This window comes from Aristolochia californica, unplaced genomic scaffold, assembly GCF_029961685.1.
Source record: "Aristolochia californica isolate CCGP_79_NKW_82.1479 unplaced genomic scaffold, dmAriCali1.0.hap1 SCAF_15, whole genome shotgun sequence".
In the NCBI taxonomy this organism is placed as follows: Eukaryota; Viridiplantae; Streptophyta; class Magnoliopsida; order Piperales; family Aristolochiaceae; genus Aristolochia; species Aristolochia californica.
In genome coordinates, this window is record NW_027181826.1 from 7,948,591 (window position 1) to 8,020,679 (window position 72,089).

The window sequence follows — 72,089 nt, forward strand, 5'->3', positions numbered from 1 at the left end:
TCATTTTGTTGTGATCTCTTTGCTTTATCTTTTTGTATACGAGAAAAAAGGGAGAGTGAAAACTCAAGTTTGAAGTTGAAAAAAAATTGAACATCCAAAATGGAAATGCACAATAGAGAGAGATAATTCCAAAAAGTATCTGTAAATTCTAGGGATAGTAAACACTTTTAGAATTTATATATTAGGTTTTGAAATCATCAAAAAAGGGGGGCGAGTGATTTTTAACTGAGTGTTGACTCCCAAACCATATTTAAAACATGTTAGGATCAATTAGAATTCTCTTTCTTATAAAATTCCAAGCTACTAGGAGTTGTACTAGTGGAATTTCCCATACATGGATACCAAAACTTTTGTGTTCATTTTTAGCGTGTGAAAATTTTTTCTTTACTTATATTTATTATATTTTTCAATTTTTACATACTCAAACTCTAAAATTTTCATTTTGTTTTGATCTATTTGCCTTATCTTTTTTTTTTATGAGAAAAAAGGGAGAGTGAAAACTCAAGTTTGGATTTGAAAAAAAATTGATCCAAAATGGAAATTCACAAATGTAGAGAGAGATAATTCCAAAAAGTATCTGTAATTTTTAAGGATTGTAAACTCTTTTGATTTTTATAGAAAAGATTTTCCAATCATCGAAAAAGTGGGGGCGAGGGATTTTTTACTAAGTGTTAACTCCCAAACCATTAGTCATTTCTAACAAAAATTATAGCAGCTACGCATCATTAATCGATCAAAACCTTTACGATGATCTATGATTGTTAGGTCAAATTTTTGTAAATGGGCAAAAAGTGCCTCGTTTAGCTCGGGTAAATATCTCACAACACGTTAACTTGAGAATTTAATTTTTTGTACTCCTTGAAAATTTTTTGGATCATAAAGTCATTTGTCTCTTCAACATGTTTTTGGCATGCATATCCATATTTAAAACATGTTAGTATCAATTATAAATCACTTTCTTATGAAATGTCAAGCTATTAGGGGTTGTACTAGTGGATTTTCCCAAAAACTTTTACGCACCAAAAATGTGCACCAAAAAGTTTCATTTTGTTGTGATCAATTTGCCTTATCTTTTTGTTTATGAGAAAAAAGGGAGAGCGAAACTCAAGTTTGGATTTGAAAAAAAATTGAACATCCAAAATGGAAATGAACAAATGCAGAGAAAAATAATTCCTAAAAGTATCTGTAATTTTTAGGGATTGTCAACTCTTTTTGTTTTTATATATAAGGTTTTGCAATCATCATAAAACTAGGGGTGAGGAATTTTTAACTGAGTGTTGACTCCCAGACCATTAGTCATTTCTAACAAAAATTATAGTCACTACACATTATTAATCGATCAAAACCTTTATGATGATCGATGATTTTTAGGTCAGATTTTTTTAATTGAGCAAAAAGTTCATTGTTTGGCTCAGGTAAAATCCTACAACACGTTAACTTGAGAATTTAATTTTTTGTATTCCTTAAAATGTTTTTGGATCATTAAGTCATTTGCATCTTCAACTTGTTTTTGGCTTGCATGTCCATATTTAAAACATGTTAGGATCAATTAGAAATCTCTTTCTTATAAATTTCCAAGCTACTAGGGGTTGTACTAGTGGAATTTCCCAAACAAGGATAAGAAAACTTTGGTGTTCATTTTTAGTGAGTGAAAAAATTTTCTTTACTTACATTTATTATAGTTTTCAATTTTTTACAACCATAAACTCTAAATTTTTCATTTTGTTGTGATCAATTTGCCTTATCTTTTTGTTTATGAGAAAAAAGGGAGAGTGAAACAAAAAGATAAGGCAAATTGATCACAACAAAATGAAAAATTTAGAGTTTATGGATGTAAAAAATTGAAAACTATAATAAATGTAAGTAAAGAAAATTTTTTCACTCACTAAAAATGAACACCAAAGTTTTCTTATCCATGTTTGGGAAATTCCACTAGTACAACCCCTAATATCTTGGAGTTTTATAAGAAAGAGATTTCTAATTGATCCTAACATGTTTTGAATATGGATATGTATGCCTGATACATGTTGATGTTGCGAATGACCTAATTATCCAAAAATTTCAAGGATAGTAGAAATTAAATTCTCAAGTTAATGTGCGGTGGGATACTTACCTGAGCCCAACAAGTCAATTTTTGCCCATTTTCAATAAGCTGACCAAACAATCATAGATCAACGTAAAGGTTTTGATCGATTAATGATACGTAATGGCTATAATTTTTCTTAGAAATGACTTATGGTTTGGGAGTCAACACTTAGTTAAAAATCCATCGCTCCCACTTTTCCAATGATTGCAAAACCAAATATATAAAAACTAAAAATTTTTACAATCCCTAAAATTACAAATACTTTTCGGAATTATCTCTCTCTACATTTGTGCATTTCCATTTTAGATGTTCAATTTTTTTTTCAAATCCAAGCTTGTATTTTCACTTTCCCTTTTTTTCTTGTAAACAAAAAGATAAGACAAATAGATCACAACAAAATGCAAAATTTTAGATTTTATGTATGCAAAAAATTGAAAACTATAACAAATGTAAGTGAAGTAAATTTTTTCACATACTAAAATTGAACACCAAAGTTTTGTTATCCATGTTTGGGAAATTCCACTAGTACAACCCCTAATAGCTTGGAATTTTATACGAATTCGATTTCGAATTGATCTAGACATGTTTAAATATGGATATGAATGCCTGAAACATGTTTAAGTTTAAGCAAATGACCTAATGATCAAAAAAATTCAAGGAGTAGAAGAAATTAAATTCTCAAGTCAACGTGCGGTGGGATATTTACTAGAGCAAAACAAGTCACTTTTGCCCATTTCAGAAAATCTAACCTAACAGTCACAAGTCATCGTAAAGGTTTTGATTGTTTAATGATGTGTAATGGCTATAACTTTTTTAGTTTTTATATATTATTTTTTACAATTATCCGAAAAGAGGGGGGCAAGGGATTTTTAACTGAGTGTTGACTCCCAAACCATAAGTCGTTTCTAACAAAAATTATAGCCGTTACGCATAATTAACTGATCAAAACCTTTATGTTGATCTATTACTGTTTGGTCAGCTTTTTGTAAATGGGCAAAATATTGCCTTGTTGGACTCGGGTAAATATCCCACCACACGTTAACATGAAAATTTAATTTCAACTACTCGAAATTTTAGGATAATGAGGTCATTTGCACCTTCAACATGTGTCAAACATGCATATCCATATTCAAACATGTTAGGATCAATTAGAAATCTCATTCTTATGAAAGTTCAAGCTATTAGGGATTGTACTAGTGGAATTTCCCAAACATGGATTATAAAACTTTGTTGTTCATTTTTAGTGCGTGAAAAAATTTTCTTCACATATATTTTTTATTATTTTCAATTTTTTACATACATAAACTTTAAAATTTTCATTTTGTTGTGATCTATTTGCCTTATCTTTTTGTTTATGAGAAAAAAGGGAGAGTGAAAAATCAGGTTGGGATGTGAAAAAAAAATTGAACACCCAAAATGGAAAATTTCCAAAAAATATATGCAAGTTTTAGGGATTGTAAACTCTTTTAGTTTTTATATATAAGGTTTTGCAATTATCGGAAAAGTGGGGACGAGGTATTTTTAACTGAGTGTTGACTCCCAAACCGTAAGTTGTTTCTAACAAAAATTATAGTCATTACGCATCATAAATTGATAAAAACCTTTACGATGATTTGTGATTGTTAGGTCAACTTTTTGTAAATGGGCAAAAAGTGGCTTGTTTGGCTTGGGTAAATATCCCGCCGCACGTTGTCTTGAGAATTTTATTTCTTCTACTCCTTCAAATATTTGGATCATTAGGTCATTTCCATCTTCAACATGTTTCATGCACATATCCATATTTAAACAAGTTTGGATCAATTAGAAATCACTTTCTTATAAAATTTCAAGCTATTAGGGGTTGTACTAGTGGAATTTCCAAAATATGAATTACAAAACTTTGGTGTTCAATTTTAGTATGTGAAAAAATTTACTTCACTTATATTTATTATAGTTTTCAATTTTTTGCATACATAAAATAAAAAATTATCATTTTGTTGTGATCTGTTTGCCTTATCTTTTTGTTTACAAGAAAAAAGGGAGAGTGCAAACTCAAGTTTGGATTTCAAAAACAAATTGAACATCCAAAATGGAAATGCACAAATGCAGAGAGAGATAATTCCAAAAATACCTTTAATTTTTAGAGATTGTAAAATTTTTTAGTTTCTATATATTAGGTTTTGCCATCATCAGAAAAGGGTGGGCGAGTTATTTTTAACTGAGTGTTGACTCCCAAACCATAAGTCATTTCTAACAAAAATTATAGCCATTACGCATCATTAACCGATCAAAATATTTACGTTGATCTATGACTGTTTGGTCACCTTTTCTTAAATGGACAAAAATTGCCATGTTGGGCTCGGGTAAATATCCAACCGCATGTTAACTTGAGAATTTAATTTCTACTACTCCTTGAAATTTTTGGATAATTAGGTCATTTGCATATTCAACATGTATCGGGCATGCATATCCATATTCAAAACATATAAGGATCAATTGGAAATCTCTTTCTGATAGAATTCCAAGCTATTAGGGGTTGTACTAGTGGAATTTCCCATACATGGATAATAAAACTTTGGTGTTCATTTTTAGTGCGTGAAAAAAATTCTTCACTTACATTTATTATAGTTTTCAATTTTTTGCATACATAAACTCTAACATTTTCATTTTCTTGTGATCGATTTGCCTTACTTTTTTTTTTCGAGTAAAAAGGGAGGGTGAAAACTCAAGTTTGGATTTGAAAAAAAAATTGAACATCCAAAATGGAAATACACAAATGCAGAGAGAGATAATTTCAAAAGGTATTTGTAATTTTTAGGGATTGTAAACTCTTTCAGTTTTTATATCTTAGTTTTTGCAATCATTAGAAAAGGGGGGGGGGGGGGGGGGGGGGGGGGGGGGGGGGGGGGGGTTGTCTCCCGAACCATAACTCGTTTCTAACAAAAATGGTAGTTGTTACACATCATTAATCGATCAAAACCTTTACGATGATCTATGCTTGCTCGGTCAGCTTTTTGTAAATATGCAAAAAATTACTTGTTTAGCTTGTATAAATATCCCAGTGCACGTTAACTTGAAAATTTAATTCTTTCTACTCTTTGAATTGTTTGGATCATTAGGTCATTTGCATCTTCAACATGTTTCAGGCATGCATATCCATATTTAAAACATGTTAGGCTTAATTAGAAATCTCTTTCTAATAAAATTCCAGGCTACTAGGGGTTGTACTAGTGGAATTTCCCAAACATGGATAAGAAAACTTTGGTGTTCATTTTTAGTGCGTGAAAATTTTTTCTTTACTTACATTGATTATAGTTTTCAATTTTTTACATACATAAACTCTAAAATTTTCATTTTGTTGTGATCTATTTGCCTTATCTTTTTGTTTATGAAAGAAAAGGGAGAATGAAAACTCGAGTTTGGATTTGAAAAAAAATTGAACATCCCAAATGGAAATACACTAATGCAGAGAGACATAATTCCAAAAAGTATCTGTAATTTTTAGGGATTTTAAACTCTTTTAGTTTTTATATATAAGGTTTTGCAATCATCGAAAAATTGGGGGTGAGGGAGGGCGAGGGATTTTTAACTGAGTGTTAACTCCCCAAACCATTAGTCATTTCCAACAAAAATTATAGCCGCTAAGCATCATTATTCGATCAAAACCTTTACGATGATCTTTGATTGTTGGGTCAGGTTTTTGTAAATGGGCAAAAAGTGCCTTGTTTGGCACAGGTAAATATCCCACAACATGTTAACTTGAGCATTTAATTTTTTGTACTCCTATAATTTTTTATGGATCATTAAGTAATTTGCATGTTCAACATGTTTTTGGCATGCATATCCATATTTAAAACATGTTAGGATCAATTAGAATCTCTTTCTTATAAAATATCAGGTTATTAGGGGTTGTACTAGTTGAGCTTCCCAAACAAGGATAACAAAACTTTGGTGTTCATTTTTGGTGCATGAAAAAAATTTCTTTACTTACATTTATTATAGTTTTTCAATTTATTGCATACATAAACTCTAAACTTTTCATTTTGATGTGATTGATTTGCCTTATCTTTTTGTTTACCAGAAAAAAGGGAGAATTAAAACTCAGGTTTGGCTTTGTTAAAAAATTGAACATTCAAAATGGAAATTCACAAATGCAGAGAGAGATAATTCCGAAAAGTATTTTTATTTTTAGGGATTGTAAACACTTTTATTTTTTATATATAAGGTTTTGCAATCATCGGAAACGGGGGGGGGGGGGGGAGTGTTGACTCCCAAACCATAAGTCGCTTCTAACAAAAATTATAGCCGTTATGTATCATTAATCGATCAAAACCTTTACGATGATCCATGATTGTTGGATCAACTTTTTTTAAATGGATAAAAAAGTGGCTTTTTTGGCTCAGGTAAATATCCCACGCACGTTAACTTGAGAATTTAATTTTTTCTACTCTTTGATTTTTTTTGGATCATTAGGTCATTTGCATCTTCAACATGTTTCGGGCATGCATATCCATATTTAAAACATGTTAGGATCAATTAGAAATATCTTTCTTATAAAATTCCAAGCTACTAGGGGTTTGTACAAGTGGAATTTCCCAAACATGGATAACAAAACTTTGGTATTCCTTTTTAACGCGAGAAAAAATTTTCTTTACATACATTTATTATAGTTTTCAATTTTTTACATACATAAACTCTAAAATTTTCATTTTGGATTAATCTATTTGCTTTATCTTTTGGTTATGAGAAAAAGGGAGAGTAAAAAGTCAAGTTTGGATTTGAAAAAAAATCTAACATCCAAAATGGAAATGCACAAATGCAGAGAGAGATACTTCCAAAAAGTATTTGTATTTTTTAGGGATTTTAAACCCTTTTAGTTTTTATATATAAGTTGTTGCAATCATCAGAAATGTGGGGAAGAGGGATTTTTAAATGAGTGTTGACTCCCAAACCAAAAGTCATTGTTAACAAAAACTTAACCGATCAAAACCTTTATGTTGATCATGACTGTTTGGTCACCTTTTCTTAAATGGGAAAAAATTGCCATGTTGGGCTTGGGTAAAATATCCCACCGCACGTTAACTGGTGAATTGTACTCAAAATATTTTGGATCATTAAGTCATTTGCATGTTCAACATGTTTTTCGCATGTATTATTTAAAACATGTTAGGATCAATTAGTAATCTCTTTCTTATAAAATGCTAAGCTATTAGGGGTTGTACTAGTGGAATTTCCCGAACATGGATAACAAAACTTTGTTGTTTATTTTTAGTGCGTGAAAAATATTTCTTTACTTACATTTATTATAGTTTTTCAGTTTATTGTGTACAAAAACTCTAAAATTTTTATTTTGTTGTGATCGATTTGCCTTATCTTTTTGTTTACGAGAAAAAAGGGAGAGTGAAAACTCAAGTTTGGATTGAAAAAAAATTGAAGATCCAAATGAAAATTCACAAATGCAGACTGAGATAATTCTAAAAAGTATCTGTAATTTTTAGGGATTGTAAACTCTTTTAGTTTTTATATATGAGGTTTTGCAATCATCAAAAAAGGGTGAAGGGTGGGGGGGGGGGGGGGGGGGGGGGGGGGGGGGGGGGAGGGGAGGAGGGGCAAGTGTTTTAAACGGAGTGTTGACTCCCAAACCATATGTCATTTCTAAAAAATTATAACCATTACGCATCAATAATCAATGAAATCCTTTACGATCTATGATTGTTAGGTCAACTTTTTGTAAATGGGCAAAAAATGCCTTGTTTGGCTAGGGTAAATATCCCACAACACGTTAACTTGAGAATTTAATTTTTTGTTCTCATTGAAATGTTTTTGGATCTTTAAGTCATTTGCATGTTCAACATGTTTTTGGCAAGCTTAATCCATATTTTAAAACATGTTAGGATCAATTAGAAATCTCTTTCTTTAAAATGTCAAGCTATGAGGGGTTGTACTAGTGGAATTTCCCAAACATGGATAACAAAACTTTGGTGTTCATATTTGGTGAGTGAAAAAAATTTCTTTTCTTACATTGATTATAGTTTTCCATTGATTGCATACATAAACTCTAAAATTTTCATTTTGTTGTGATCAATTTGCCTTATCTTTTTCTTTACGAGAAAAAGGGAGAGTGAAAACTCAAGTTTGGATTTGAAATAAAATTGAATATCAAAAATCAAAATTCACAAATGCAGGAGACAGATAATTCAAAAAATTATCTGTAATTTTTAGGGATTGTAAACTCTTTTAGTTTTTATATGTAAGGATTTATAATCATCGTAAAGGTTTTGATCATTTAATGATGTGCAACGGCTATATTTTTTGTTACAAACAACTTATAGTTTGAGAATCAACACTCAGATAAAACTCCCCCCCCCCCCTAAAATTTCCATTTTCGATATTCAATTGTGTTTCAAATCCAAACTTGAGTTTTCACTCTCCCTTTTTTTCTCATAAACAAAAAGATAAGGCAAATAGATCACAACAAAATGAAAAATTTAAGAACTTATGTATGTAAAAAATTGAAAACTAAAAAAATGTAAGTAAAATTTTTTTTTTCACACACTCTCCAAAATCTGTGTAATTTTTAGGGATTTTAAACTCTTTTAGTTTTTATATATAAGGTTTTGAAATCATTGGAAAGAAGTGGGGGCGATGGATTTTTAACTGAGTGTTGACTCCAAACCAAAGTTTTCTCTAACAAAAATTATAGCCGTTACGCATCATTAATCGAACAAAACCTTTACGATGATTTGTGATTGTTAGGTCAGGTTTTTGGAAATTGGCAAAAAGTGGCTTGTTTGGTTCGGGTAAATATCCCACCGCACGATGACTTGAGAATTTAATTTCTTCTACTCCTGGAAATATTTAGATCATTAGGTCATTTGCATCTTCAACATGTTTCACACATGCATATCCTTATTTAAACTTGTCTGGATCAATTCGAAATCGCTTTCTTATAAAATTCCAAGCTATTAGGGGTTGTACTAGTGGAATTTCCCAAACATGGATGTAAAAAATTTGGTGTTCATTTTTTGTGCGTGAAAAAAATTTCTTTTCTTACATGTATAATAGTTTTCAATTTATTGCATATGTAAACTCTAAATTTATATTTTGTTGTGATCGATTTGCCTTATCTTTTTGTTTATGAGAAAAAAGGGAGAGTAAAAACTCAAGTTTCGATTTGAAAAAATAAATGAACATCCTAAATGGAAATGCACAAATGCAGAGAGAAATAATTCCAAAAAGTATATGTAATTTTAGGGATTGTAAACTCTTTTATTTTTTATATATAAAGGTTTTGGAATCATCGAAAAAGTAGGGGCGAGGGATCTTAACTGATTGTTGACTTCCAATCCATTAGTCATTTCTAACAAAAAATTATAGCCGCTATCATCATTAATCAATCGAAACCTTTACTATGATATATGATGTTTGCTGAGCTTTTTGTAAATGGGCAAAAAGTTCCTTGTTTGGCTTGGGTGAATATACCACAACACTTTAACTTGAGAATTTAATTTTTGTACTCCTTAAAATGTTTTTGGATCATTAAGGTCATTTGCATCTTCAACATGTCTCTGGCACTACATATCCATATTTAAAACATGTTATGATCAATTGGAAATTTTTTTCTTATAAAATACCAACTATTAGGGTTGTACAAGTGGAATCTCCCAAACATGGATAACAAAACTTTGGTTTTCATTTTTGGTGTGTAAACAAATTTTCTTTACATACATTTATTATACTTTTGAATTTATTGCATCACCATAAACGCTAAAATTTTCATCTTGTTGTGATCGATTTGCCTTATCTTTTTGTTTACGAGAAAAAATGGAGAGTGAAAACTCAAGTTTGGATTTGAAAAAAAAAATTAAAATCCAAAATGGAAATGCACAGATGCAGAGTGAGATAATTCCAAAAAGTATCTATAATTTTAAAGGATTGTAAACTCTTTTAGTTTTTATATATAAGGTTTTTCAATCATCGAAAAAGTAGGGGCGAGGGATTTTTAACTATGTGTTTGACTCCCAAACCATTAGTCATTTCTAACAAAAATTATAGCCGCTACGCATCATTAATCGATCAAAACCTTAACGATGATCTATCATTGTTAGGTCAGCTTTTTGTAAATGGGCAAAAAGTGCCTTGTTTGGCACGGGTATGTAATCCACAACATGTTAACTTGAGAATTTAAATTTTGTACTCACTTGAAATATTTTTGGATCATTAAGTCATTTTCATCTTCAACATGTTTTTGGCATGCATATCCATATTTAAAACATATTATGATCAATTAGAAATCTCTTTCTAATAAAATGTGAAGCTACTAGGGGTTGTACAAGTGGAATTTCCAAAACATGGATAACAAATATTTGGTGTTCATTTTTTGTGCGTGAAAATTTTTCTTTACTTATATTATTATTGATTTCAATTTATTGCATAAAAAAACTCAAAAATTTAGTTGTGATCGATTTGTGTTATCTTTTTGTTTACGAGAAAAAAGGGAGAGTGAAAACTCAAGTTTGGATTGAAAAAAAATTGAACATCCAAAATGGAAAAGCATAAATGCAGAGAGAGATAATTCCAAAAAAATATATGTAATTTTTCGGGGTTGTAAAACTCTTTAAGTTTTTATATATAATGTTTTTCAATCAAAGGAAAAGTAGGGGCAAGGAATTTTAACTGAGTGTTGACTCCCAAACCATTAGTCGTTTCTAACAAAAATTATAGCCTCTACGCATCACTAATCAATGAAAACCTTACGAATATTTATGATTATTAGGTCAGCTTTTTGTAAATGGGCAAAAAGTGTCATGTTTGGCTCGAGTAAATATCCCACAACATGTTAACTTGAGAACTTAATTTTTTGTACACCTTGAAATGTTTTTGGATCATTAAGTCATTTGCATCTTCGACAAGTTTTTGGCATGCATATCCATATTTAAAACATGCTAGGATCAAATAGAATTCTATTTCTTATAAAATTCCAAGCTATTAGGGGTTGTACTAGTGGAATTTCAAAAAATGGACAATAAAACTTTGGTGTTCATTTTTAGTCTGTGAAAAAAATTTCTTCACTTACATTTATTATAGTTTTTAATTTTTTGCATACATAAACTTTAAAATTTTTATTTTGTTGTGATCAATTTGCCTCATCTTTTTGTTTACGAGAAAAAAGGGAGAGTGAAAACTCAAGTTTGTATTGAAAAACAAATTGAACATCTAAAATGGAAATGCACAAATGCAAAGAGAGATAATTCCAAAAAGTATCTATAATGTTTAGGGATTGTAAACTCTTTTAGTTTTTATATCTTAGGTTTTGCATTCATCAGAAAATTGGGGGCAAGAGGGGGGGGTGCGAGGGATTTGTAACAGAGTGTTGACTCCCAAACCATAATTCATTTCAAACAAAAATTATAGCCATTAAACATCATTAATCGATCAAAACCTTTACGATGATCTATGATTTTTAGGTCAGCTTTTTGTAAATATGCAAAAAGTATTTTGTTTGGCTCAGGCAAATATCCCACCGCACGTTAACTTAAGAATTTAATTTTTTCTACTCTTTGAAATTTTTTTGGATCATTATTTTCATTTCCATCTTCAACAATTTTTAGGCATGTATATCCATATTTAAAAAATGCTAGGATCAAGTAGATATCTCTTTCTTAGAAAAATCCAAACTACTAAGGGTTGTACTAGTGGAATTTCCAAAACATGGATAAGAATACTTTGGTGTTCATTTTTAGTGCGTGAAAAAATTTTATTTACTTACATTTATTATAGTTTTCAATTTTTTACATACATAGACTCTAAAATTTCATTTTGTTGTGATTTTTTTGCCTTATCTTTTTGTTTATGAGAAAAAAGGGAGAGTGAAAACTCGAGTTTGGATTTGAAAAAAAATTGAACATCCAAAATAGAAATGCACAAATGCAGAGAGAGATAATTCCAAAAAGTATTTGTAATTTTTAGGGATTGTAAACTTTTTTTGTTTATATATATATGGTTTTGCAATCAATGGAAAAGTGGGGGCGATGGATTTTTAACTGAGTGTTGACTCCCAAACCATTAGTCATTTCTAACAAAAATTATAGCCGCTACACATTACTAATCGATCAAAAATTTTATGAAGATCTAAGATTGTTTGGTCAGCTTTTTCTAAATGGGCAAAAAGTGCCTTGTTTGGCTCGAGTAAATATCCCACAGCATAACTTGAAAACTTAATTTTTTGTACTCCTTGAAATGTCTTTGAATCATTAAGTCATTTGCATCTTCGAAATATTTTTGGCATGCATATCCATATTTTAAACAAGTTAGGATCAATTAGAAATCTCTTTCTTATAAAATTCCAAGCTATTAGGGGTTGTACTAGTGGCATTTCCCAAACATCGATAACAAAACTTTGGTGTTCATTTTTAGTGGGTGAAAAAATTTCTTTACTTACATTTATTGTAGTTTTCAATTTATTGCATACAAAAACTCTAAAATTTTTATTTTTTGTGATCGATTCACCTTTTCTTTTTTGTTTACGAGAAAAAAGGTAGAGTGAAAACTCAAGTTTGAATTTGTAAAAAAAAGGAACATCCAAAATGGAAATGCACAAATGTAGAGAGAGATAATTCCAAAGAGTATCTGTAATTTTTTTGGAAATAAACTCTTTTAGTTTTTATATATTAGGTTTTGCAATCATCGGAAAAGGGGGGGGGGGGATTTTTAACTCAGTTTTGACTCCCAAACCATAAATTGTTTCTAAAAAATTATTTTAGCCATTACACATCATTAATCGAACAAAACCTTAGGATGATTTGTGATTGTTAGTACAGCTTTTTGGAAATGGGCAAAAAGTAGCTTGTTTGGCTCGGGTATATATCCCACGACACGTTGACTTGAGAATTTAATTTCTTATACTCCTTGAAATTTTTGGATCATTAGGTTATTTGCATCTTCAACATGTTTCAAGCATGCATTTCCATATTTAAACATGTTAGGATCAATTAGAAATCTCTTTCTAATAAAATTCCAAGTTATTAGGGGTTGTACTAGTGGAATTTCCCATACATGGGTAACAAAACTTTGGTGTTCAATTTTAGTGTGTGAAAAAATTTACTTAACTTACATTTATTATAGTTTTCAAATTTTAGCATACCTAAAATCTAAAATTTTCATTTTTTTGTCATCTATTTGCCTTATCTTTTTGTTTACGAGAAAAAAGGGTGAGTAAAAACTCTAATTTGGATTTGAAAAACAAATTGTACAACCAAAATGGAAATGCAAAAATGCAAAGAGAGATAATTCCAAAAAGTTTCTTTAATTTTTATGGTTTGTAAACTTTTTTAGATTTTATATATTAGGTTTTGCAATCATAAAAAAAGAGGGGGGGGGGGGGGGATTTTTTACTGAGTGTTCACTCCCAAATTGTTGAATTTTTGGAAAAGTGAAATACGTCGTTGACATCAATAACTTGTTGTAATCAAAATACATGAACCTCTATTTATAATAGAAGAAGGTAGTAGAGTCCAATTACAATAAAACTACTCTTGCCGCAATTACACCCAGACTCTAACACTTAAAGATAAGTCCTAACATAATTAAATAACTCAATATTGATAAAAGACAAACATAATTCAAACTAAAACTCTTCTTGGTCGTGACCCTAAGATAAAGATACTTTGTGAGTCCTTCTTGATCTTCCAACTGATGTGATAAGGATGCCAGCTCATGGTAATCATTGTGGGTCCTACTTCTTATGGGCTTGGGCCCATCTTGTGGTGCTTGGGCCCATCTTGTGGGGCTTCCTTGGTCGTGTGGCCCATCTTATACTAATCTTACATATGTGGGACTTCCTTGGTCGTTTGGGTTTGAGCTTGTCTTCCAACTCAAACCATAAGTCATTCCTTACAAAAATTATAGTCGTTATGCATCCTTAACCGATCAAACCCTTTACGTTGATCTATGACTATTTGCCTTATCTTTTTGTTTATGAGAAAAGAATGAGCATGAAAACTCAAGTTTGGATTTGAAAAGAAATTTAACATCCAAAATGGAAACGTATAAATGCAAGAGAGATAATTCCAAAAAGAATCTATAATTTTTAGGGATTTTAAACTCTTTTAGTTTTTATATATAAGATTTTGCAATCATTGGAAAAGTGGAGGCGATGGATTTTTAACTGAGTGTATACTCCCAAACCATTAGTCATTTCTAAAAAAAATAGTAGCCACTACGTATCATTAATCGATCAAAAATTTTACGATGATCTATGATTGTTAGGTCAGCTTTTTGTAAATGGGCAAAAAATGCCTTGTTTGGCTCGGGTAAATATCGACAACATGTTAACTTGACAATTTAAACTTTTTTTACTCCTTGAAATTTTTTTGGATCATTAAATTATTTGCATCTTCAACATAATTTTGGCAGGCATATCTATATTTAAAACATGTTAGGATCAATTAGAAATCCCTTTCTTATAAAATGCCAAGCTATTAGGGGTTGTACTAGTGGAATTTCCAAAACTTGGATAACAAAACTTTTGAGTTCATTTTTGTTGCGTGAAAATTTTTTTTTTACTTACATTTATTATAGTTTTCAATTTATTGCATACATAAACTCTAAAATTTTCATTTTGTTGTGATCGATTTTCCTTATCTTTTAGTTTACGAGAAAAAAGGGAGAGTGGAAACTCAAGTTTGGATTTGAAAAAAAATTGAACATCCAAAATGGAAATGCACAAATGCAAAGAGAGATAATTTCAAAAAGTATCTGTAACTTTTAGGGATTGTAAACTCTTTTAGTTTTTATATTTAAGGTTTTGCAATCATTGAAAAAGTAGGGGAGAGGGATTTTTATCTGAGTGTTAACTCCCAAACCATTAGTCATTTCTTACAAAAATTATAGCCTCTACGCATCATTAATCAATCAAAACCTTTACGATGATCAATGATTGTTAGGTCAGCTCTTCGTAAATGGGCAAAAAGTGCCTTGTTTGGATTGGGTAAATATCCCACAACACGTTAACTTGAGAATTTAATTTTTGTACTCTTTGAAATTTTTTGGATCATTAAGTCATTTGCATCTTCAACATGTTTTTGGCATGCATATCCATACTTAAAACATGTTAGGATCAATTAGCAATCTCTTTCTTATAAAATTCCAACCTATAAGGGGTTGTACTAGTGGAATTTTCCAAACATGGATAACCAAACTTTGGTGTTCATTTTTAGTGCGTGACAAATGTTTTTTTACTCACGTTTATTGTAGTTTTCAATTTATTGCATACTTAAAGTCTAAAATTTTCATTTTGTTGTGATCGATTTGTCTTAGTTTTTTGTTTACGAAAAAAAAGGGAGAGTGAAAACTCAAGTTTGGATTTGAAAAAAAAATTGAACATACAAATGGAAATGCACAAATGTAGAGAGATATAACTCCAAAAGTATCTATAATTTTTAGGGATTGAAAACTCTTTTATTTTTTATATATTCGGTTTCGCAATCATCGTAAAAGGGGGTGCGAGGGAGTTTTAATTCAGTGTTGACTCCCAAACCATAAGTTGTTTCTAAAAACAGTTATAGCTGTTACACATCATTAATCGATAACAACCTTTACGATAATATGTGATTGTTTGGTCAGCTTTTTTTAAATGAGTAAAATGTGGCTTGTTTGGCTCGGGTAAATATCCCAACGCATGTTAACTTGAGAATTTATTTTCTACAACTCCTTGAAATTTTTGGATCATTATGTCATTTGCATCTTCAACATGTTTCAGGCATGCATATCCATATTTTAAACATGCTAGGATCAATTAGAAATATTTTTCTTATAAAATTCCAAGCTATTAGGGGTTGTACTAGTGGAATTTCCCAAACATGGAAAACAAAACTTTGGTGTACATTTTTAGTGTGTAGATTTTTTTTCTCACTTAAATTAATTATAGTTTTCAATTTTTTGCATACATAAACTCTAAAATTTTCATTAATATGTTTTCCTTATCTTTTTGTTTACGAGAAAATAGGGAGAGTGAAAACTCAAGTTTGGATTTGAAAAAATATTTAACATCCAAAATGGAAATGCAAATATGCATAGAGAGATAATTTCAAAATGTATCTGTAATTTTTAGGGTTTGTAAACTCATTTAGGTTTTGTAATCATCGGAAAAGAGGGGGCAAGGGATTTTTAACTGAGTGTTGACTGCCAAACCATAAGTTGTTTCTAACAAAAATTATAGCCATTGCGCATCATTAATCGATATAAACCTTTACGATGATCTATGATTGTTAGGTTAGCTTTTTGTAAATGGGCAAAAAGTCACTTGTTTGGCTCAGGTAAATATGCCACCGCACGTTAACTTGAGAATTTAATTTCTGCTAGTCCTTGAAATTTTTGGATCATTAGGTCATTTGCATCTTCAACATGTTTCAAGCAAGAATATCCATATTTAAAACATTTTAGAAACAATTAGAAATCTATTTCTTATAAAATTACAAGATATTAGGGCTTGTACTAGTGGAATTTTGCAAACATGGATAACAAAACTTTGGTATTCATTTTTAGTGCGTGTAACAATTTTCCTTGCTTCCATTTATCATAGTTTTCAATTTTTTGCATAAATAAACTCTAAAATTTTTATTTTGTTGTGATCTATTTGCTTTATCTTTTTGTTTACGAGAAAAAAGGGAGAGTGAAAACTCAAGTTTGGATTTGAAAAAAAATTGAACATCCAAATGGAAATGCACAAATGTAGAAAGATAATTCCAAAAAGGATCTGAAATTTTTAGAAAATGTAAACTCTTTTAGTTTTTATATATTAGGTTTTGAAATCATTTGAAAAGTGGGGGGCGAAGTATTTTTAACTGAGTTTTGACTCCCAATCCATAAGTCATTTCTAACAAAAATTATAGCCTTTACGCATCATTAATTGATCAATAACTTTACAATGATCTATAATTGTTAGGTCAGTTTTTTTAAAATGGCAAAAAGTGGCTAGTTTGGTTCGGGTAAATATCGCACAGCACGTTAACTTGAGAATTTAATTTGTTCTACTCATTGAAATTTTTTGATCATTTGGTCATTTGCAACATCAATGTGTGTCATGCATGCATATCCACATTTAGAACATGTTAGGATCAATTAGAAATCTCTTTCTAATAAAATTTCAAGTTATTAGAATTTTCCAAATGTGAATAAAAAAACTTATGTGTTCATTTGTAGTGCGTGAAAAAAATTACTTTCATTTATTATTTTTTGCATGCATAAAATCTAAAATTTTCATTTTTTTGGTATCTATTTGCCTTATCTTTTTGTTGACGAGAAAAAAGGGAGAGTGAAAACTAAATTATGAATTTGAAAAAAAAAATGAACATCTAAAATGGAAATGCACAAATGATGAGAGTGATAATTCCAAAAAATCTCTGTAATTTTTTAGCGTTTTAAAACTAATTTAGTTTTTATTTATTTGGATTTGCAATCATCAAAAAAGGGCGGAGGGGTGATTCCCAAACCATAGGTCATTTCTTACAAAAATTATAGCTATCATGCATCATTAACTGATCAATAACTTTACAATGATCTATGATTGGTAGGTCAACTTTGTGTAAATGTGCAAAAAGTGGCATATTTGGCTCGGGTAAATATCCCACCGCACGTTAACTTGAGAATTTAATTTTTTTCTACTCCTTGAAATTTTTGGAACATTAGGTCATTCTCATCTTCAAAGTGTTTCTTGCACGCATATCCATATTTAAAACATGTTTGGATCAATTAGAAATCTCTTTCTTATAAAATTTAAAGCTATTAGGGGTTGTACTAGTGGAATTTCCCAAACATGGATAACAAAACATTGGTGTTCATTTTTAATGTGTGATAAAAATTTTTACTTACATTTACTATTATTTTTAATTTGTTGCATACACAAACTCTAAAATTTTCATTTTTTGTGATCTATTTGCCTTATCTTTTTGTTTACAAGAAAAATGGGAAAATGAAAACTCAATTTTAAATTTTAAAAAAAAATTGAACATCTAAAATGAAAATGGATAATTGTATAGAGAGATAATTCCAAAAAGTCTCTGTAATTTTTAGGAATTTTAAACTTTTTTAGTTTTTGTATATTAGGTTTTGTAATCATCGAAATAGAGAGGGGGGGGGGGGGGGGGGGGGGGGGGGGTTGGCATGGGATTTTTAACTGAATGTTGACTCACGAACCTTAAGTCATTTCTTACAAAAATTATAGCCATCACGCATCATTAATCGATCAATAACTTTACAATGATCTATGATTGTTAGGTCAATTTTTTAAAATGGAAAAAAAGTGGCTAGTTTGGCTCAGGTAAATATTCCAACACACGTTAACTTGAGAATTTAATTTTTTTAACTCCATGAAATTTTTGGATCATTAGGTCATTTGCATCTTCAACATGTTTCATGCATGCATATCCATATTTAGAACATGTTAGGATCAATTAGAAATCTCTTTCTTATAAATTCCAATCTATTAGGGGTTGTACTAGTGGAATTTCCCAAACATGGATAACAAAACTTTGGTGTTCATTGGTAGTGTGTGTAAAACTTTTCTTTACTATCATTTATTATTGTTTTCAATTTTTTGCATAGATAAACTCTAAAATATTCATTTTTTTGTGATAAATTTGTCTTATCTTTTTGTTTACGAGAAGAAAAGGGAGAGTGAAATATCAAGTTTGGATTTGAAAAATAATTGAACATCCAAAATGAAAATGCACAAATGATGACAGTGATAATTCCAAAAAGTATATGTAATTTTATATATTTGGTTTTGTAATCATCGGAAAAGAGGGGGGAGGGATTTTTAACTAAATGTTAACTCCCAAACCATAAGTCATTTCTTAAAAAAATTAAAGTCGTTACCCATCATTAATCGATCAATAAATTTACAATGACCTATGACTATTAGGTCAACATTTTGTAAATGGGGAAAAAATGGCTAGTTTGGCTCAGGTAAATATCCCACTACACGTTACCTTGAGAATTTAATTTGTTTTACTCCATGAATTTTTTTATCATTAGGTCATTTTCATCTTCAACATGTTTCATGCATGCATATCCATATTTAGAACATGTTAGAATCAATTAGAAATCTCTTTCTAATAAAATTCCAATCTATAAGGGTTGAAACTAAAGGAATTTCGCAAAGATGGATAAAAAAACTTTTGTGTACATTTGTTGCGCTTGAAAATATTTTCTTTACTTACATTTATTATTGTTTTTAATTTTTTTCATGCATAAACTCTAAAATTTTCATTTTGTTATGATCTATTTGCCTTATCTTTTTGTTTACAAGATAAAAGGGAGTGTGAAAGCTCAAGTTTGGATTTGAAAAAAAATTGAACATATAAAAAGGAAATGCACCAATGCAGAGGGAGATAATTTCAAAAAGTATCTATAATTTTTAGCGATTTTAAACACTTTTAGTTTTTATATATTCAGTTTTACAATCATCGGAAAAGGGGGGCAAGGGATTTTTATCTGAGAGTTGACTCCAGAACCATAAGTCATTTCTTAAAAAATTTATAGTTGTTAAACATCATTAATCGATCAATTACTTTACAATGATCTATGATTGCTTGGTCAAATTTTTGTAAATTGGCAAAAAGTGACTTGTTTGGCTCAGGTAAATATCCCACCGCACGTTAACTTGAGAATTTAATTTGTTCTACTCCTTGAAATTTTTAAATCATTAGGTCATTTGCATCTTCAACAAGTTTCATGCATGCATATCCATATTTAGAGCATGTTAGGATCAATTATAAATCCCTTTCTAATAAAATTCCAAGCTATAAGGGTTTGTAGTATTGGAATTTACAAACCAGGGATAACAAAACTTATGTTTTCATTTGTAGTGCATGAAAAAATTTCTTTAGTTACATTTATTATTTTTTTTATCTTTTGCATACATAAATTCTAAAATTTTCATTTTGTTGTTATCTATTTGCCTTATCTTTTTGTTTACGAGAAAAATGGGAAAGTGAAAACTAATGTTTGAATTAGAAAAAAAAAATTGAACAACTAAAATGGAAATGCACAAATGATGAGAGTGATAATGCCAAAAATATTATGTAATTTTTATGGTTAGTAAACTCTTTTAATTTTTACATATTTGGTTTTGCAATCGGCAAAAAGTGGCTAGTTTGGCTCGGGTAACTATCCCACCGCACGTTAACTTGAGAATTTAATTTGTTCTACTCCTTAAAAGTTTTGGATCATTAGGTCATTTGAATCTTCAACATGTTTCATGCTTGCATATCTATGTTTAAAACATGTTAGGATCAAATAGAAATCTCTTTCCAAAACAATTCCAAGCTACAAGGGGTTGTAATAGTGGAATTTCATAAACATGGATAACAAAAATTATGTGTTCATTTGTAGTGTGTGAAAAAAAATTTCTTTTCTTATATTTGTTATTGTTTTTCATTGATTTCATACAACAACTCTAAAAGTTTCATTTTGTTGTGATCTATTTGCCTTATCTTTTTGTTTACGAGAAAAAAGGGAGAGTGAAAACGCAAGTTTGAATTTGAAAAAAAAATTAAACATCTAAAATGGAAATGCACAAATGATGAGAGATAATTCCAAAAAGTCTCTGTAATTTTTTGGGATCGTAAAATCATTTAGTTTTTATATATTTTGTTTTGCAATCATCGGAAAAGGGGGGCGAGGGATTTTTAACTGAGTGTTGACTCCCGAACCATAGGTCAGTTTTTACAAAAATTATAGTCGTTACGTATCATTAATCGATCAATAAATTTACAATGATTTGAGAATTTAATTTGTTCTACTCCTTGAAATTTTTGGATCATTAGATCATTTGCATCTTCAACATGTTTCTTGCTTGCATATCCACATTTAGAATATGTTAGGATCAATTATAAATCTCTTCCTAATAAAATTTCAAGCTATAAGGGTTTGTACTAGTGGAATTTCATAAACATGGATAACAAAACTTATGTGTTCATTTGTAGTGCTTCAAAAATTTTCTTTACTTACATTTTTTATTGTTTTATATTTTTTGCATAAATAAACTCTAAAATTTTCATTTTGTTGTGATCTATTTGCCATATATTTTTGTTTACGAGAAAAACAGAAAAGTGAAAACTCAAGTTCGAATTTGAAGAAAAATTGAACATCTAAAATGGAAATGCACAAATGCAGAGAGAGATAATTCCAAAAAGTCTTTTTAATTTTTAGCGATTGTAAACTCTTTTAGTTTATATATATTAGGTTTTGCAATCATCGAAAAAGGGGGGCGAGTGATTTTTAACTGAGTGTTGACTCCCAAACCATAAGTCATTTCTTAAAAAAATTATTGCCATTACGCATCATTAATCAATCAGTAACTTTACGTTGATCTATGACTGTTTGGTCAACTTTTTGTAAATGGGCAAATATTGCCTTGTTGGGCTTGGGTAAATATCCCACCGCACATTAACTTCATATTATAATTTGTTCAACTCGAAAGTTTTGGATCATTTGATCATTTGCATCTTCAACATGTTTCATGCATGCATATCCATATTTAGAACATGTTAGGATCAATTAGAAATCTCTTTCTAATAAATTTCAAGCTATAAGGGTTTATACTAGTGGAATTTCACAAGCTTGGATAACAAAACTTTGGTTTACATTTGTAGTGTGCGAAAATATTTTCTTTACTTTCAGTTATTATTGTTTTTTAAGTTTTGCATACATAAACTCTAAAACTTTCATTTTGTTGTGATCTATTTGCCTTAACTTTTTGTTTCCAAGAAAAAAGGGAGAGTGGGAACTCAAGTTTGGATTTGAAAAAGGATTGAACATCCAAAATGGAAATGTACAAATGATGAGAGTGATAATTCCAAAAAGTATATGTAATTTTTAGTGATTCTAAACTCTTTTAAATTTTATATATTTGGTTTTGAAATCATCGGAAAAGAGGGGGGGAGGGATTTTTAACTAAATGTTAACTCCCGAACTATAAGTCATTTCTTACAAAAATTAAAGTCGTTACGCATCATTAATCGATCAATAAATTTACAATGACCTATGACTATTAGGTCAACATTTTGTAAATGGGGAAAAGGTGGCTAGTTTGGCTCAGGTAAATATCCCACCGCACGTTACCTTGAGAATTAAATTTGTTTTACTTGAATTTTTTTATCATTAGGTCATTTTCATCTTCAACATGTTTCATGCATCATATCCATATTTAGAACATGTTAAAATCAATTAGAAATCACTTTCTAATAAAATTCCTATCTATAAGGGTTGAAACTAATGGAATTTCACAAACATGGATAAAAAAACTTTGGTGTACATTTGTTGTGCTTGAAAATATTTTATTTTACATACATTTATTATTATTTTTAATTGTTTTCATACATAAAATCTAAATTTTTTATTTTGTTGTGATCTATTTGCCTTATCTTTTTGTTTACAAGAAAAAAGGGAGAGTGAAAACTCAAGTTTGGATTTGAAAAAAAATTGAACATATAAAAAGGAAATGGACAAATGCAGAGGGAGATAATTCCAAAAAGTATCAATAATTTGTAGTGATTGTAAAATCTTTTAGTTTTTATATATTCGGTTTTACAATCATCAAAAAAGGGGGGTGAGGGATTTTTATCTGAGAGTTGACTCCCGAACCATAAGTCATTTCTTACAAAAATTCTAGTTGTTAAACATCATTAATCAATCAATTACTTTCCAATGATCTATGATTGTTTGGTCAACTTTTTGTAAATTGGCACAAAGCAGCTTGTTTGGCTCAGGTAAATATCCCACCAAGCGTTAACTTGAGAATTTAATTTGTTCTACTCCTTGACAATTTTAAATCATTAGGTCATTTGCATCTTCCAACAAATTTCATGCATGCATATCCATATTTAGAACATATTAGGATCAATTAGAAATCTCTTTCTAATAAAATTCCAAGCTATAAGGGTTTGTAGTACTGGAATTTACAAAACATGGATATCAAAGCTTATGTGTTCATTTGTAGTGCAAGAAAAAATTTATTTAGTTAAATTTTTTATTGTTTATTATTTTTTGAATAAATAAACTCTAAAATTTTCATTTTTTTGTGATCTATTTGCCTTATCTTTTTGTTTACGAGAAAATGGGAAAGTGAAAATTAATGTTTGAATTTGAAATAAAAAAATTGAACATCTAAAATGGAAATGCACAAATGATGAGAGTGATAATTCCAAATATTTTATGTAATTTTTATGGTTAGTAAACTCTTTTAATTTTTACATATTTGGTTTTACAATCGGCAAAAAGTGGTTTGTATGCTCGGGTAAATATCCCACCGCACGTTAACTTGAGAATTTATTTTTTCTACTCCTTGAAAGTTTTGGATCATTAGGTCATTTGCATCTTCAACATGTTTCATGCTTGCATATCAATATTTAAAACATGTTAGGATCAAATAGAAATCTCTTTCTAAAACAATTCCAAGCTACAAGGGGTTGTAATAGTGGAATTTTATAAACATGGATAACAAAAATTATGTGTTCAATTGTAGTGTGTGAACAAATTTTCTTTTCTTACCTTTGCTATTGTTTTTCATTGATTGCATACAACAACTCTAAAAGTTTCATTTTGTTGTGATCTATTTGCCTTATCTTTTTGTTTACGAGAAAAAAGGGAGACTGAAAATGCAAGTTTGAATTTGAAAAAACAATTGAACATCTAAAATGGAAATGCACAAATGATGAGAGATAATTCCTAAAAGTCTCTGTAATTTTTAGAGATTGTAAAATCTTTTAGTTTTTATATATTTTTGTTTTTGCAATCATCGGAAAAGGGGGGCGAGGGATTTTTAACTGTGTGTTGACTCCCGAACCATAGGTCATTTTTTACAAAAATTATAGCCATTATGTATCATTAATCGATCAATAAATTAACAATGATCTATGATTTTTAGGTCAATTTTTTAAAATGGGAAAAAAGTGGCTTGTTTGGCTTGGGTAAACATCCCACCGCAAGTTAATTTGAGAGTTTAATTTGTTCTACTCAAAATTTTTGGATCAGTAGGTCATTTGCATCTTCAACATGTTTCTTGTTTGCATATCTATATTTAGAAGATGTTAGGATCAATTAGAAATCTCTTCCTAATAAAATTTCAAGCTATAAAGGGTTTGTACTAGTGGAATTTCATAAACATGGATAACAAAACTTATGTGTTCATTTGTAGTGCTTCAAAAACAGAAAAGTGAAAACTCAAGTTCGAATTTGAAGAAAAATTGAACATCTAAAATGGAAATGCACAAATGCAGGAGAGATAATTCCAAAAAGTCTGTGTAATTTTTAGCGATTGTAAACTCTTTTAGTTTATATATATTAGGTTTTGCAATCATTAGAAAAGTGGGGCGAGTGATTTTTAACTGAGTGTTGACTCTCATAAGTCATTTCTTACAAAAATTATTGATATTACGCATCATTAATCAATCAGAACTTTACATTGATCTATGACTGTTTGGTCAGCTTTTTGAAAATGGGCAAATATTGCCTTGTTGTGCTCGGTTAAATATCCCACCGCACAATAACTTCATATTATAATTTGTTCTACTCCTTGAAATTTTTGGATCATTAGCTCATTTGCATCTTCAACATGTTTCATGCATGCATATCAGTATTTAGAACATGTTAGGAACAATTACAAATCTCTTTCTAATATATTCCAAGCTATAAGGGTTTATACTAGTAGAATTTCGCAAGCATGGAAAACAAAACTTTGGTTTACATTTGTAGTGCGCGAAAAATATTTTCTTTACTTACATTTATTATTTTTTTATGTTTTGCATACATAAACTCTAAAAGTTTCATTTTTTGTGATCTATCTACCTTAACTTTTTGTTCCCAAGAAAAAAGGGAGAGTGAGAACTCAAGTTTGGATTTGAAAAAAAATAGAACATCTAAAAAGGAAATGCACAAAAGCAAAGACAGATAATTCCAAAAAGTATCTTTAATTTATAGGGATTGTAAAATCTTTTAGTTTTTATATATTTAGTTTTGCAATCATCAGAAAAGGGAGGGCGAGGGATTTTTAACTAAGTGTTGGCTTTTGAACCTTAAGTCATTTCTTAAAAATATTATAGTGGTTACGCATCATTAATTGATCAATAACTTTACAATTATCTATGATTGTTTGGTCAAATTTTTGTAAATGGGAAAAAATTGACTTGTTTTGCTAGTGTAAATATCCCACTTCATGTTTACTTGTGAATTTAATTTGTTCTACTCTTTGAAAATTTTAGATCATTAGGTCATTTACATCTTCAACATGTTTCATGCATGCATATCCATATTTAGAAAATGTTAGGACCAATTAGAAATCTCTTTCTAATAAAATTCCAAGCTATAAGGGTTTGTAGTATTGGAATTTTCAAAACATGGATAACAAAACTTATGTGTTCTTTTGTAGTGCGTGAAAAATTTTCTTTACTTACATTTATTATTGTTTCAAATTTTTGCATATATAAACTCTAAAATTTTCTTTACTTACATTTATTATTGTTTCAAATTTTTGCATATATAAACTCTAAAATTTTCATTTTGTTGTGATCTATTTGTCTTATCTTTTTTTTTTACGAGAAACAAAGGAGAGTGAAAACTCATGTTTGAATTTGAAAAAATAAATTGAACATCTAAAATGGAAATGCACAAATTATTAGAGTGATAATTCCAAAAAGTTTCTGTAATTTTTAGGGATTGTAAACTCTTTTAGTTTTTATATATTTTTTTTTGCAATCATCGAAAAGAGTGGGCGGGGGATTTTTAACTAAGTGTTGACTCCTTAACCATAAGTCATTTATTACAAAAAATTATAGCTGTTATGCTTCGTAAATCGATCAATAACTTTACAAAGATCTATGATTGTTAGGTCAACTTTTTGTAAATGGGCAAAAAGTTGTTTGTTTTACTTGGGTAAACATCCCACGACACGTTAACTTGAGAATTTAATTTGTTCTACTCGAAATTTTTGGATCATTAGGTCATTTCCATCTTCAACATGTTTCTTGATTGCATATCCATATTTAGAACATGTTAGGATCAATTACAAATCTCTTTCTAATAAAATTCTAAGCTATAAAGGTTTGTACTAGTGGAATTTCTTAAACAAGGATAACAAAACTTATGTGTTCATTTGTAGTACGTGAAAATTTTTATTTATTTAAATTTATTATTTATTTAAAATTTTTGCATACATAAACTCTAAAATTTGCATTTTGTTGTGTTTTATTTGCCATATCTTTTTGTTTACGAGAAAAATGGGAAATTAAAAATTCAAGTTTGAATTTGAAAAAAAAAGTGAATATCTAAAATGGAAATGCAGAAATGCAGAGAGAGATAATGATAAAAAGTCTCTGTAATTTTGAGGGATTGTAAACTCTTTTTGTTTTTATATATGAGGTTTTGCAATCATCGGAAAAGGGTGCGAGAGATTTTTAACTGAGTGTTGACTCCCAAACCATAAGTCATTTTTAAAAAAAATTATCGTTGTTACACATCATTAATCGATCAATAACTTTACAATGATCTATGATTGTTAGGGCGACGTTTTTTAAATAGGCAAAATGATGCTTGTTCGGTTCGGGTAAAAATCCAAACGCATGTTAACTTGAGAATTTAACTTGTTCTACTCCTTGAAAGTTTTAGATCATTAGGTCATTTACATCTTCAACATGTTTCAAGCATGCATATCCATATTTAGAATATGTTAGGATCAATTATAACTCTCTGTCTAATAAAATTCCTAGCTATGAGGGTTTGTACTAGTGGAATTTCCAAAACATGGATAACAAAACTTATGTGATCATTTGTAGTGCATGAAAATTTTCTTTACTTACATTTCTTATTTTTTTTATTTTTTTATACATAAACTCTAAAATTTTCATTTTGTTGTGATCCTTTTGCCTTATCTTTTTGTTTACGAGAAAAATAGGAAAGTGAAAACTCAAGTTTGAATTTGAAAAAAAATTGAACATCTAAAATGGAAGTGCACAAATAATGAGAGAGGTAATTCGAAGAGGTCTCGGTAAGTTTTAGGGATTGTAAACTCTTTTAGTTTTTATATATTTGGTTTTGCAATCATCGAAAAAGGGGGGCGAGGGATTTTTTACTGAGTGTTGACTCTCGAACCATAAGTCATTTGTTACAAAAATTATAGCCATTACGCATCATTAATGGATAAAAAACTTTACAATGATTTATGATTGTTAGGTCAATTTTTTTAAATGGTAAAAAACTGGCTTGTTTGGCTCGGGTAAACATCTCACCACACATTAACTTGAGAATTTAATTTGTTCTACTCCTTGAATTTTTTGGATCATTAAGTCATTTGCATCTTCAACATGTTTCTTGTTTGCATATCCATATTTAGAACATGTTAGGATCAATTAGAAATCTCTTTCTAAAAAAATTCCTAACTATAAGGGTTTGTTCTACTAGAATTTCATAAACATGGATAACAAAACTTATGTGTTCATTTGTAGTGCGTGAAAAATTTTCTTTACTTACATTTATTATTTTTTTTAACTTTTTGGATAAATAAACTCTAAAATTTTCATTTTCTTGTGATCTACTAGCCATATCGTTTTGTTTACGAGAAAAATAGAAAGGTGAAAACTCAAGTTTGAATTTGAAAAAGAAATTAAATATCTAAAATGGAAATGATCAAATGCAGAGAAAGATAATTCCAAAAAGTCTATGTAATTTTTAGGGATTGTAAACTCTTTTAGTTTTTATATATATGGTTTTGTAATCATCGGAAAAGGAAGACGAGGGATTTTTAACTGAGTGTTGACTCCCAAACCATAAATTATTTCTTAGAAAAATTATTGTTGTTACACATCAATAATGGATCAATAAGTTTAAAATGATCAAAAAGTGGCTTGTTTCGCTCGGGTAAATATCCCACTGCATGTTAACTTGAGAATTTAATTTGTTCTACTCGAAATTTTTGGATCATTAGGTCATTTTCATCTTCAACATGTTTCATGCATGCATATCCATATTTAGAACATGTTAGGATCAATTAGAAATCTCTTTTTAATAAAATTCCAAGCTACAAGGGTTTATATTAGTGTAATTTCGCGAACATGGAGAACAAAACTTTGGTGCACATTTGTAGTGCATGAAATTTTTTTCTTTACTTACATTTATTATTATTTTTAAAATTTTTTGCATACATAAACTCTAAAATTTTTATTTTGTTGTGATTGCCTTATCTTTTTGTTTACAATAAAAAAGGGAGTGAGAAAACTCAAGTTTGGATTTGAAAAAAATTTGTACATCTAGAAAGGAAATGCACAAATGCCAAGAGAGAAAATTCCAAAAAGTATAAATAATTTTTAGGGATTTTAAACTCTTTTGGTTTTTATATATTTAGTTTTGCAATCATCAGAAAAAGGGGGGCGAGGGATTTTTAACTAAGTGTTCACTCCCAAACCATAGGTCATTTCTTACAAAAATTGTAGCTATGACACATCATTAATCGATCAATAACTTTACAATGATCTATGATTGTTTGGTCAACTTTTTTTAAATGGGGAAAAAGTTGCTTGTTTGGCTTGAGTAAATATCCCACCGCACGTTTACTTAACAATTTAATTTGTTATACTCGAAATTTTTAGATCATTAGGTCATTTGCATCTTCAACATGTTTCATGCATGGATATCCATATTTAGAACATGTTAGGATCAATTAGAAATTTCTTTCTAATAAAATTCCAAGCTATAAGGGTTTGTACTAGTGGAATTTCCAAAACACGGATAACAAAACTTATGTGTTCATTTGTAGTGCATGAAAAATTTGTAGTGCATACATAAAGTCTAAAATTTTCATTATGTTGTGATCTATTAGCCATATCTTTTTGTTAACAAGAAAAATGGAAAGGTGAAAACTCAATTTTGAATTTGAAAAAGAAATTGAATATCTAAAATGGAAATGCACAAATGTAGAGAGAGATAATTCCAAACAGTCTATGTAATTTTTAGGGATAGTAAACTCTTTTAGTTTTTATATATTAGGTTTTTCAATCATCGGAAAAGGGAGGCAAGGGATTTTTAAATGAGTGTTGACTCCCAAACCATAAGTTATTTCTTAGAAAAATTATTGCCGTTACGCATCATTAATTGATCAATAAGTTTACAATGATCTATAATTGCTAGGTCAATGTTTTGTAAATGGTCAAAAAGTGGCTTGTTTCGCTCGGGTAAATATCCCACTGCACGTTAACTTGAGAATTTAATTTGTTCTACTCCTTGAAATTTTTGGATCATTAGGTCATTTGCATCTTCAACATGTTTCTTGCATGCGTATCCATATTTAGAACATGTTAGGATCAATTAAAGATCTTTCTAATAAAATTCCAAGCTATAAGGGTTTATACTAGTGTAATTCTGCAAACATGGATAACAAAACTTTGGTGCACATTTGTAGTGCATGAAATTTTTTTCTTTACTTACATTTATTATTGTTTTTTTATTTTTTGCATACATAAACTCTAAAATTTTTATTTTGTTGTGATCTATTTTCCTTATCTTTTTGTTTACGAGAAAAAAGGGAGTGTGAAAACTCAAGTTTGGATTTGAAAAAAAATTGTACATCTAGAAAGGAAATGCACAAATGCAGAGAGAGATAATTACGAAAGTATCAATAATTTTTAGGGATTGTAAACTCTTTTAGTTTTTAAATATTCAGTTTTGCAATCATCGGAAAGGGGGGGCGAGGGATTTTTAACTGAGTGTTGACTCCCGAACCATAAGTCATTTCTTACAAAAGTTCTAACTATTACGCATCATTAATCGATCAATAACTTTACAATCATCTGTGATTGTTTGGTCAACTTTTTGTAAATGGGGAAAAAGTGGGTTGTTTGGCACATGTATATATCCCACCGCACGTTTACCTGAGAATTTAATTTGTTCTACTCCTTAAAAATTTTAAATCTTTAGGTCATTTGCATCTTCAACATGTTTCATGCATGGATATCCATATTTAGAACATGTTAGGATCAATTAGAAATCTCTTTCTAATAAAATTCCAAGCTATAAGGGTTTGTCGTAGTGGAATTTTCAAAACATGAATAACAAAACTTATGTGTTCATTTGTCGTGCGTGAAAATTTTTTCTTTACTTACATTAATTTTTTTTTTTTTTTTGCACACATAAACTCTAAAATTTTCATTTCGTTGTGATCTATTTGCCTTATCTTTTTGTTTACGAGAAAAATGGGAATGTGAAAACTCAAGTTTCAATTTGAAAAAAAAAATGAACATCTAAAATGGAAATGCACAAATGCAGAGAGACAAAATTCCCAAAAGTCTCTGTAATTTTTAGAGATTGTAAACTCTTTTTTTTTTATATATTAGGTTTTGCAATCATCGGCAAAGGGGGGCGAGTGATTTTTAACTGAGTGTTGACTCCCAAACCATAAGTCATTTCTTAAAAAAAAAATTATAGCCGTTACACATCATTAATCGGTCAATAACTTCACAATGATCTATGATTGTTTGCCGGCTTTTTGTAAATCGGCAAAAAGTGGCTTGTTTGGCTCGGGTAAATATCCCACCGCACGTTAAGTTGAGAATTTAATTTGTTCTACTCCTTCAAAGTTTTGGATCATTAGGTCATTTGAATCTTCAACATGTTACATGCTTGCATATCGATATTTAAAACATTTTAGGATCAAATAGAAATCTCTTTCTAAAACAATTTCAAGCTACTAAGGGTTGTACTAGTGGAATTTCCCAAACGTGGATAACAAAAAATATGTGTTCATTTGTAGTGCGTGAAATTTTTTTCTTTTCTTACATTTTTTATTGTTTTTAATTGATTTCATACATCAACTCTAAAATTTTTATTTTGTTGTTATCTATTTACCTTATCTTTTTGTTTACGAGAAAAAAAGGAGAGTGAAAATGCAAGTTTGAGTTTGAATAAAAAAATTGAACATCTAAAATGGAAATGCACAAATGATGAGAGAGATAATTCCAAAAAGTCTCTGTAATTTTTAGGGATTGTAAACTGATAACAAAATTATGTGTTCATTTGTAGTGCTTTGAAAAAAAAATTTACTACATTTTTTATTGTTTTAAATTTTTTTCATAAATAAACTCTAAAATTTTCATTTTGTTGTGATCTATTTGCCATATCTTTTTGTCTACGACTAAAACGGAAAGGTAAAAACTCAAGTTCAAATTTGAAAAAAAAATTGAACATCTAAAATGGAAATGTACAAATGCAAAGAGAGATAATTCCAAAAAGTCTCTATAATTTTTAGGGATTGTAAACTCTTTTTTTTTTTATAAATATTAGGTTTTGCAATCATCGGAAAAGGGGGGCGAGTGATTTTTAACTAAGTGTTGACACCCAAATCATAAGTAATTTCTTACAAAAATTATTGTCGTTACACATCAATAATCAATCAATAACGTTGATTTATGACTGTTTGGTCAAGTTTTTGTAAATGGGCAAAAATTGCCTTGTTGGGCACTGGTAAATATCCCACCACACATTAACTTGAGAATATAATTTGTTCTACTCGAAATTTTTGGATCATTATGTCATTTGCATCTTCAAGATGCTTCACGCATGCATATCCATATTTTGAACATGTTAGGATCAATTAGAAATCTCTTTATAATAAAATTCCAAGCTATAAGGGTTTATACTAGTGGAATTGCCCAAACATTGATAACAAAACTTTGGGGTACATTTGTAGTGCGAGAAAATTTGTTTATTTACTTACATTTATGATTGTTTTTTATTTTTTGCATACATAAACTCAAAAATTTTTATTTTGTTGTGATCTATTTGCCTTATCTTTTTGTTTACAAGAAAAAAGGCGAGTCAAAACTCAAGTTTGGGTTTTAAAAACAAATTGAGCATCTAAAAAGGAAATGCACAAATGCAGAAAGTGATAATTTCAAAAAGTATCTATAATTTTTGGGGATTGTAAACTCTTTTATTTTTTATATTTTTGGTTTTTCTATCATCAGAAAAGGACGGGGGGGGGGGGGGATTTTTAAATGAGTGTTGACTCCCGAACCATAAGTCATTTCTTAGAAAAGTTATAGTTGTTAGCCATCATTAATCGATCAATAACTTTAGAATGATCTATGATTGTTTGGTCAACTTTTTGTAAATGGGCGAAAAGGGGTTTGTTTGGCTAAGGTAAATATCCCACCACACGTTAACTTGAGAATTGAACTTGTTCTACTCCTTGAAAGTTTTGGATCATTAGGTCATTTGCATCTTCAACATGTTTCATGCATGCATAGCCATATTTAGAACAAGTTAGGATCAATTAGAAATCTCTTTCTAGTAAAATTCCAAGCTATAAGGGTTTTTACTAGAGGAATTTCCCAAACATGGATAACTATACTTATGTGTTCATTAGTAGTGCGTGACAATTTTTCTTTACATACATTTATTATTTTTTTTTATTTTTTTACATACATAAACTCTAAAATTTTCATTTTGTTGTTATCTATTAGCCTTATGTTTTCATTTACGAGAAAAAAAGGGAGATTGAAAACTCAAGTTTGAATTTGAAAAAAAAAATTGAACATCTAAAATGGAAATGCACAAATGATGAGAATGATAATTCGAAAAAGTCTCTGTAATTTTTAGGGATTGTAAAATCTTTTAATTTTTATGTATTTTTGTCGTGGATTCAATAGCGGACCGAGTCATCTAGAGGCGACGCGACTGAGTTGGTAACTCATCAGGAAGTGAGTTGATAACTTGTTAGGAATTATGTTTTCATTTTTGTTTAATTATGTGGTATGATGTAAGCCAAAATTACAATAGTGTAAAAAAACACTAGACCCTTCGGGATTGTTTTGGCATGAGTTATCTACAAAGAGAAATCGATATTTGGAACAAGAAAGGTCTGATTGAAAAAGAGGTTCGAGCGGCAGCAGAAAGCATCAATTTTTGAGGTATTTTGTGCTATCAAGAAAGAGACTTTATATGGAGAATTATATATCAAAAATAATATACATAAGTCTATTTTCTTACCTATTCAACCAATTCTTGGTATGATTTTTTTTATAAGGAGATATTGATCTTGGAAGAGTCAATGGTCGTTCTAGAAAAACAGGAGAAATAGAACTTTAGTTGACCGAAACCTATCAGATTATTTATCTTCTGATAATTATATTTTATAAAGAGATGTCATACTTGGATGAAGTTTATTAAAGTCTAGTTTCAGAAGGAAAAAAATTCATGTCAATCTGATCTATATTGAAAGATATATTCGAACTGGAAGAATCAAAGGTCATGCTGGTATTCTGTTGTATTGAAAAATCCGAATTTATACCAATTGTTTTGTGTCACTGTTTGAGTTGATCAAGAAAATATCTCACTTCTCCCTGGTTTGAGGGCTTATTTTTAAATCTCTATTATTTGGGTTTATTTCTACATCTATGATATTTGGTTTAAGCTGGGATCATTGTCATTACCTCCCAGCTTTAGGGAGAGAAGTAGAAGATGAACAAGAAAGATGTATTTTATTCCTTATGTGGTGGATAAGTTTATGTGACCAAAATATTCAAGAAAGGGGGAGCACAAAGATGAAGCTTGTGCATCAAAGAAGAAATTTTTATATCGGATTATTTCATGGGTTCTTTGACAAAGTTTACTATTTGGTTCGTGTTATATGTGTTGGAAGATGGTCGTGTTATATTCAGCTGCAACTACTATGTCTCTTTGGGGACATTATTATTGAATAAGAGGTGGCCTCATGTCATCATTTATTTTACCCCGTCAAAAAGATCAAAATTGTTTGTGGTTGGGAGTCCAAGACAAAGAAACTTCATCCCCGTCAAAAAGATGAAAATTATTTGTGGTTGGAAGTCCATGATGGAGGAACTTCATCCCCATCAAAAAGATGAAAATTATTTGTGGTTGGAAATCCATGACGGAGGAACATATGATTATATTATGTTATCCCCCCCCCCCCCCCCCCTGTAATGGCTTTTATGTCTCCTACCACTTGAGAGTCGTTGTCCTGTGAAGGGACACAGTGGTGGACACTTCAAAGCAATGCCGATAGACACACTACTGATAGCAATGGAGTGTGCCCTACATCCAGCATTAAGACTGGAGTATGAAGCAATGGCTTACCTGCTAGGAGTGATTTTTACTCTCACTTATAATGCCGCAGGGCCTCATGGAAGGACGCAACAGTGTGACAGGAATGTTGGAAGATGAAGGCATATTAGAAGATGTGCCATTTTATACAAAAATATTTTATACATCATTTGCAGCAAACTGGGAGTTCATGTTGACCCCCAGCTTGAGGGGGAGTGTTGGAAGATAAGATCAAGCCCAAATGACCAAGGAAGGCCCACATATGCAAGATTATTATAAGATGGACCACATGACCAAGGAAGGCCCACAAGATGGGCCGAAGCCCATAAGAAGTAGGACCCACAATGATTACCAAGAGCTGGCATCCTTATCACATCAATTGGAAGATCAAGAAGGACTCACAAAAGTATCTTTATCTTAGGGCCACGGCCAAGAAGAGTTTTAGTTTAAGTTATATTGAGCTACCTAATTATGTTAGGACTTACCTTAAGTGTTAGAGTTTGGGTGTAATTGGGACAAGGGTAGTTTTATTGTAATTGGACTCTACTACCTTCCTCTATTATAAATAGAGGTTCATGTACTCTGATTACAACAAGTTATTGATGTCAATGAAGTATTTCACTTTTCCATAAATTCAACAACAACAAAAAAGGAAATGCACAAATGCAGAAAGAGATAATTCCAAAAAGTATCTATAATTTTTAGGGATTGTAAACTCTTTTATTTTTTATATATTTGGCTTTGCAATCATCAAAAAAGGGGGGCGAGGGATTTTTAAATGAGTGTTCACTCCCGAACCATAAGTTATTTCTTACAAAAATTATAGTTGTTAGACATCATTAATTGATCAATAACTTTAGAATGATCTATGATTGTTTAGTCAACTTTTTGTAAATGGGCAAAAAGGGGCTTGTTTGGCTCCGATAAATATCCCACCGCACGTTAACTTGAGAATTGAACTTCTTCTACTCCTTGAAATTTTTGGATCATTAGGTCATTTGCATCTTCAACATGTTTCATGCATGAATATCCATATTTAGAACATGTTAGGATCAATTAGAAATCTCTTTCTAGTAAAATTCCAAGCTATAAGGGTTTTTACTAAAGGAATTTCCCAAACATGGATAACTATACTTATGTGTTCATTTGTAGTGCGTGAAAAATTTTCTTTACATACATTTATTATTGTTTTTAATTTTTTACATACATGAAGTCTAAAATTTTCATTTTGTTGTGATCTATTTGCCTTATGTTTTTGTTTACGAGAAAAAAGGGAAAGTGAAAACTCAAGTTCGAATTTGAAAAAAAAAAAATTTGACATCTAAAATTGAAATACACAAATGATGAGAATGATAATTCAAAAAAGTCTTTGTAATTTTTAGGGATTTTAAAGTCTTTTAATTTTTATGTATTTTTGTTGTGGACTCGATAGTTAACTGAATCATCCAGAGGCGACACGGCTGGGTTGGTAACTTGTCAGGAATTGAGTTGGTAACTTGTTAGAAATTATGTTTTCATTTTTATTTAACTATGTGGTATAATGTAAGCCAAAATGACTATAGTGTAATTAACACTAGTCCCTTGGGGATTGTCTTGGCATGATTAGGCTTAAATGGCCTCACGGTGGTAAGAAAAGATTAAGCAGAAATTTACCCAAAAGAGGATCAGTGTTCTCTTTCAACGAACTTAGGATCGGCGTTCTCCTTGAGGAACCCAAGGTTTAGGTCTCCCTTTTACAAGCCTGATTTCCCTTCTTTGTTCAATTCATCAAGCCATTCACTCCATCTATTTCGATTCCGTTTTCTTCCAAATATCGTTATCATATGTCATCCAGGTAAGACACAACAACCTAGTTTGGCCTCTGAATCTCAACCTGCTCTCTCCCATTGTAGAATCACTTGATCCATGGTCAGAGACCACAACATTTTGGTATCAGAGCAGGCCAGCATGGAGGAGTCATCGAACAATGAAGAATTGTTTGCCAAACTCGGAGAGATGATACATGTGGGCCAAGAAGAGGTTGATAGTCGAATGTCAGCACGACAAGAAGAAACAGAAGGTAGACTGGTGGCATTGTTGGACACCAGGTAAACTCACAAATCGAAGCTTTGTCTAGCCAATTATTTGCTGTAATTGGGGAAGAAACCCACGGGAAGGGGGCAGAAGCCCTGCAACAAGGCAGGGGGAGCCTTATGTTGGCAGAACAGAGTACCCAACAACCGCATGGTGTTTTAATTATGGTGGAGGGACAATTCCAAGATACACAAAATTGGAATTCCCAACTTTTAATGGGTTAGAGGACCCTTTGATTTGGCTTTATAGGTGTGAAATTTTTTTTCTCACCAAAGGACGGTTGAACTAGACCAAGTAGGGTTGGCCGCCTTCCACATGCTCGTTGAAGCGCAGCTTTGGGGACATCAGTTAGAATTGGAGAATCCGAATATAGAATGGGATGAGTTTAAAGTGTTGTGTACAATTCGGTTTGGGCCACCAGCTCAAAGCAACCCATTGGGAGATCTAGTGCTGCTACGCCATGCAGGTAGTGTGGAGCAATATCAGAAATTATTCTAAGAAAAATTTTCAAGGGCCAACAAAATTGTCCGGGTAGACCAACAGGTAGGTCTGTTTACAACAGGCTTGATAGAGTCCCTATGCTTAGAAGTGGAACTACTTGCCCCTACCAATTTAGCAAGAGCAATGAATTTGACCAGAACTTTGGAAGCCAAACAAAAGAATCAATCCCGAAGGTCTAATTGGCAAGGAGGCAGACAAAGTACTGGTACCACCTCCACCAATCCACCATGGCGTACCAATGCTCCTGTAGGTTCACCTATACCCCCCAGGCCCGGTCCTCAACCAGCATTCATCCAAAAATTGAACAAGGCCGAGATGGAAGAAAGAAGGTCTAAAGGATTATGTTATAACTGTGATGAGCAGTACACATTCGGCCATCAATGCAAAAAATTATTTTGGTTGGAAGTGGAGGATGAGGGGGAGGAAGCCTCAAAAGTGGAAGAGCCAGTGGTGGAAGAACCTGAAATTTCTCTACACGCCATCTCTGGACTTCAGTCTACCAAAACCATGCAAGTATGTGCCCTAGTCAAAGAGCAACCACTCTTAAGTCTGGTAGACTCTGGGAGTACCCATAATTTTTTGAGATTCACTGCTGCCCAGCATTTACAACTTCAGATGCAACCTCGCCCAATGGCTTCAATGTCAATAGCTAATGGAGAAAAAGTTCAAAGTTATGGGATCAGCAAGGCAGTTGAGTTTTCAATTGACGATCACCAATTTCTGCAGAATTTCTAATCATTCCCCTAGCAGGCTTTGATATGGTTTTGGGCATTAAATGGCTCTAAACGTTGGGACCCATTTTTTGGGATTTCGCCGCATTGACCATAAGCTTTGAATTGGCAGACCACCAGGTAATTTTACAAGGTCGTAAAGCTGAAGTTCCGGCACATTTACATGTTCTCCAACAGCAGCAACATCCGACTACTACCTTAGAAATTTTGTAAGATGAGTTTACCGACATTTTTCAAGAACCTTCGGCTCTTTCCCCATTGAGACACTGTGACTTGTTTGAAGGCTGGTTCCGAGGTTGTAGTGGTACATATTTATCTCTACCCACACCTGCAAAAGGATGAAATAGAAAGGCAATGCAAAGTGATGCTCGAACAAGGCCTCATCCGACAGAGTAAGTCCCCTTTTTGCTCTCCCATCTTATTAGTCAAGAAACATGACAATACTTGGAGGTTTTGCGTGAACTACCATGAATTAAATGCCAAGACTATCAAGGACAAGTTTCCTAGACCAGTAGTCGATGAGTTATTAGATGAACCACATGAGGCCCAATTTTTCACCAAGTTGGATTTGTGTTCGGGGTATCATCAAGTCCGTATATATCCTCCAGATACTGAGAAGATAGAATCCCGTACTCATCATGGACACTTTGAATTCATCGTGATGCCTTTTGGTCTCTCTAATGCTCCTTCAACCTTCCAGGCATTAATGAACAAGGTATTTAGTGCATATCTCCAAAAATTTGTTTTAGTGTTCTTTGATGATATATTAATTTACAGCAAGTCACTCAGCATTTAACCGATATAAGAATGGTTTTCCAACTTATTCGAGCCCATCACCTTTACTTCAAAAGGACCAAGTGTACATTTGGTAGACAGCAGGTGGCTTATTTGGGGCACATCATTACACCCTTAGGGGTTACGGTGGACCTGGAAAAAATTGCAGCTATTACGCAGTGGCCTCAACCGAGCAATATTTCAGCTTTACGGGGTTTTTTGGGCTTAGCCGGATATTATAGGAAGTTCATCCCAAATTATACGCTCTTAGCAACTCCTTTATCCAACCTCCTATGCCGCAATGTCTTCCTTTGGATTGAAGACACGAGCACCGCATTCCAAACACTCATGACAGCACTGGCCACTGCGCCTGTCTTATAATTACTAAATTTTGTGGAGGTCTTCGTGATAGAATGTGATGCCTCAGGAGGTGGTATTGGGGTGGTGCTGCAACAATCACAGCATCCCATTACTTATTTCAGCCGTCAGCTCGCACTCCACCATCACAAATTGCCCGTCTATGAAAGTGAAATCATTGGCTTAGCTAAGGCAGTCCGCCACTGGAGACCTTATTTATGGGGCAGATATTTTCTCATATGAACTGATCACTACGGTTTGAAATATTTGTTGGATTAGAGCATGTTGTGTGTCAGCAACATTGGATTAGTAAATTACCTGGGTTTGATTTTAGGTGGAACATAAGGCAGGTAGATTGAATACAGCAGCTGATGCCCTCTCACGCAATACAGAAGTTTCAGCAAAGTTGTGTGTCATTAGTCATCCCACCCCTCTACTCTTGGAATCCATCAAGGAGGAAATAATACGCACACCAGAATTGCAAGAGTTATTTCAGAAAATTGCTGCCGGAAAAATGCCTCCCCACTGGTACCTCCATGACAACCTCATTTTATATAAGAAGTGCATTTATTTGTCTCACTCTTCTCCTCTTGTTGCCATAGTGTTGTCATCTTATCATAACAGTTATCGTGAAGGAATTCAGAGAGCAGTAATTTGGATCCGAGGGAATTTTTATTGGGCTGGTATGAAATCTTCAATTGCCTCATATGTTGTCGCTTGTCAAGTGTGCCGGCGGAACAAGGCAAAGCATTTAAGCCCAACAGGGGTGCTGCAACCGCTCGAGCTTCCCACTCAGGTTTGGTCGGACATCTCTATGGATTTTATTGAAGGTCTTTCGAAGTCCTCGGGGAAATCTACTCTTTTTGTGGTCGTGGACAAATTCTCTAAATATGCACATTTCATCCCATTAGAGCATCCTTACACAGCGACAATAGTAGCACAGGTATTTTTCACACATATTGTTCGCCTCCATGGTATTTCGGAATCAATTGTAAGCTATCGGGATGTAGTCTTTACTAGTCAATTCTAGAGAGATCTTTTCAAGCAATGTGGCACCAAACTAAATTATTCCTCAGCGTATCACCCTCAATCGGATGGCCAAACAGAAGTGGTGAATCGCACCATTGAAAATTATTTACTGTGTTTGATCGGCGACTGTCCTAAATGGTGGGTGGATTGCATTCCTTAGGCGGAGTATTCATACAATACCTCCTTCCACACTGCCTTACATGACACACCATTCTGAATAGTATATGGCCAGGATCCCCCGCGATTACTTTCTTATGTTCAAGGTTCCACCTGAGTGTATTCCGTTGACAAAGCTCTCTTAGATTGAGATCAATTGTTGGCATTTACTCTCCAACGATTATGACAAGCTCAAGCACGGATGAAGGAATATTATGATCAGGGCCACAGAGATATTCAGTACAATCCGGGTGATATTGTGTGGCTACGTCTAAAGCATTACCGTCAGACTTCTCTGGCTGGTAGTCGCCACAAGCTCTCGCCCGAATATTTTGGGCCCTTCCACAGCGAGTGGGTGAGGTCACATATAAACTCCAGCTCCCTCCAGACGCCAAGATCCATGATGTTTTTCATGTCTCTCTCCTCAAGCCATTCAAAGGCACCGTTCCACCTCCCACTTCATCTTTGCCACCCATGGAGGATGGCCAGCTTTCTCTCATGCGAACCAAATTCTGAAGGCTCGCCATATTCATAATAGAAGGGAAGTGTTGGTTCAGTGGGCTCACACCGATGCCACCAATGCCACCAATGATCTATGATTGTTAGGTCAACTTTTTGTAAATGGGCAAAAAATAGCTTCTTTGGCTCGAGTAAATATCCCACTGCACGTTTACTTGAGAATTTAATTTGTTCTACTCCAAGAAAGTTTTAGATCATTAGATCATTTGCTTCTTCAACATGTTTCATGCTTCCATATCCTTATTTAAAACATGTTAGGATCATTTAGAAATCTATTTCTAATAAAATTCCAAGCTATTAGGGGTTGTCCTAGTGGAATTTCCCAAACATGGATAACAAAGCTTATGTGTTTATTTGTAGTGCGTGAAAAAGTTTTCTTTACTTTTATTTATTATTGTTTTAAATTTTTTCCATACATAAACTCTAAAATTTTCATTTTGTTTAGATCTATTTTCCTTTTCTTTTTGTTTATGAGAAAAAAGGGAGAGTGAAAGCTCAATTTTGAATTTGAAAAAAAAATGAACATCTAAAATGGAATTACGCAAATGATGAGAGTGATAATTTCAAAAAGTCTCTCTAATTTTTAGGGATTTTAAACTCTTTAAGTTTTTATGTATTTAGTTTTGCAATCATCGGAAAAGGGGTGGTGACAGATTTTTAACTAAGTATTAACTCCCGAACCATAAATCATTTCTTACAAAATATATAGCTGTTACGGATCACTAATTGATCAATAACATTACAATGATCTATGATTGTTAGGTCAAATTTTTGTAAATGGACAAAAAGTGTCTTGTTTGGCTTGGGTAAATACCCATCACACGTTAACTTGAGAATTTAATTTGTTCTACTCCATGAGATTTTTGAATAATTAAGTCATTAACATCTTCAACATGTTTCATTCACGCATATCCATATTTAGAACATGTTAGGATCAATTAGAAATCTCTTCCTAATAAAATTCCAAGCTATAAGGGTTTGTACTCGTAGAGTTTCCCAAACATGGATAACAAAACTTATGTGTTCACTTGTTGTGTATGAAAAAATTATCTTTACTTACATTTATTATTTTTTTAATTTTTTCCAAACATGAACTCTAAAATTTTCCTTTTGTTGTGATCTATTAACCTTATCGTTTTGTATACTAGAAAAATTGGAAAATGAAAACTCAAGTTTGGATTTAAAAAAAATTGAACATCTAAAATGGAAATGCACAAATGCAGAGAGAGATAATTTCCAAAAACTATCTGTAATTTGTAGGGATTGTAAACTCTTTTACTTTTTATATATTAGGTTTTGCAATCATCAGAAAAGGGGCGAGGGATTTTCACCTGAGTCTTGACTCCCAAACCATAAATGATTTCTTACAAAAATTATAGTCGTTACACCTCATTAATCGATCAATAACTTTACAATGATCTATGATTGTTAGGTGTGCTTGTTTTAATTGGGCAAAACGTGGCTTGTATGCCTCGGGTAAATATCCCACCTCACGTTAACTTGAGAATTTAATTTGTTCTACTCCATGAAATTTTAGGATAATTAGGTCATTAGAATCTTCAACATGTTTCATTCATGCATATCCATATTTAGAAATTTTTGGATCAATTAGAAATCTCTTTCTAATAAAATTTCAAGCTATAAGGGTTTGTACTAATGGAATTTCCCAAACATGGATAACAAATTGTTCATTTGTAGGGCGTGAAAAACTTTCTTTAATTATATTTATTATTATTTTTTATTTTTTGCATACATAAACTCTAAAATTTTCACTTTGTTGTGATGTATTTTACCTTATTGTTTTGTTTATAAGAAAAAAGGGAAAGTGAAAACTCAAGTTAGGATTTGAAAAAAAAATGAACATAAAAAATGGAAATGCACAAATGCCGAGAGAGATAATTCCAAAAAGTATTTATAATTTTTATGCATTGTAAATTCTTTTAGAGGGGGGGGGGGGGGGGTGTGGGGGTGGGCGAGGAATTTTTAACTGAGTGTTGACTCCCAGACCACAAGTCATTTCTTACAAAAATTATAGTTGTTACACAACATTAATTGATCAATAACTTTACAATGATCTATGATTGATAGGTCAGCTTTTTGTAAATGGTCAAAAAGTGGCTTGTGTGGCTCGAGTAAATATCCCACCGCACGTTAATTTGAGAATTTAATTTGTTCTACTTTTTGACATTTTTGGATCATTAGGTCATTTGCATCTTCAACATGTTTCATGCATGCATATCCGTATTTAGAATAAGTTAGGATCAATTAGAAATCTCTTTCTCATTAAATTCCAAGCTATTAGGGGTTTTACTAGTGGAATTTCCCAAACATGGATAACAAAACTTATGTGTTCATTTGTAGTGCATGAAAAAAATTTCATTACTTACATTTACTATTATTTTTAGTTTTTTGCATACATAAACTCTAAAATTTTCATTTTTTGTGATCTATTTGCCTTATCTTTTTGTTTACGAGAAAAAAGGGAAATTGAAAACTCAAGTTTGGATTTGAAAAAAAAAAATGAACATCCAAAATGGAAATGCACAAATGCAAAGAGAGATAATTCCAAAAAGTCTCTATAATTTTTAGGGATTGTAAACTCTTTTAATTTTTATAGATTAGGTTTTGTAATAATTGGAAAAGGGGGCTAGGGAGTTTTAACTGAGTGTTGACTCCCAAACCATGAGTCATTTCTTACAAAAATTATAGCCGTTACGGATCATTAATCGATCAATACCTTTAAAATGATCTATGATTGTTATATCAGCTTTTTGTGACTGGGCAAATAGTGACTTGTTTTGCTCGAGTAAATAACCCACTATACGTTAACTTGAGAATTTAATTTGTTCTAATCCTTGACTTTTTTGTATCATTAGGTCATTTGGATCTTCAACATGTTCCATGCTTACATATCCATATTTAGAACTTGTTTGAATCAATTAGAAATCTCTTTCTGATAAAATTCCAAGCTATTAGGGGTTGTCTTAGTGGAATTTCCCAAACATGGATAACAAAACTTATGAGATCATTTGTAGTGCATGAAAAAAATTTCTTTACTTAAAATTTTTTTTTTTTAATTTTTTGCATACATAAACTATAAAATTTTCATTTTGTTGTGATCTAATGTCCTTATCGTTTAGTTTACAAGAAAAATGGAAAACTGAAAACTCAAGTTTTAATTTGAAAAAAAATTGAATATAAAAAATGGAAATGCAAAAATACAAAAAGTGATAATTCCAAAAAGTCTCACTAATTTTTAGGGATTATAAACTCTATTAGTTTTGTATATTAGATTTTGCAATCATCGGAAGGGTGGGTGAGGGATTTTTACCTTGAGTGGACACTCCAAAACGATAAGTAATTTCTAACAAAAATTATAGCCGTTACACATCATTAATCGATCAATAACTTTACAACGATCTATGATTGTTTGATCAAATTTTTATAAATGGGCAAAAAGTGGCTTGTGTGGCTCGAGTAAATATCCCACTGCTCATTAACTTGAGAATTTAATTTGTTGTACTCTTTGAAATTTTTGGATCATTAGGTCATTTGCATCTTCAACATGTTTCATGCATGCATATCCATATTTAGAACATGTTATGATATATTAGAATTCTCTTTCTAATAAAATTCCAAGCTATTAGGGGTTGTACTAGATGAATTTCCCAAACATGGATTACAAAGCTTATGTATTCATTTGTAGTGCGTGAAAAAGTTTTCTTTACTTATATTTATTACTATTTTTAATTTTTTTCAAACAATAACTCTAAAATTTTTATTTTGTTGTGATCTATTTGCCTTATCTTTTTGTTTACGAGAAAAAGGGAGAGAGAAAACTCAAGTTTGAATTTGAAAAAAATAATTGAACATTTAAAATGGAAATGCATAATTGATGAAACTGATAATTCCAAAAAAAAATTATAATTTTTATGGACTGTAAACTCTTTTAGTTTTAAAATATTTTGTTTTGCAATCATTGAATAAGGGGGCTAAGGGATTTTTAATTGTGTTTTGACTCCCGAATCATAAGTCATTCCTTACAAAAATTATAGCCGTTATACATCATTAATCAATCAATAACTTTACAATCATCTATGATTGTTAGGTCAACTTTTTGTAAATGGAAAAAAATGGCTTGTTTGGCTAGGGTAAATATCCCACCACACGTTAACTTGAGAATTTAATTTGTTCTACTCCTTGAAATTTTAGGATCATTAGATCATTTGCATCTTCAACATACTTCGTGCTTGCATATCCATATTTAAAACATGTTAGGATCAATTATAAATCTCTTTCTAATAAAATTCCAAGCTATTAGGCGCTGTACTAGTGGAATTTCCCAAACATGGATGACAAAACTTTGTTGTTCATTTGTAGTGCGTGAAAAAAAATTAATTTCTTACATTTATTATTGATTTCAATTTTTTGCATACATCAACTCTTAAATTTTTATTTTGTTGTGATTTATTTGCCTTTTATTTTTTTACAAGAAAAAGGGAGAGTGAAAAGTTGAGAATTTAATTTTTTCCACTCCTTGAAAGTGGGTTGTTTGGCTCGGTTGAATATCCCACCGCACGTTAACTTTGACAATTTAATTTTTTCCACTTTTAAAATTTTTTGGATCATTAGGTCATTTGCATCTTCAACATGTTTCATGCATGCATATCCATATTTAGAACAAGTTAGGATCAATTTGAAATCTCTTGCTTATAAAATTCCAAGCTATTAGGGGAAGAAGTAATGGCATTTCCCAAACATGGATAACAAAACTTTGGTGGTCATTTGTAATGTGTTAAAAAAAATTCTTTACTTACATTTATTATTGTTTTCCATTTTGTGCATACATAAACTCTAAAATTTTCATTTTGTTGTGATATATTTGCCTTATCTTTTTGTCTACGATAAAAATAGAATAGTGAAAACTCAAGTTTGGATTTGACAAAAAATTGAACATAAAAAATGGAAATGCACAAATGTAGAGAGAGATAATTCTAATCAGTCTGTATTTTGTAGGGATAGTAAACTATGTCAATTTTTAATTATTTTGTTTTGCAATCATTTGAAAAGTGGGGGCAGGGAAATTTTAATTGAGTGTTGACTCCTAAATCATAAGTCATTTCTTACTAAAATTATAGCCGTTACACATCATTAATAGATCAATAACTTTACAATGATATATGATTGTAAGGTCAACTTTTTTTAAAATGGGTAAAAAGTGTTTTGTGTGGCTCGGGTAAATATCCCATCGCACGTTAACTTGAGAATTTATATTGTTCTAATCTTTGAAATTTTTGGATAATTAGGTCATTTGTATCTTCAACATGTTTCATTCATGCATAGCCATAGTTAGAACATGTTACGATCAATTAGAAATCTCTTTCTAATAAAATTTCAAGCTATTAGGGGTTGTACTAGATGAATTTCCAAAACATGATTACAAAACTTATGTGTTCATTTGTAGTGCATGAAAAAAATTTCTTTCCTTACATTTATTTTTTTTTATTTTTTTGTATATGTAAACTATAAAATTTTCATTTTTTTGTGATCTATTTGCCTTACCTTTTTGTTTACATGAAAAAAACGAGAGTGAAAACTCAAGTTTGAATTTGAAAAAACAAATTGAACATTTAAAATGGAAATGCACAATTGATGAGAGTCATAATTGCAAAAAGTTTCTATAATTTTTAGGGATTGTAAACTCTTTTAGCTTTAATATATTTGGTTTTGCAATCATCGGATAAGGGGGATGATGGATTTTTTACAGTGTTGACTCTCAAACCGTAAGAATTTTTTTGCAAGCATTATACCCGTTACGCATCATTAACCGATCAATAACTTTACAATGATCTATGTGTTGTGGACTCAATAGCACATCGAGTCACACAACGAAGGAGACAACAACAACTCACTCAATAGGATTTATTTCTTATATTTCTTTGAGTAGGATTTATTTCTTATATTGTTTTAAGTAGGAGTTATTTCTAATTACTTTATATGTAAGGGCATTATGGGAAATTATTGTAACCCTAACCCTAAAACTCCATGAGTGATCTATTTAAGGGAAAGGTATGAATGAAATAGGGAAGCTTTGAGATTTTAGAATAACCTAGTCTAAACAGGTTGAGATCACCTCTTGATCTCGAGTTTAGGGTTTACTCCAAAAATCCAACCTATCCTACCCCCCCATTGTCATCCATCTTCACCCAAATTCATCCCTCATCGTCCATACTAAGAAGAGGATCTTCCTGCCCCTTTTCCAAGCCCAAAGAGAGGGTTCTCCCTCTTCATCAATGTCAGCAACCATCAAGGGGTCTAACCCTCTTGACGAGCAGCAAAGTGGAGAATTTTTTGGTCCTTCACGTGAAGGAGTTAATTGTTGTTCCTAGCTTGGCGCCAGCAAGGAAAGAGAGGAGAATAATTCATTCATGTGGTCCAAGGCTTGCTACAAGCCAGGTGTTGCATCTCTTGACGTGCTACAACCAAATCAGGGCTGAAACCCTGATTTCCGTGAGAAGAAAAAGGTATTCTTCCTTACCTTATTCTGGTCAACATTGGTGGATTAAATTCATATATCTAGCTATCAATATATTGCATTCATCAAGAGGCTTGTCCACGTGAGAAAAAACCAGCAAGGAAGATTTTTTTTTTCACCCTCATACCGAGTCCAGCAACTCAGTACCTGTGTTGGATTCACAAATCCCATGCCGTGTTACTCGATCCATGACCTGGGACCGTAACAACTTGGTATTAGAGCAGGCGCTACGTCCCGAGTTTGACTCCCCAAATGCGCGGGCAACCGCAATCCCCGGACGTTCTGGGCTCTCATCACTGTGTTAATGCCGCCGTGGTCATCGGCTTGGGAGGGTGGGGTGTACAGTTATGGTCCTGGGTTAAGTACCTATGCCTTCCGCTCCTAACAGGCCGGTCTTTTGGGTAGTATTGGCTAGGTGCTTAACAGAGACATCAGAGTCCAGAGGGGAGAGAGGTTGCTCAACCATATCACAGAAGAGGGGAGTAGTGGCCTGGGCGCACTGCTGTCCAAGGACCTCAGCATGGAGGCACAGTTCCAAGGTACACCAAGTTAGAGTTTCCCTCTTTCAATGGTTCTATGGATCCCTTAATTTGGTTGCATAGATGTGAAAAAAAAATTTTTAACCAAGGGACTACTGAATGGGATAAGGTGCAACTAGCCTCTTTCCATATGACAGATGAAGCCATGTTATGGGTTACTCAAGTAGAGAAAGAGAGACCGGGAATGACTTGGGGAGAATTTTAAAATCTATGCACGGTTAGATTTGGGCCTCCCGCCAACAGCAACCCCCTGGGAGAGTTAGTCCTATTGAGACAAACGGGTTCGGTGGAACAATATCAAAAACTATTCTAGGAAAAGTTGGCTCATGCTGGTGAGAGGTATTGGTTGACCAGCAGGTCTCCTTATTCATAGCAGGTCTCAATGAGTATTTACGGCTAGAGGTAGAACTTCTTATGCCCATGGATTTAGGTCATGCCATGAATATGGCCTGAGCAATGGAACAACGACAATAGTTGCAGTAAGCCGGGTTGGTCGAGTGAGAGGAACACTTCCTCCACATGGTAAGGGTGCAGCTATAATTCATCTCAGGGAGCATCTACAGCAGCACCATCCAGACACACTCCGATTACGACTCGGGTAGCTAATCCCTGCCCTAATAATTCCCTACCGAGGTTTATAAAAAAATTGATGAGTGTGGAGATGGCAGAAAGGCGGTCCAAAAATTTATGTTATAACTACGATGAGCAGTATCGGGTCGGACACCAATGTAAACAATTGTTTTGGCTCGAGTTGGAGGATTCAGAGGATCCAGAGGAGCCAAAGGATATTATTGAGGAGGAACCACCAGAGATATCCTTGCATGCTATTACTGGGCAGAAATCACCTACTACAATGCAAGTCTGAGCTCATGTCATCGATTGAGAACTGGTGGGAGTAGTCGACTCGGGGAGTACATACAATTTTCTGAGTTTGACAGCCGCACAGCATCTCCAACTCCAGATACACACTCATCCGACAGCCACCGTCTTAGTGGCCAATGGCGAGAAGGTCCCTAGCTATGGGATTAGCAAGGCGGTAACTTTTTCCATTGGCTTTACTTTGTTTAATGCGCATTTTTTTGTTATTCACCTGGCGGGATTTGATATGGTATTAGGCATTAAATGGTTAAAAACATTAGGGCCCATTTTGTGGGACTTTTCGGCTTTAACCATGAGCTTTGATTTGGCCGGAAGTCGGGTGCTCTTACAGGGCTGTCAGGTGGACAGGGTCCACCGCATGCACACTTTGTAGACACAGGATCAGCCTGACAGTACTAGTGATGGTCTGGTTGAGGAGTTCTCTGACCTCTTCCAGAAGCCTTCGGGGTTGCCTCCCATGAGGCACTGTGACCACAGGATCTGTCTGAAACCAGGTTCTGAGGTAGTGGTCGTGCAACCACACCGTTACCCACACCTTCAGAAGGACGAGATAGAGTGTCAGTGCCATGAGATGTTGAAACATGGTCTTATTCATCCCAGCCGCTCCTCGCTCTCTTCACCTATCTTACTTGTGAAGAAACATGATGGGACATGGAGGTTCTGCATGGATTATCGGGAGTTGAATGTGCAGACAGTAAAAGACAAGTTCCCGATTCTGGTAGTGGATGAGTTACATGAGTCATGGTTATTCACTAAACTCGACCTCCATTCGGGATACCATCAGGTCCGGATGCACCCCTCTGATATCGAGAAGACGGCGTTCCGTACTCACCATGGCCACTTTGAGTTCGTCGTCATGCCGTTTGGGTTATCCAATGCACCCTCCACTTTTCAAGCTTTAATGAATGAGGTATTTAGACCCTATCTTCAAAAATTTGTTCTTGTATTTTTTTATGATATTTTGATATATAGCAAGTCAGTTGAGGAACACTTGGCACACTTAAGGATTGTTTTCGACTTGTTACGAGCACATCAGCTCTATTTGAAACATTCCAAGTGTTCTTTTGCTGCTTCACATGTGGGGTATCTGGGACACATTATCTCACATGAGGGGGTTACGGTGGATACCGAGAAGATCCGAACTATTCATGAGTGGACACAACCACAGTCGTGTTCTGCATTAAGGAGTTTTTTGGATCTTGCGGCCTACTACCGCAAATATATTTAGAACTATGGGCCAGTGGCAGCACCATTGACGAGTCTACTCAAGAAAAATTTATTTGGAATGAGGGGACCACCACGTCGTTTGTGGCACTCAAAGCTGCCCTCGTATCCGCGCCAGTATTACAACTTCCCAAATTTGACGAATTGTTCGTGGTAGAGTGCGACGCTTCGGGCGTGGGCATTGGGGTCGTTTTACAGTAGTTGAGCCATCCTATTGCATATTTTAGCAGACAGTTGGCAGTCCGTCATCACAAGCTGGCAGCCTATGAGGACGAATTCATTGGGTTGGCCAAAGAGGTCCAACATTGGAGGCCTTATCTCTGGGGCCGGGCTTTTCTCATACGCACGGATCACTACAGCCTTAAATTCCTACTAGAACAACGTTTGACGACGTCGCCACAGCAGCACTGAATCAGTAAGTTGTTGGGGTTTGACTTCTCGGTGGAGTATTGTGCGGGGAGATTAAATAAGGCGGCAAATGCCTTGTCACGATGTTTTGAAGATCTACATTCGGTCTATTCGATCAGCCAGTCAAGATTTTTCATTATGGACTTGGTGAGAGACGCACATGCCACTAACCCTCCATTGTGGGAACTGCATCAGAATATTTCGGAAGGGACAATGAATTTGAAGTGGTCCATCCAGGATTCACTTATTTATTACAAACAGCAGATTTTCCTTCCACCTGAGTCTGAGTTGATTCCAGCTATTCTCTTGGCCTACCATGACAGTACACACGAAGGTATCCAGAAGACCTTGCACAGTATTCGAGCTGATTTTTACTAGCCAGCCATGAAACCCTCTATTGCGACTTATGTGGGTGACTTTCAGGTATGCTACTGCAACAAAGCCGAGCACTTGAGTCCAGCCAGTCTTCTCCAGCCTCTGGCCCTTCCTACGCAAGTTTGGGCCGACATTTCAATGGATATTGTGGAAGGCCTACCCCTGTCCGCCGGCCAATCCGTACTTTTCGTGGTGGTTGATAGATTCTCCAAGTACGAACATTTTATACCGCTGGCTCATCCGTATATAGCAACACGGGTTGCTCAGACTTTCTGGGAGCAGATAGTCCGCTTACATGGCCTTCCAGAATCCATTGTGAGTGATAGAGATGCAGTTTTCACGAGCACCTTTTGGTGGGAACTGTTTCGCTTGAGTGGGACAAAATTGAAGTTCTCCTCGGCCTATCATCCACAGACAGACGGGCAGACTGAGGTGGTGAACAACACCATCGAGATGTATCTACGGTGCTTGGTGGGGGATCATCCGTGGCAATGGGTTCAATGGCTTCCGTGGGCAGAATAATGTTACAACACTTCGTTCCACTTTGCCTTGCAATCCACTCCTTTCCGGGTTATATATGGCCGGGATCCACCTCACCTTCTCTCGTACAACCCAGGGTCCACCAGCATGGACGCGATTGATCAGGCATTCATAGATCGGGATCTGCTGCTACGGCATATCATAGAACGGCTACGACACGCCCAAGCTCGATCCATGACCCGGGACCATAACACTATGATTGTTAGGTCTACTTTTTGAAAATGAGCAAAAAATGGCTTGTTTGGCTCGGGTAAATATCCCACTGCACGTTAAGTTGAGAATTTAATTTATTCGACTCCTTGAAATTTTTGGATCATTAGGTCATTTGCATCTTCAACATGTTTCATGCATGCATATCCATATTTAGAACATGTTAGATCAATTAGAAATCACTTTCTAATAAAATTCCAAGCTATAAGGGTTTGTACTAGTGGAATTTCCCAAACATGGATAACAAAACTTATGCGTTCATTTGTAGGGCGTGAAAAAATTTCTTCACATACATTTATTATTGTTTTTAATTTTTTGCATACATAAACTCTAAAATGTTCATTTTGATGTGATTTATTTGCCTAATCGTTTTGTTTACAAAAAAAATAGAAAGTGAAAACTCAAGTCTGGATTTGAAAAAAAAATTGAACATAAAAAATGGAAATGCACAAAAGCCAAGAGAGATAATTCCAAAAATTCTCTGTAATATTTATGCATTTTAAACTCTTTATGTTTTTATATATTAGCTTTTGCAATCTTCAGAAAAGAGGGGGCGAGAGGATTTTAACTTATTGTTGACTCCCAAACCATAAGTCATTTCTTAAAAAAATTATAGCCGTTACGCATCATTAATTGATCAAAACCTTTACAATGATCTATGATTGTTAGGTCAACTTTTTGTATATGGGCAAAAAGTGGCTTGTTTGGCTCTGGTAAATATCCCATCGCACGTTAACTTGAGAATTTAATTTGTTCAACTCCTTGAAAATTTTGGATCATTAGGTAAATTGCATCTTCAACATATTTCAGGAATGCATATCCATATTTATAAAATGTTACAATCAATTTGAAATCTCTTTCTTATAAAGTTCCAAGCTTTTTGGGGTTGTACTAGTGGAGTTTCCCAAACCTGGATAACAAAACTTTCGTATTCATTTTTAGTGCGTAAAAAAATTTCCTTTGGTTACAGTTATTATAATTTTCAATTTTATGCATACATTAACTTTACAATTTTCCTTCTGTTGTGATCTATTTGCCTTATCTTTTTGTTTACAAGAAAAAGGGAAAGTGAAAAACTCAAGTTTGGATTTGAAAAAAAATTGAACATCTAAAATGAAAAAGCACAAATGTAGAGAAAGATAATTCCAAAAAGTATCTGTAATTTTTAGGGATTGAAAACTCTTTTAATTTTTATATATTAGGTTTTGCAATCATAAAAAAAAGGGGGACGAGGGATTTCTAACTGAGTGTTGACTCCCAAACCATTAGTTATTTCTTGAAAAAACTATAGCCATTACACATCATTAATTGATCAAACCCTTTACAATGATCTAAGATTGTTAGGTCAACGTTTTGTAAATGGGCATGCAAATCCATATTTAAAATATGTCAGTATCAATTAGAAATATATTTCTTATAAAATTCTAAGCTATTAAGGTTGTACTAGTGGAATTTCCAAAACATGGATAACAAAATTTGGTGTTCTTTTGTAGTGGGTGAAAATATTTTCTTTACTTATATTTCTTATTTTTTTCAATTTTTGAAATACATAAACTCTAACATTTTCATTTTTATGTGATCTATTTGCACTTACAAGAAAAAAAATAGAGTAAAAACTCAAGTTTGGATTTGAAAAAAAAATTGAACATCTAAAATGGAAATGCACAAAAGCAGAGAGAGATAATTCCAAAAAGTCTTAAAATTTTGGGGATTGTAAACTCTTTCATTTTTTTATATATTAGGTTTTCCAATCATCGATAAAAGGGGCAAGAGATTTTTAAGTGAGTGTTAACTCCAAAACCATATGTCATTTCTTACAAAAATTATAGCCGCTACACATCATTAATCGATCAATAACTTTACAATGATCTATGATTGTTATGTCATTTTTTGTAAATGTGCAAAAAGTGGCTTGTTTGGCATGGGTAAATATCCCACCGCACGTTATGTTGAAAATTTAATAAGTTCTACTCCTTGAAATTTTTTGATTCTTAGGTCATTTGCATCTTCAACGTGTTTCATGCATGCAAATCCATATTTAAAACATATTAGGATCAATTATAAATCTCGTTCTAATAAAATTCCAAGCTATTGGGGGTTGTACTAGTGGAATTTCCAAACATGGATAGCAAAACTTTGGTGTCATTTGTAGTGAGTGAAAAATTTTCTTTAATTTCATTTATTATTATTTTTTAACTTTTTGCTTTCATAAACTCTAAAATTTTCATTTTGTCGTGATCTATTTGGCTTATCTTTTTGTGTACGAGAAAAAAGGGAGAGTGAAAACTCAGGTTAGGATTTGAAAAAAAATGAACATCTAAAATAGAAATGCACAAATGCAAGGAGAGATAATTCCAAAAAGTCTATAATTTTTAGGGATTGTAAACTTTTATAGTTTTTATATATTAGGTTTTGCAAGAGGAGGACGTAGTAGAGTCCTAATTACATACAAATTCTAACTCTTAATGATAAACCTATCATGATAAGATAAGTCAATCTAAACTAGAATTCTAACATAACTCAAACTCTAACTCTCTAAGATAAGCATATCTTGAAAAGATAACACAATCTACTAGAGATCTAACATAACTTATTCTATCTCCTTCTTATGAGGACACTTCTTGGCAACCCACATTCTCATGGTGGGTCCCACCAGCTCGTGCAACCATGGTGGGTCCCACATTGTAACAGAGTAAATCCAGCACACGTCCTCATGGTGGGTCCCACTAGCTTGTGCCACCATGGTGGCTCCCACAATATAACTGAGTAAAGCAAGCCTTTGTTCACATCACTCCCCCCCTCTAGAGAAGGATTTATCCTCAAATCCTCACCAGGGTCGACCTTACTCAATTGTTGCAACCTCACTTGATCCTCATATACTTGTTTTGGTATCATTGGAACTATAGTGATTGTCCGCTGATTGTGTACGAATGAGTACTTGTTGGTGAAGCCATCATGCTGCACACGTCTATCAAATTGCCACGGTCTTCCTAAGAGGATATGTCCAGCTTGCATTGGTACCACATCGCACAATATCTCATCCTCATATTTATCGATTCGCAACGGTAAAACAACCTATTTCGTAACCCTTACTTCACCACTATCATTAAGCCATTGCAGCTTGTATGGATGAGGGTGCTTAAGAGTTGTGAACCCTAGATTTTCAATCATGGAAGTACTAGCAACATTAGTGCAAATATCACCATCGATAATAACACTACATACTTTGTCTTTCATGTGGCAGCGAGTGTGAAAGTTATTCTCCCGTTGTACTTCTTCTTCCTCTTCTTCAACTAGCAAGCTTAAGGCACATCGTTCGACTAGTCCAAGCATCTCACCATTATCTTCCCTGAACTCCTCATCTCCTATTGGGGAGTCCTCCAATGGTGGCATGTCATCTAGATCAGCTTCATTTTCGGAATCAATTTCACCATTTTCCCAGATCACCATAACTCGTTTGTTTGAACATTGGCTAGCTATGTGTCCTCTCCTCTAACATTTGAAACATTTAAACTCACTATAATGAGTTCAAATAGGGGCTGATTTACCTTGAGAATCCATGGTAGTGGTGATTGTTTTGTTCTCATGTTTGGCCTTGAAGGTGGACGGATTTTCTTCTGTCGTTGGGTGGCTTGACCTCCAAGGTGTTGCACTCGAATTCTCTGGTCTTGCCCATGTACCAACCCTCTTGAGTTGCCTCTCAACTTTGATTGTCATATGCACCTGATCCTCCAATTCTACATAATGGTGTATCTCGATTGTGTTAGCAATCTCTCGGTTTAAACCATTCAAAATTCTGGCCATTGTCGCCTCTCGATCCTCCTCTACATTGGCTCTAATCATAGCCATCTTCATCTCTTTATAATAATCATCAACACTTCAGTTTCCTTGATAGAGACCTTGCAGCTTGAGGTATAGATCTTGGTAGTAATGACTTGGTACAAATCGTCGTCTCATCACTCTCTTCATCTCATCTGAATTTTCAATAGGACGTTCTCTGTTCCGCCTCCAATTGATGCAAATGTGTCCCACCACACAATAGCATAATCAGTAAATTCAATTGCAGCGAGTTTTACCATCTTGAATTCGGAGTAGTCGTGACAATCGAAAACCAACTCCATCTTCTTTTCCCACTTGAGGTATGCTTCAAGATCATTTTTTCCTTGAAACACAAGAATTTTCATCTTGATACTTCCCAAGTTGTTATCTACCCGGTTCCTAGCTTCTCTATTCCGGCCATATCTCCTATGGCTGCCCACTGACAGCCTATCAGACTCCTCATCTAAATCGTCAAATTCACCCATATCCTCAACTTCCCTTCGGTGCAACTTGTTCCTCCTTGGGTTGTTTGGAACAAATGATGGTTGCCCCCATTGTTTTCCCTCTTCTGCCCAATCCAACCTCCCATGTATATCTGCTAACTCTGTCCTCATCATCCGTCTCATCTCTCCCATTAATGCTTGCATTTACTGATTCTAAACACTGGACGATGGAATCTCTTGATCTTGCGACATGATTAAAATCTGTAAACAAGGTTAAAATAATATGCAAAAGAGAATGGGTCCAGTACTCTTTTTTTTTTTTTGCTTTGACCCGAGTTGACTCACTGAGTTGAACCAGTCCGAGTAGGCCTGGGAAAAAAAATTTGCTTGGACCCATGTCAACTCACTAAGTTGACCCAGTCCGAGTTGGCCTGGGTTGACTCGATAAGCAACAGAAGCAAGCTTGGGCTCGGTTTAGTTGGCCCGGTCCCACGTGAGACTGAGCTCGTTGGGTTGAAGAGGCATGACCCAGGGCTGATTAAAATTTTCCTAACTTAGGAAAAATTTTAATCGAGCTGCAGTGTCATCTTCAACCTTCTTCCTGTTCCGAACAGCGCGGGCGATGGTAAGTTCAAGAACTTATCTGTCGAGATCTGATCCTTCAACGTCATTTTCCTCACAGCACCGAATAGGGCGGCGACAGTCATCATTTTCCTCATGGCACCAAATAGAGTTGGCGACAGTCTTCGTCTTCCTCATGGCACCGAACAGAGTGGGAGACTAGCGATGGCAACCCAAAGGTTTTATGAAGATAAAGGAAAATGGCTCGGAAGAACCAGTTGAGAGCTCGATGATAATCTGACGGGCTCAGTGGCCGTCGTCTTCATCGACGCAAATTTTTTTGTTTTCTTCTTCTGCAACGGCGTCGAATAGGCTTCTTCTTCTTTGGAAATGGCATCAAACAGGCTTCTCTAAGATAAGTATATTTTTAAAAGATAACACAATCTACTAGAGATCTAGTATAACTTAAATTCTAGCTCCTTCTTATGAGGACTCTTCTGGCATCCCATGATCTCAAGGTGGGTACGACAAGCTCGTGCAACCATAGTGCATCCCACTTCGTAACAGAGTAAATCCAGCCCACGTCCTCATGTTGGGTCCCACTAGCTTGTGCCACCATGGTGGGTCCCACAATATAACAGAGTAAAACAAGCCTTTGTTCACATCAAAATATCCCTCCGCACTTTAACTTGAAAATTTAATTTTTTCTACTCCTTGAAATTTTTGGATCATTAGGTCATTTGAATCTTCAACATGTTTTAGGCATGCATATCCATATTTAAAACATGGTAGGATCAATTAGATATTTTTTTCTTATAAATTCCAAGCTATTAGGGGTTGTACTAGTGGAATTTCCCAAACATGGATAACAAAACTTTGGTGTTCATTTTTAGTGAGTGAAATAATTTTCTTTACTTACATTTATTATAGCTTTCAATTTTTTGCATACATAAACTCTAAAATTTTCATTTTGTTGTGACCTATTTGCCTTATCTTTTTGTTTACGAAAATGGGGGAGTGAAAACTCTAGTTTGGATTTGAAAAAAAATTCAACATCTAAAATGGAAAGGCACAAATGTAGAGAGAGATAATTCCAAAATGTATCTTTAAATTTTAGGGATTTTAAACTCTTTTAGTTTTTATATATTAGGTTTTGAAATCATCGGAAAAAGGGGTGGGGGGGTGGATGTGATGTTTAACTGAGTGTTGACTCCCAAACCATAAGTCATTTCTTACAAAAAATATAGTTGTTACGCATCATTAATTGATCAAAACCTTTACAATGACCTATGATTCTTAAGTCAACTTTTTTAAATGGGCAAAAAGTGGCTGGTTTGGTTCGGGTAAATATCCCACCACACGTTAACTTGAGAATTTAATTTTTTCTACTCGATATTTTTCTATCATAAGGTCATTTGCATCTTCATCATGTTTCATGCATGCATATCCATATTTAAAACATATTAGGATCAATTAGAAATCACTTTCTTATAAAATTCCAAGGTATTAGGGGTTGTATTAGTGGAATTTCCCAAACAAGGATAACAAAATTTTGGTGTTCAATTGTAGTACTGGAAAAAAAATTATTTACTTACATTTATTATAGTTTTCAGTTTTTTTCATACATAAACTCTAAAAATTTCATTTTGATGTGATCTATTTGCCTTATCTTTTTGTTTACGAAAAAAAAGGGTGAGTAAAAACTCAAGTTTGGATTTGAAAAAAAATTGAACATCTAAAATGGAAATGCACAAATGAAGTGGGTGATAATTCCAAAAAGTCTGTAATTTTTAGGGATTGTAAGCTCTTTCGGTTTTTATATATTAGGTTTCGTAAGCAACGTAAAATGGGGGCGCGGGATTTTGAACTGATTGTTGACTCCCAAACCATAAGTAATTCTTACAAAAATTATAGCCATTATGCATCATTAACCGATCAATAACTTTACAATGATCTATGATTGTTAGGTCAGTTTTTTTAAAATTACAAAAAGTGGCTTGTTTGGCTCGCGTAAACATCCCACCTCACGTTAACTTGAGAATTTAATTTGTTCTACTCCTTGAAAATTTAGATCATTAGGTCATTTGCATCTTCAACATGTTTCATGCATACACATCCATATTTAAAACATATTAGGATCAATTAGAACTCTCTTTCTTATAAAATTCCACGCTATTAGGGATTGTAGTAGTGGAATTTCTAAACATGGATAACAAAATTTTGGTGTTCATTTGTAGTTCGTGAAAAAAAATTATTTACTTACATTTATTATAGTTTTTAATAATAAGGGAGAGAGATCTATTTTCATTTTTTTGTGATCTATTTGCCTTATCTTTAAGTTTACGAAAAAAAAGGGAGAGTGAAAACTCTAATTTGGATTTGAAAAAAAAATTGAACATCTAAAATGGAAATGCACAAATGTTGAGAGAGATAATTCCAAAAATTATCTGTAATTTTTAGGGATTGTAAACTCATTAAGCTTTCGTATATTTTTTTTTGAAATCATCGAAAAATGGGGGGCGAGGGATTTTTAACTAAGTTTTGACTCCCAATCCATAAGTCATTTCTTACAAAAATTATAGACATTATGCATCATTAATCGATCATTAACTTTAAAATGATCTATGACTGCTAGGCCAACTTTTGTAAATGGCAAAAAGTGGCTTGCTTGATTCGTGTAAACATCCCACTGCACGTTAACTTGAGAATTTAATTTGTTCTACTCTTCTAAATTTTTGGATTATTACTTCATTTGCATCTTCAACATTTTCTATGCATACATATCCATATTTAAAAAATATTAGGATCAAATAGAAATCTCTTTCTTATAAAATTTTAAGCTATTAGGGGTTGTAGTAGTGGAATTTCCAAACATGGATTACAAAATTTTGGTGTTCATTTGTAGCTCATGAAAAATTTCTTTACTTACATTTATTATTGTTTTTAAGTTTTTGCATACATAAACTCTAAAATTTTCATTTTGTTGTGATCTATTTTCCTTCTCTTTTTATTAACGAGAAAAAAAAAGAGAGTGAAAGCTCAAGTTTGGATTTGAAAAAAAATTGAACATCTAATATGGAAATGCACAAATGCAGACAGAGATAATTCCAAAAATTATCTATAATTGTTAGGGATTGTAAACTCTTTTAGTTTTTATAAATTTGGTTTTGCAATCATCAGAAAAGGGGGGCGAGAGATTTTTAACTGAGTGTTGACTCCCAAACCATAAGTCATTTCTTACAAAAATTATAGCCATTACGCATCATTAATCGATCAATAACTTTACAATGATCTATGATTGTTAGGTTAGATTTTTGTAAATGGGAAAAATGTGGCTTGTTTGGCTGGGGTAAATATCTCACCGCACATTAACTTGAGAATTTAATTTGTTCTACTCCTTGAAAGTTATGGATCATTAGGTCATTTGCATCTTCAACATGTTTCATGCATGCATATCCATATTCAAAACATGTTAGGATCAATTAGAAGTCTCTTTCTAATAAAATTCTTAGCTATTAGGGGTTGTACTAGTGGAATTTCCAAACATGGATAACAAAACTTTGGAGTTCATTTGTAGTGCGTGAAAAAACTTTCTATACTTACATTTATTATTGTTTTTAATTTTTTGCATACATAAACTCTGAAATTTTTATTTTGTTGTTATCTATTTATTTGCCTTATCTTTTGTTTACGAGAAAAATGGGAGAGTGAAAACTCAAGTTTGGATTTGAAAAACAATTGAACATCTAAAATGGAAATGCAAAAATGCAAAGAGAGATAATTCCAAAAAGTTTGTAATTTTTAGGGATTGTAAACTCTTTTAGTTTTAAAATATTAGGTTTTGCGATCATCGGAAAAGGGGGTGATACGAACCAGGTCAACCCGTGATGAAACCCGATACTAAATCTGGATATCGACCCAACCATTCAATTTTGATGGAAACCGTGACCCATTGCGTAGAAAAGAAAGAACCTTGGTATGGTGAAGATGCCACAAACAGGGATGGAAGTTTAGTTTGATAAGTCGTTTTGAACGCCACAAGGAAAACCTTGATACGTTTGAAAAGTTTCTTCAAGAACTGAAGAAGAATAACTCAAAATATGAATAAATATATAAAAAAAAACTTTCTTAATCTTTGTACCAGGTCCTCAATTTATAGTGGAGGACGTGGCAATGTCCTAATTACATTCAAATTCTAACTCTCAAAGATAAACCTAACATGATAAGATAACTCAATGTAAACTAGAATTCTAACATAACTCAAACTCTATGTCTATAAGATACGCATATCTTGAAAAGATAACACAATCTACAAGAGATCTAATATAACTAAAATTATGACTCATGAGGACTCTTCTTGGCATCCCACGTTCTCATGGTGGGTTCCACCAGCTCTTGCAACCATGGTGGGTCCCACATTGTCATAGAGAAAATCTTGTCCATGTCTTCATGGTGGGTCCCACAATATAACAGAGTAAAACCAACCTTTGTTCACATCAGGGGGTGAGGGATTTTTAACTGAGGGTTGACTCCCAAACCATAAGTCATTTCTTACAAAAATTATAGCCGTTACGCGTCATTAATCAATCAATAACTTTACAATAACATATGATTGTTAGGTCAACTTTTTTGTAAATGGGCAAAAAGTCGCTTGTTTGGCTCGGGTAAATATCACACCAAACGTTTACTTGAGAATTTAATTTTATCTACTCCTTCAAATTTTTTGATGATTAGATCATTTGCATCTTCAACATGTTTCATGCATGCACATCCATGTTTAAAACATGTTAGGATCAATTTGAAATTTATTTCTTACAAAATTCCAAGCTATTATGGGTTGTACTAGTGGAATTTCCCAAACACGGATAACAAAACATTGTCATTCATTTGTAGTGCATGAATAAATTTTCTTTACTTGTATTAATTAATTTTTTCAAATTTTTTGCATACTTAAACTCTAAAATTTTAATTTTGTAGTCATCTATTTGCGTTATCTTTTTTTTTTTACGAGTAAAAAGGGATAGTAAAAACTCAAGTTTAGATTTGAAAAAAAAAATTGAAAATCTAAAATGGAAATGCACAAAAGCAGAGAGACATAATTCCAAAAAGTATGTAATTTTTAGGGATTGTAAACTCTTTCAGTTTTTATATATTAGGTTTTGCAATCATTGGAAAAAGGGGAGGGGGCCAGGGATTTTTTTAATGAGTGTTGACTCCCAAACCATATTAGGTATTGCAATCATCGAAAAAGAGGGGGTGGGAAGGGATTTTTAAGTATGTGTTGACTCCCAAAGCATATATCACTTCTTACCAAAATTATAGTCGTTACGCATCATTAAAACATCAATAACATTGTTAGTCAATTTTTTTTAAATGGAAAAAAATGGCTTATTTGGCTTGGGTAAATATCCCACCGCACGTTAACTGGAGAATTTAATTTGTTCTACTCCTTAAAATTTTTTATTCATTAGGTCATTTGCATCTTCAACATGATTCATGCATACATATCCATATTTAGAATATGTTATGATCAATTAGAAATCTCTTTCTTATAAAATTCCAAGCTATTTGGGGTTGTACTAGTGGTATTTCTCAAACATGGGTAACAAAACTTTGGTGTTCATTTGTAATGCATGAAAAAAATTTCTTTACTTACATTTATTATTGTTTTCAATTTTTTGCATACATAAACTATAAAATTTTCATTTTGTTGAGATCTATTTGCCTTATCTTTTTGTTAACATGAAAAAAGGAACAGTGAATTAGTTTTAAATATTAGGTTTTGTAATTATCGGAAAAGGCCGGGGAAGGGGGGTGGTGTTGACTCCCAAACCATAAGTCATTGCACTTAACTTTACAATGATCTGCTATTGTTAGGTCAGCTTTTTTATAAATGGGCAAAAAGTAGCTAGTTTGGCTCGGGTAAATATCCCACTGCACGTAAACTCGAGAATTTATTTTGTTCTAGTACTTGAAAATTTTGGATCATTAGGTCATTTGCATCTTAAACATGTTTCATGCTTGAATATCCACATTTTAAACATTTTAGGATCAATTAGAAATCTCTATCTAAGAAAATTCCAAGCTATTAGGGGTTGTACTAGTGGAATGTCCCAAACATGGATAACAAAACTTTGGTGTTCAATTGTAGTGCATGACAAAATTTTATTTACTTACATTTGTTATTGTTTTTCATTTTTTGCATACATAAACTCTAAAATTTTCATTTTTTTTGTCATCTCTTTGCCATATCTTGTTGTTTACGAAAAAAAATGGGTGTGAAAAATCAAATTTTGATTTGAAAAAAAACTGAACAACTAAAATGGGAATGCATAAATACAGAGAGAGATAATTCCAAAAAGTGTGAAATTTTTAGTTGACTCCCAAACCATATGTCATTTCATACAAAAATTTTAAACTGTTACACTTCATCATTAACCGATCAATAACTTTACAATGATCTATGATTGTTAGGACAACATTTTGTAAATGGGCAAAAAGTGGCTTGTTTGGCTCGGGTAAATATCCCACAGCATGTTAACTTGAGAATTTAATTTGTTCTACTCCTTGAAATTTTTGGATCATTAGGTCATTTGCATCTTCAACATGTTTCATGGATGCATATCCATATTTAGAACATGTTAGGATCAATTATAAATCTCTTTCTTATAAAATTCCTGGCTGTTAGGGTTTGTACTAGTGGAATCTCCCTAACATGGATAACAAAAGTTTGGTGTTCATTTTTAGTGTGTGTACAAAATTTCTTTACTTACATTTATTATTATTTTCAAATTTTTGCATACATAAACTCTAAATTTTTATTTTTTTTGTGATCTATTTGCCTTATGTTTTTGTTTACGAGAAAAAAGGGAGTGAGAAAACTCAAGTTTGGATTTGAAAAAAAATTGATCTAAAATGGAAATGCACAAATGCAGAGAGAAATAATTCTAAAAAGTTTTCAATTTTTAGGGATTGTAAACTCTTTCAGTTTTTATATAATAGGTTTTGCAATCATCGGAAAAGGGGGGGCGAGGGATTTTTAATTGAGTGTTGACTGCCTAATCATAAGTCATTTCATACAAAAATTATAGTCGTTACGCATCATTAATCGATCAATAACTTTACAATGACCTATGATTGTTAGGTAATGTTTTTGTAAATGGGGAAAAAGTGGATTGTTTGGCTCGGGTAAATATCTCACCACACATTAACGTGAGAATTTAATTTGTTCTACTCCTTTAAATTTTTGGATCATTAGGTCATTTTCATCTTCAACATGTTTCATGCATGCATATACATATCTAAAATATATTAGCATAAATTAGAAATCTCTTTCTTATCAAATTCCAAGCTATTAGGGGTTGTACAAGTGGAATTTCCCAAACATGGATAACAAAACATTGGTGTTCATTTGTAGTGTGTGAAAAAAATTTCTTTACATACATTTAATATTGTTTTCAGTTTTTTGCATACATAAACTCTAAAATTTTCATTTTGTTGTGATCTATTTGCCTTATCTTTTTATTTACGAGAAAAAAGGGAGAGTGAAAAATCAAGTTTGGATTTTAAAATAAATTGAACATCTAAAATGGAAATGCACAAATGCAGAAAGATAATTCTAAAAAGTAAGTAATTTGTAAGGATTGTAAACTCTTTCGGTTTTTATATATTAAGTTTTGCAATCATCAGAATAGTGAGGGCGAGTGATTTTTAACTAACTGTTGACTTCCAAACCATAAGTCATTTCTTACAAAAATTATAGCCCCATCATTAATCGATCAATAACTTTACAATGATCAATGATTGTTAGGTCAACTTTTTGTAAATTGGCAAAAAGTGGTTTGTTTGTCTCAGGTAAATATCCCACTGCTCGTTAACTTGAGAATTTAATTTGTTCTACTCCTTGAAATTTTTGGATCATTAAGTCATCTGCATCTTCAACATGTTTCATGCATGCATATCCATATTTAAAACATGTTAGGATAAATCAGAAATCACTTTCTTATAAAAGTCCAAGCTATTAGGGGTTGAACTATTGGAACTTCCCAAACATGGATAACAAAACTTTGGTGTTCATTTGTAGTCCATGACAATTTTTTCTTTACATACATTTATTATTTTTTTCACTTTTTTGCGTACATAAACTAAAATTTTCATTTTATAATGATCTATTTGCCTTATCTTATAGTTTACGAGAAAAAAAGGAAAAGTGAGAACTCAAGTTTAGATTTGAAAAAAAAATCAAACATCTAAAATGAAATGCACAAATGCATAGGGAGATAATTCCAAAAAGTCTCTATAATTTTTTGGCATTTTGAGCTCTTTTAGTTTTTTTTATATTAGGTTTTGCAATCTTCGGAAAGAGGGGAGGGGGGGGGGGGGGGGGGGGGGGGGGGGGGGGGGGGGAGGGGCAGGGATTTTAACTTGAGTGTTGACTCTCTAACAATAAGTCATTTCATACAAACATTATAACTGTCATGCATCATTAATTGATTGATAACTTTACAATGATCTATGATTGTTAGGTCAGATTTTTGTAAATGGGCAAAAAGTGGCTTGTTTGGCTCAAGTAAATTTCCCACCCCTCGTTAACTTTAGAATTTAATTTGTTCTACTCCTTGAAATATTTGGATCATTAGGTCATTTGCATCTTCAACATGTTTCAGGTGTGCAAATCCTTCTTTAAAACATGTTAGGATCAATTAGAAATCTCTTTCTAATAAAATTTCAAGCTCTTAGTTGGTGTACTTGTGGAATATCCCCAACATGGTTAACAAAACTTTTGTGTTCATTTGTAGTGCTTGAAATATTTTTCTTAACTTGCCTTTATTATTTTTTAAAAAAATTTCCATTCTTAAAGTCTAAAATTTTCATTTTGTTGTGATTTATTTGCCTTATCTTTTTGTTTACGAGAAAAAAGGGAGAGTGAAAACTCGCGTTTGGATTTGAAAATAAAAAAGAACATCTCAAATGGAAATGCACAAATGTAGAGAGAGATAATTCCAAAAAACTTCTGTAATTTTATAGGATTGTAAAATCATTTAGTTTTATATATTAGGTTTTGCCATCATCGGAAAAGGGGGGCGAGGGATTTTTAACTGAGTATTAACACCCAAACCATAAGTCATTTATTACAAAACCTATGGCCATTACACATCATTAATCGATCAATAAAATTACAATGATCAATGATTGTTAGGTCAGCTTTTTGTAAATGGGCAAAAAGTGGCTTCTTTGGCTAAGGTAAATATCCCACCATCCGTATAAGAATTTAATTTTTTTTACTCCTTGAAAATTTTGGATCATTAGATCATTTGCATCTTCATCATGTTTCATGCATGCATATGCATATTTACAACAAGTAAGGATCAGTTAGAAATCTGTTTCCAATAAAATTCCAAGCTATTAGGGGTTTTACTAGTGGAATTTCCCAAACATGGATAACAAAACTTTGGTGTTCATTTATTGCGCGTGAAAAAAAATTCTTTACAAACATTTATTATTTTTTTAATTTTTTGCATGCATAAACTCTAAAATTTTCATTTTGTTGTGATCTTTTTTCCTTATCTTTATGTTTACGATAAAAACAAAGAATGAAAACACAATTTTGGATTTGAAAAAAAAATTGAACATTCCTCGCTGAGTCCTGTGAATCTGAAGTTCAGCAACTTCTCGAATCCACTTGTTCTGAAAAACCCTTAGAATGGTGGCATAAACAAAAACCATATGCAGACCTCGAACTTCTTGATCCAGAAAAAGAAATCCGAGAAAAACCTATGGTCTACACTCCTTCTGATGTTGAAGAATTCTCAACACAAATAAATGATTTGCTAGCTCAAGGTTTAATCCACGCTAGTCATTCTCCACATACATCTCCTGCTTTCCTGGTACGGAATCATGCAGGGATAAAACGAGGAAAAGCTCGAATGGTCATTAACTATAAAAAGGTTAATGAAGCCACAAAAATGGATGGCTACTATCTTCCTAACAAAGAAAGATTAATAGCTGCCATAAGAGGAAAACAATGGTTTTCTAAATTTGATTGCAAATCTGGGTTTTGGCAAATTCGTCCCAAAACCATAAGTCATTTCTAACAAAAATTATAGCCATTACAGATCATTAATTGATCAAAACATTTACGATGATCTATGATAGTTAGGTTGACTTTTTGTAAATAGGAAAAAATGGTTGTTTGGCTCTGGTAAATATCCCACCGCACGTTAACTTGAGAATTTAATTTTTTCTACTCCTTGAAATTTTGGGATCATTAGGTCATTTCCATCTTCAACCTGTTTCAGGCATGCATATGCATATTTAAAACATGTTAGGGTCAATTAGAAGTCTCTTTCTTATAAAATTCCACCAAGCTATTAGGGGTTGAACTAGTGGAATTTCCCAAACATGGATAAAAAAACTTTAGAGTTCATTTTTAGTGCAAGAAATAATTTTCTTGACTTACATTTATTATTGTTTTCATTTTGTTTGCATACATAAACTCAAAAATTTTCATTTTGTTGTGATCTATTCGCCTTATCTTTTTGTTTACAAGAAAAATGGGAGTGTGAAATCTCAACTTTGAATTAGAAAAAAAATTTAACATCCAAATTGGAAATGCACAAATGGAGAGAGAGATAATTCCAAAAAGTATCAGTGATTTTTAAGGATTGTAAACTCTTTTAGGTTTTTATATATTAGGTTTTGAAATCATAGGAAAAGGGGGGCGTGTCATTTTTAACTAAGTGTTGACTCCCAAACCATAAGTCATTTCTAACAAAAATTATAGTCGTTACACATCATTAATCGATCACAACATTTACGATGATCTATGATTGTTAGGTCCACTTTTTGTAAATAGGCAAAAACTAGGTTCTTTGGCTCAGGAAAATATCCCACACCACGTTAACTTGAGAATTTAATTTTTTCTACTCAAAATTTTTGGATCAATAGGTCATTTGCATCTTCAACATGTTTCAGGCTCGCATATCCATATTTAAAACATGTTTGGATCAATTTGAAATCTCTTTCTTACAAAATTCCACCAAGCTATTAGGGGTTGTACTAGTGAAATTTGCAAAACATGGATGACAAAACTTTGGTGTTCATTTTTATAGCGTGAAATAATTTTATTCACTTACATTTATTATAGTTTTCAATTTTTTGCACACATAAACTCTAAATTTTTCATTTTGTTGTGATTTATTTGCCTTATCTTTTTGTATACGAGAAAAATGGGAGTGTGAAAATTCAAGTTTGGATTTGAGAAAATATTGAACATCCAAAATTGAAATGCACAAATAGTGAGAGATATAATTCCAAAAATTATTTATGATTTTTAAGGATTGTATACTCTTTTAGTTTTTTATATATTAGGTTTTGCAATCATTGGAAAAGGGGGGAGGGGGAGAGCAGGCAAGGGGGGAGGGGGGGTGTATCTTTGTTAACCGAGTGTTGACTCCCAAACCATATGTCATTTATTATATAAATAATAGCCGTTACATATCATTAATCGATAAAAAAATTACGATGATCTATGATTGTTAGGTCCGGTTTTTGAAAATAGGCAAAAAGTGGGTTGTTTGGCTCTCGTAAATATCCCACCGCACGTTAACTTGAGAATTTAATTTTTCTATTCCTTGAAATTTTTGGAGCATTAGGTCATTTTCATCTTCAACATGTTTCAGGCATGCATATTCATATTTGAAACATGTTAGGATCAATTATAAATCTCTTTCTTATAATCCACCAAACTATTAGGGGTTGTACAAGTGGAATTTCCCAAACATGGATAACAAAACTTATGTGTTCATTTTTAGTGTGTGAAATAATTTTCTTCACTTATATTTATTATAGTTTTCAATTTTTTGCATACAAAAATTTTAAAATTTTTATTTTGTTGTGATCTATTTGCCTTATCTTTTTGTTTACTAAAAAATTGGAAGAGTGAAATTACAAGTTCGAATTTGAAAAAAAATCGAACATCCAAACTGGAAAAGCACTAATGCTGAGAGAGATAATTCCAAAAAGTATCTATGATTTTTTAAGGGGTGTAAACTCTTTTAGTTTTTTGTATATTAGCTTTTGCAATCAATGAAAAAGGGAGGCGAGGCATTTCAACTGAGTCCTGACACCAAAACCATAAGTCATTTCTAACAAAAATTATAGCCATACACATCATTGATTGATCAAAACATTTATGATGATCTGTGATTGTTAGGTCCGCTTTTTGTAAATAGGAAAAAAGTGGGTTGTTTGGCTCTGGTAAATATCCCTCCGCACGTAAACTTGAGAATTTAATTTTTTGTACTCCTTGAAATTTTTGGATCAATAGGTCATTTGCATCTTCAACATGTTTCAGGCATGCATTTCCATATTTAAAACATGATAGGATCAATTAGAAATCTCTTTCTTATAAAATTCTACCAAGCTATTAGAGGTTGTACTAGTGGAATTTCCAAAACATGGATGACAAAACTTTGGTGTTCATTTTTATAAAGAGAAAAATTTTATTCACTTACATTTATTAAAGTTTTCAAGTTTTTGCGTACATAAACAACTCTAAAATTTTCATTTTGTTTTGATCTGTTTGCCTTATCTTTTTGTTTACGAGAAAAATGGGAGAGTGAATACTCAAGTATGGATTTGAAAAAAAATTGAACATCCAAAAAGGAAATGCACAAATACTGAGAGAGATAATTCCAAAAAGTATTTGTGATTTTTAAGGATTTTAAACTTTTTTACTTTTTTATATATTAGGTTTTGCAATATTTGGAAAAGGGGGGCCGAGGCATTTTTAACTGAGTGTTGACTCCCAAACCATAAGTCATTTCTAACCAAAATTACAGCCATTAGACATCATTAATCGATCACAACATTTATGATGATCTATGATTGTTAGGTACGGTTTTTGTAAAGAGGGAAAAATTGGGTTGTTTTGCTCAGGTAAATATCCCACCGCACGTTAACTTGAGAATTTAATTTTTTCTACTGCTTGAAATTTTTGGATCCATAGGTCATTTGCATCTTCAACATATTTCAGGCTTTCATATCCATATTTAAAACATGTTAGGATTAATTAGAAATCTCTTTCTTTTAAAATTCCACCAAGCTATTAGGGGTTGTACTAGAGGAATTTGCAAAACATGGATGACAAAACTTTGGTGTTCATTTTTATAGCGTGAAATAATTTTCTTCACTTACTATCATTATAGTTTTAATTTTTTTTCATACATAAACGATGAAAATTTCATTTTGTTGTGATCTATTTGCCTTATCTTTTTGTTTACGAAAATAATGGGAGAGTCAAAACTCAAGTTTGGATTTGAAAAAAAATTGAACAACCAAAATGGAAATGAACAAATACTGAGAGAGATAATTCTAAAAAGCATTTATCATTTTTGAGGATTGTAAACTCTGTTAGTTTTTTATACATTAGGTTTTGCAATGATCGGAAAGGGGGAGGGCGCGGCATTTTTATCCTAGTGTTGACTCCCAAACCATAAGTCATTTCTTAAAAACATTGTAGTGATTAGAGATCATTAATCAATCAAAAAATTTATGATGATCAATGATTGTTAGGTCCGCTTTTTGTAAATCGGCAAAAAGTGGGTTTTTGGCTCTGGTAAATATCCCACCGTACGTTAACTTCAGAATTTAATTTTTTCTACTCCTTCAAATTTTTAGATCATTAGGTCATTTGCATCTTCAACATGTTTCAGGAATGCATAACCATATTTGAAACATGTTAGGATCAATTAGAAATCACTTTCTTATAAAATTCCACCAAGCTATTAGGGGTTGTATTAGTGGAATTTCCCAAACATGGATAACAAAACTTTGGTGTTCATTTTTAGTGCATGAAATAATTTTCTTCACTTACATTTATTATAGTTTTCAAATTTTTGCATACATAAATTTAAAAATTTTCATTTTTTTGAGATCTATTTGCCTTATCTTTTTGTTTACGAGAAAAATGGGAGAGTGAAATCTAAAGTTTGAATTTGAAAGAAAATTGAACATCCAAACTGGAAATTCAGGATTGTAAACCCTTTTAGTTTTTAATATATTAGGTTTTTGAATCATTGGAAAAGGATGGGGGGGAGGCATTTTAACTGAGTGTTGACGCCCAAACCATAAGTCTTTTCTAACTAAAATTATAGCCGTTACACATCATTAATCGATCACAACATTTACGATGATCAATGATTCTTAGGTCCGTTTTTTGGAAATAGTCAAAAAGTGGGTTATTTGGCTCTGGTAAATATCCCTCCGCACGTTAACTTAAGAATTTTAATTATTTCTACTCCTTGAAATTTTTGGATCAATAGGTCATTTTCATCTTAAACATGTTTCACGCATGCATATCCATACTTAAAACATGTTATGATCAATTAGAAATCTCTTTCTGATAAAATTCCACCAAGCTATTTGGGGTTGTTCTAGTGGAATTTCCAAATCATGGATGACAAAACTTTGGTGTCCATTTTTAGAGTGTGAAATAATATCTATTTGCCTTCTCTTTTTGTTTTCGAGAAATGGGAGAGTGAAAACTCAATTATGGATTTGAAAAAAAATTGAACAACCAAATTGGATATACACAAATACTGAGAGTGATACTTCCAAAAAGTATCTGTGATTTTTAAGGATTGTAAACTCTTTTAGTTTTTTATATATTAGGTTTTACAGTCATCGAAAAAGGGGCGGTGAGGCATTTTTAACTGAGCTTTGACTCCCAAACCATAAGTCATTTACTACAAAAGTTATAGCCATTACAGATCATTAATCGATCAAAACCTTTACTATGATCTACGATTGTTAGGTCCGCTTTTTGTAAATAGGCAAAAACTGGGATGTTTGGCTTTGGTAAATATCCCACCGCTCGTGAACTTGAGAATTTAATTTTTTCTACTTCTTGAAATTTTGGGATCCTAAGGTTTTATGCATTTTCAACTTATTTCAGGCGCGCATATCCATATTTGAAACATGTTAGGATCAATTAAAAATCCCTTTCACATAAAATTCCACCAAGCTATCAGGGGTTGTACCAGTGGAATTTTGTAAACATGGATAACAAAGCTTTAGTGTTCATTTTTAGTGCGTGAAATAATTTTCTTCACTTACATTTATTATATTTTTCATTTTTTGCATACATAAACTCTAAAATTTTTCTTTTGTTCTGATCTATTTGCCTTATCTTTTTGTTTACCAGAAAAAATGGGCGAGTGAAATCTCAAGTTTGAATTTGAAAAAAAAAATAACATCAAAACTGGAAATGCACAAATGTAGAGAGAGATAATTCCACAAACTATCTGTGAGAAATACGTACACAACTCTAAAATTTTCATTTTCATTTTGTTGTGATCTATTGCCTTATCTTTTTGTTTACGAGAAAAATGGGAGAGTAAAAATGTAAGTATGGATTTGAAAAAAAATTGAACATCCAAAATGGAAATGCTGAAATACTGAGAGAGATAATTCCAAAAATTATATGTGATTTTTAAGGATTGTAAACTCTTTTAGTTTTTTATATATTAGGTTTTGCAATCATCGGAAAAGGTGGGGCGAGGCATTTTTAACTGAGTGTTGACTCCCGAACCATAACTCATTTATTACAAAAATTATAGCAATTAAAGATCATTAATCTATCAAAACATTTACGATGATCTATGATTGTTAGGTTTACTTTTTTTAAAATAGAAAAAAAGTGTGTTGTTTGGCTGTGGTACATATCCCACCGCATGTTAACTTGAGAATTTAATTTTTTCTACTCCTTCAAATTTTTGGATGCTTAGGTCATTTGCATCTTCAACATGTTTTAGGCATGCATATCCATATTTAAAACATTTTAGGATCAATTAGAAATCTCTTTCTTATGAAATTTCACCAAGCTATTAGGGGTTGTACTAGTGGAATTTCCAAAACATGGATAACAAAACATTGGTGTTCATTTCTAGTGCCTGAAATAATTTTTTTCACTTATATTTATAATATTTTTCAATTTTTTGCATACTTAAACTCTAAAATGTTCATTTTGTTGTGATCTTTTTGCCTTTTCTTTTTCTTTACAAGAAAAATGGGATAGTGAAAACTAGTTGGGTTTGAAAAAATATTGAAGATTCAAATTGGAAATGCACAAATATCGAGAGAGATAATTCCAAAAATTATTTTTGATTTTTAAGGATTGTAAACTCTTTTAGTTTTTTATATATTAGTTTTGCAATCATCGGACAAGGTGGGGCGGGGCATTTT